Source organism: Olea europaea, unplaced genomic scaffold, assembly GCF_002742605.1.
Source record: "Olea europaea var. sylvestris unplaced genomic scaffold, O_europaea_v1 scaffold2211, whole genome shotgun sequence".
NCBI classification, from domain to species: domain Eukaryota; kingdom Viridiplantae; phylum Streptophyta; class Magnoliopsida; order Lamiales; family Oleaceae; genus Olea; species Olea europaea.
The window spans coordinates 14,651-86,739 of record NW_019240135.1 but is presented as its reverse complement, the minus strand read 5'-3'; the positions used below and the strand labels follow the sequence as shown (position 1 = coordinate 86,739).

Genomic DNA, 72,089 nt, shown 5'->3' with positions numbered 1-72,089 from the left:
AAGATACTCTCTATAATAAATAAAATACTCTTAAAATGGTCGATTGATTTGTTGAGGGTCCTATAAAATAATTAGATTTGATGGTAATTAGTATGTCATGAAACCGGTGCTTTGTATAAGCTTAATTCACACACACACACCCCCATTAAAGTTTAACTTTTGCTTTGATATTGCTCAAGTTTCTTTTACCTCACATAAATGATGTCTTAAGATGTGAGTTCATCTTCCATTAGCGGTTTCATTCAAGATCTTAATCCAAACCTCAATCCTAACCGTCTAATTAAAATCCATCTGAGAAAATAATTTTTTTGGGAGAAGTTGAATTTAGTAATATGTTTAAAATTATTTTAAGTGAAACTCGTTTTCACCATTTGAAAATTTTTGGACTTTGATCGTAGTTATTTATTTTATATATTATTTCTTTATTTTCTTTGTTTATTTGAAGAGTAGGGTGGATTAATTATTTTACAATGCTTTAATGAAAAAAAATAGACGAGGGGGACCTTTTGCACAACAAAAGTAAACGATTCGGACTTTTGCACCAATTGCTCATATTTGACGAAAGTAATTGACGAAATGAAAGGACCAACTTCGTCAGTAAAATGTTGAAATGAATGTGTAAATACAAAATTTGAAACGATGTGGATGATTTATGTAGTGAGTGTGAATGATGGAAACATTTTGTTCTAATTACCCTAAAAAATTTTTGAAAATAAAAATAAAAATAAAACTAATCTTCTTCACCCACTCTTATCTACCTAATTACCACAATATGCCCACCGCTACCTTAATCAAGGGGGATTTCTCCCAATTGTCTGCTAGCTAACAAGGGAGCGATCCCCCTTATTTCGCATTAATAAAGGGGGAAAATCACTCTGAAAGATGCTAGAGCTAATGGTTGTTCGCCAAACAACAAGAAAGAAGAGGATAAGTTGGGAGACGAGAAAGAGGGGCAAGATTGAAGATATACTCTTGTAGTCGGACACATTCAGCTTTCACAGTTCATAAAAGAGTTAAGGAGGACTGCATTTGCTCGGGAGTTTATGGTTGTTGGCTTGTGGTTTAGAAGAAATTTGGAATGAAATCCACACACGAGTAGTAGAATGTGTAAGTGTTATGCTCTAGGTCCAATCGATTTTGGATATAAGCACCTTTAATATATACAGTTGATGCAATTTTATGACAAATCTATTATTTAATTAATATTAAATTAAATTAAATAATAGAGTCTGTAGATTCAAATTTCAGTAATTTGTTAATCACAAAAAGTTGTGATTGTGCGATACAAATTACATAATACTGAATTTTAAATCATCTGTGATCGTAAGTAATAATAAGATGCGGATATCGTTATTACGGATATTATTATTACGAATAGATCATCACGTGTGGCATTTCTTACTTGTGAAGTAAGTAGTTGATCTCACAAGCTAAAATGTGATGACAGTTAAATCAATACGTGGATATTTTGTCATAAAACAAAACATTGGAGACCCGCTGGGAAATTCCACATAAATAACTATCTGAGTGTCAGTAGTTAATCTCTAACGTTCCATAGTAGAATTGATCCTTTAACTTGAGATCATCATAGTGCCTTATATGAGGACAGTCATCTTTGGTGAGGTTGGATGTTGCTCTGCCAATGGTCTTTAATACGGCATCGTTCGGGTGTGTTAAGAATTATACGAAGGTTGTGCATGACCAATAGAGGATCTGTCGCTCTTAGATAGTGAGAGATTATGATATGCATTTCATTCAGTTAAGTTGATAATGAAATCATTGGCCAAAGTGTACTCAGAAGTTGAAAATGAGTTTTCGACTTATATTGACTTATTAGTAGAATGAAAGATATGATCGATAATCGAGATTGACTCGCTTCCACATTTCGTAATTGATCGAATCATATTGACGAAATGATTATAGTTTCATGGTAAACGAACAAGTTTGATTTTGTCATACCACGTGATATTTTTCTTCACACGTATTGCCCCGATACATTACTAGATGTCAATTTAAGACAATGAATGTGAATTGGTAATAAATTAAAATAGTGTTTTAATTTATTGATTTTGATTAGATTAAAATAATAATTCACATCGTTAGGTATTGTGATTGAGAACCTAGTGAGTCACACACAAAAGGAGAATTAGAAGATTAAGATTTATCAATTAATTAATTTAATAAGCGTTGGATAAATTAATTAATTGGGTTACTTATTAATATGTTCGAATTAATTAATTCATGGACCGAATTTAATTAAATGAGTTAATTAAATATTGGACCGAGTTAAGAAACGAGCCAAGCCTGTTTGAGCTTATATAAATAAGCTGCTAGAGTTTAGAAATTGTAAAAATTTCATTCTTCTTGCTAGCTTATATAAATAAGCTGCTAGAGTTTAGAAATTGTAGAGATTTCATTCTTCTTGCTAGCACAAGAACAAAAAACCTAGTTCTCCTACAATCTTGTTCTCTATGTGAAATTTCATTGGAAGTTGAATAATTGGACAACTTTGGATGATAGATCAAGGTTGCTAGAACAAACGAAAAGCAAGGGAGTTTTCAGATTTTGCAAAAAGTATAATTTCTGTCACAATTTATATATAAACAGAAAGCAAATCATTGGAGGGAATTAAAATCTTTTTTATTTTCGCTGTCCATGTTTAAGTAAATTCCAAACAGAATGTGCATAGGAGTAGTACAACTAACAACAATGTGATTGTATATATCCTTTTTCTCAAAGGTGTTGAAACTATGGACATTGAAATAAAGGTGCATGGATCTTCAAAATACTAAAAATGAAGCCCCGATTTGGTAAGAATTAAAATTAGATATTTAGTGATTTTGATAAATGTTAATGAAATATGTAGATGAAAAGTTGTGAGAACAAGGAAAATATTTGGTTAAAATTAATTGTTGACTATAACTTAGATTAAATCTGAATTTTAATCCCTATCAAACAAGGGCAAAGTTTTTGAAACTAAGGTATGAATAATTTTTTTTCCAATCATTTTCCCAAGCATTGATAATTGGTTCCGTATTTAGAGGTGAAGATAGCACCCGACGAGTCAACGCAATCGCCCGTGCTAGAGACGCAAAGGGTAGGGAAGCAGATGTGAGGTCTACCAATTTTATTAGTGGCCTTTTGTTTTAGATACCCGCTCTTTCTTTTTCTTTTCTTTTCTTTTCTATTTTTGTTTAGGATTTTAAAATATTAGGCCCAAAGGCCTATTGTTGAGGTCCATACGTATTGCATTTACCTCAATTGAATTCTAAATGCAATATGATTATACGACAATTACAAACTACAAAGCAAACCTTATCTTTGATTCTCTCCTATCTCCCTCCGCTATGGTTGTAACTTGTCGTTGACATCGAGCCTTCGCCACTACCTGTCGCTGACACCAAGCCTACATTGTTGACAGTGGTAGTGACTGTGAGCCTCCTTTTTCTTTTTCTTTTTTAAGTTATGTTTCATGTCATTTCCATCTAGAACGTGAAGTCTTGAAGTAATGTCTTAAGTGCACCAACTTGATGAATCAAAAGCAAAGTATCTCCCTTTTTTTTTTTTTTTTTTTTAAGCCAAAGTAGTAATTAACAAAAAAGTTTATAGGACGAGGTTGACTACAATGCTAGATTGTACAAGATTCCTCTTTATGCAAGTATTGTCATTTCGTGGTTGAGATGAATCAAAAGAGTCACTTAATAGAAGAAATCTAATTGAGTGGCTAGAGACGATATACAGCTCGTTGTGAGGAAGTCAAGGATGAAGTATTTATTAATGTCCCTAAAAATGATCAAATTACTTCACCAAACATTCAAAAAGATTTGGTTAACTATTGCACCGTAGCGGCAGCAAGAGCTATTATGAAGGAGATGGTTGATTCTTTGTTTTCAATTTTGGTTGATGAGTTTGTTCAATAAAATTCGCAACCGCACTATGTCATTGACAATTAATAGTTTGTAGAAGATAGAGTATCATCCCACAAAAAATAAATTTCAATTGAAATTTACTAGTTTTGTATGAAATTCGAATTATATAAACAAAAAAAAAAAATGATTTTGATTTGATTTTATGATAAACTATCTAAGAAATCAGTAAAAATTATTTTTGTATTAAATTATGGATGATTGTATTGAATTTAGAGTCTACTTATTGTTATCTAGTTCAATTTTTGATTTGTAACCTAATTTCGTTCATGCATTTTTTACAATCAATAAAGTTATGATAGATAATTCTTTTTTTCAAGAAAAATTAAATATATCCTAACTACGACTCGAAACTAATCTTAATCTGAATTCGAATGATTAGAATGCATTAAATTTTAGAATATCTATATGATTGCACAAGTGGTAAATGTTTTCCTAACATCGACGGTAATATGTTAATTTTGCCGTATTCTAAACTTATTGTGAGCCTTCTACTAATACAACAAGCAACCAATTACTTAATTGATGCCTAAACAATTAAATAATGCAATGTGTATGTAAAATTAATCAAAAAATGCAAGAAATAATATAGAATACTAGTCTTGAATTTAAAACAAATAAACTATGTGGTTCATCTCATCCAATACAAAAACGGAGCTAGCCTAGCATGCTTTTAAATAAATTATAAGAAGAATAATGAAATATCATCACCCAGATCATGAAATAATACAAGAAATCTTGATCTTCAATTTCAAGGCGGAATTTTTCAAATATTTTATGTAATTGGCTTCAATTCTTTGCTAGGATTTGATTTTCTTTCTCAAAAGTGATAAATTTTCCTTGTTTTTGATGAATTTGATGATATTATTGTGTATGAAGAGGCAAGAGAGAATTTCTCTAATGTGTAGCCCAACTTTAGTATTTATAAGAGCAAGAAATTAGGTAAAAATCACGTTCAATTTGGATTCGAAAGAGTTTATAATATAGAAGGAAAATTAACTGTCACATTAAAATTGGTTTGTGCCTTGCATCGTGGAGTTGGAATGCTCTCTATTGATTTTGTAGCAAGCTCACGTGCCTGTGACGACTTATTCCTGTGCTGGTTTGCACTATTTCATTCTTGAGCAGTTTTTGGTACGTTTATTATGACTTTCTCCCTTGATATCCTATTAAGGTAACTCAAAGTTCGTTGGAATGGTAACTCAAAGAACTACAATTTTTCTATATATAGTATTTTCCAATTTGAACGCTTTGAGGTTAAAAATATAAAGCATAACTTTTTAGACTGGAAATTTGAGAGAATTCTTTGACTATATTTCATTCCTTCAACCTCTAATTACATCTTATTGATCCTAAGTGATCTTCAATCATCATTTATGGTTCGAATCGTTGAACAAACACTTTGGTCCTCGAATTTTGAATTTCTTTCATCTTTGCCTATTTTTGGTTCCTTTATTCGAATTTCACCAATTTGCCTCTAGTTTTACCTAACAAACAAAATTAACATCTAATTTAGCCATTAGTTACCAGAATTTATTATAATTAATCTTATTTAAAGGTCCAAATAAATGTATAAAATACACTTATCAAACGTTCCAAACTTAAACGATTGTTTGTCAACAAACAAAATAAACTTTGACTTAAATAATTTTTTTAAAAACACAACCAACATGGTTAGATATTTTGTCTTTGGTCTCAGGATTGGAATTTATGCGTCAAAACTATAAACTACTTCAAAATCATTTGGTAAAATTAATTTCTACTAATCTATGTAAAATCAACGCGTGTGTAAAAATTCACGTCAAGCATCATAAATTCATAATGTGATTCAAATTTCGACCCTCAATAGTCAAATATTTTCTTCTTTCTTTTAAAAATTCATACCCCAAACTTATTCCTTCTAACTATTTTCCCAAGTTGTGATCTAAGGTTGAATTCTTTATACTAATTTTCAAATTCTTTATGATTAGATCTTTCTAATTGGAGCTCGACACATAAAGAAATGAGAATTTTCCTTATTTTTTATTGCGTCAACCTCCAAAATCATCTAGGCTAATAACCCCTTGTCAAATATCTGATTCTCTAAAATAAGTGTTTGCATCTTAATCAGGGCATGTAATTCGACTTCTATTTCATGCACCTGACTTTTCTCTTCTTTCTTTTTTGTTTCTTTTATTCTTTAAATTATAATCTTATGTGTGAACTTCTTTTCCTTAAACTTTTGAAATGACTCTTATAGCAAGTTTTTGACCGATGACTCCTAAGTCTGATAATTATAGTGTACTTGATTTTAGATACCCTTGCAGGCTTAACACTCGAGTTATAAAGGCTACGAATAGAATTTTCACTACAAGACAATTTTTTCATGCAATGACTAGTGCAATACCCTTATTAAACACTCATTCTCAAAAATGTGACCCTAACTCAAGATTTTCATCTAATTAGCCTTGGGCAATCCACACAAAAGTCAATAACATATGGAATCCTTATTTATCTAAAAGTCTCACTACAATAACTCAATCACCCCAAGCTATCTTGAAATTGGTTTAAAGATGTATAATTTAGTGTTTATATAGATTTAGCATATATGACCTGCTAATTTCAACATGTTCATATTTTGAATCAGACTAATCATTTATGATGCAAAACATAAATTTTATACTCAAAATTATCAAGTTTCACATGAATAAACAAGAGAAGAAAAAATTCAACTTAATATGCAACTTTTCTATAATTTATAGTTTAACACATGAATCCAAATATATGCATTGTAGTAGACAAAATCATCTAACCACACAAGCACATAGGCGTGTAAACGAGCCGAGCCGGCTCGCGAGTCGAAACTTCCGGCTCGTGCTCAGCTCGAGCTTTTTCAATACGGGCTTTTTTGGGCCCGCTCGACTCAAAAAAATAAAGCTTGACCCGAGCTTTTGGCTCGGGCATTACCGAGCCGAGCCGGCTCGTGTTTTGATGTCTTTTTTTTTTCTCGTAATTGCTGCCCAATAGGTAGCTTTATAATTAAAGCTGCCTGTTGGCAGCTAGACTACTGCTGAACTGGCAGCAAATCTGTTGCCAGTTCGGCAGCAAATCTGCTGCCTAGCTGTCGGCAGCCTTTTTTTTTATTTTTTGTTTTAAATTAAACGGGCCGGCCCTTCCGGGCTCGGGCGATTGCCCCCTTTTGGGGCTCGGCCCGAGCTTTGGCTCGGTTGGTCCGAGCCACGAGCCGAGCAACGGGCCGTTCGAGCCACCGAGCTTTTTTGACATCCCTCGGGCTTTCCCCGAGCCGAGCAACGAGCCGCCCGAGCCACCGAGCCTTTTTGACATCCCTACAAGCACACAATAGTAAACATAAGCTACAAATAAAATAATATACAGAATTTTTGGAGTTTTTTTCTTTTTCTTTTTCTTTTAACACGTGAACAGCACACAAGATAGTAAAAAAGGATAAAACTTGATAATTTTTCACCCCAAACTTATAATGGATATTGTCCTCAATGTCTAAAAATATAACAAGCTATACATGGAAATTAATGGCAAAGAAGGAAACTAAATATTCCCCTGGAATAAATCTGAAGGTTGTAAATGGATGACATGATAGTATTGGATCACTAGCTATGTATTTTTCTTTGTCCAATATGATCAGGTGTCATGGTCCTTCAAAATAGTAAAAAAAATCATAACATAGAATAATTTATGTAAGCTCATACACATCCTAAAGAAAAGTATGAGGATGAAAATTCCCTGTACTACTAAAAGGAATAAAAACTATTAATCTTATATTTTTTAACGTAAAATAAATAAAAGGAAAGAAAATTGGGTTGCCTTCCAATAAGTGATTATTTATAGTATTTAGTTTGACTTTGTTGTCTTGACTATTCTTGGTGACTTGAAAATAGAGTTTTCAGCCTTGCATCAACTATACTATTAGTTGTCCCTTAAGTCATCTTTAAGCCTCCAGATTACAAGATTTCCATTGTTGTCGTGCCCTATAATTTCATCTTCTTCCTTTTTATTCTTGTTATTTTTCCCATGGTCTATCATTTTGTACTCTTCAATGTAACTTGGTTACTTGAGTAAAACATTCATGCTGAAGTGTTTAGTTTTTCTTCCACCCATAAGATTGTATTATCTTTTTCAAAATTCATTAATGCTCATATTGTTGCTAAGAATGGTCACCCCAAAATTAACGGTATGTGTTGAACATCTATATCAAGGATGATGAAATCGAAAAAAGTGATCTCCGACTTTGATAAGCATATCTTCTGCCACTCCAGAAAGATGCTTGAATGTCTTGTCAGCCAACTGTAGGATTATTTATGTTGTTTTTGGATCATCCAAACCTAACTTTCTGTGGATAGATGTCGGTATCTGATTAATACTTACTGTAGAATCAATTAAGGTAATTAAATTATGTGAATTTCCTATAAAGCAAGGTATAGAGAAACTCCCTAAATTTTTTTAAGGAGTGAGCTTATGTTGTATGATTGCATTGCACTCTTCTGTCAAAGTCACTATTTCATCTATTGGCAACTTTTTTTTCTAAGTCAACATATCTTTTAAAAACTTAGTATAATTGCTAATCTATGGAATAGCGTCAATGAAAGAAATGTTGATGTAAAGTTATCTAATGGCATCTAAGAACTTCGAATCATTGCTATTTCAGCTTATTATTCTACATCTTTTGAGCGAATAGGACTGGAGGTGTGTTTATTAACAGGAACCTGTGGATTGTCAAATTGTTCTTTTTGACTGACCCTTGATTCTTCAAACTGAACCACTTATTCCTAACTCGTGGTAGGTAACTGATTTTCCTCAGTTCCTCTATTCTTCATAATAATTTTTGGCAGCTGAACTTCACTTCTCGTTGTAATGGTTTGGACTTAACTGTCTTTTAAGCCTTTGAGGGAGTTAGATAGGTAGCACATAAATTCGAATAGGGGTAGTAAGCTTGATTGATGGTGCCTTAATAATTACATAATTCACTGCTTCAACGGTTAATACCTATTTCTATAGGTTTTTTTCTGTGTTACTTCGCAGGGTACTGATAAGTGTAGTTTGAACATTTGTTCAAGGTCTTAAAAGATGATATTTTACTATTTTTTAGATAAAATACTATCTAACTTATATTATATTACATTTTGTAGGTAAAACCCAATGTTTGATGAGGAATCAGAGAAAAGAATGTAAAAATAATTAAAAAAGGGTGAAATCTGAAATTTAAGGACTAAATTGCAAACAATCCATAGATGAGATCGATGATGAAATTAAGATCAAAGATGCCAAGGATTTAAGTGGATATAATTGAAAGATAAAGGAATAAGATTACATGAGAAATGACTGAAATAAAGCAAATCTAAAGTTCGAGGACTAAAGTACAATACTTAAAGTTGTGTCGAATATCAAGATGAAGATTCGAGAGTATTAGGGACAATTGTATGATGAAAGAAGCCAGAAGGATGAAATATAGTCTAAATATTATCACATATCAACTTTCAGGCGAAAATGTTATGCTTTGGATTTTCAGTCTGAGTTTGAGACCCATTTTTGGCATAGGAAACATTCGAATTTAAAGCATCATATCTCTGGAAGAATTGTAAATCTTTGAGTTAGCTTTCTGACACACTCTGAATTACTTCAATCTGATATCAAGAGAGAATAATATGACCAAAATACTGAAAGCTATCTAGCGGAAAAAAATTATAACTATGTGGTTGATAGCTTTAATTAGTTGCAACCGCATTTATGCCTCCAGAGCTCCTAGGACCAGTTATGATTTCTTCTATGCGACTGTATTGTACTTTTCTAAGGCAAGATTTTGTTACTTTTCGAGTTGAAACTCTACTTTTGTATCAATCTTTTTGGGCATTGTTTAAATACCATATTCCATCTAGAATATAGGAAGACCTCCATTAGACTTAAAAATTTATAGATTCAACATATGTTGGAGTGCGAAGAAAGAGCTTAGATCATCAACATCAAGAGAATTGTGCAAGATTCTTGAAGATTATCCATCTAAAATCAAGATTTTATTCAAAAAAAGTGGATTTCTCTACTTTCTTCCATATTTCTTGGATCCGAGTGATATCTTTTCATTATTTCTTATGTGATTTAATAATTAAGATGGTTGGCTAGGTTTTTCATTTGTATTGGGTGAATGATGAACTCTATTGCTTCTTTATTTTAATTCAAGACAAATAATTAAGTCTTTCTTAATTTTCTTGAATGATTTTGCATTCCCATTGAACTATTTGATTGTTTGTTATCAATTAGATAGTAAGTTACTTATTATAGTGTAGGAATACTCACAATATGTTTAATTCGTGGAAAAATCAATACATAGGCAATAGGTATTAGGAATAATATCAATGGCATGCGCAATTATGTGTGATAAATCATGTGAATCAATACATGTTTTTCATGTGAATTTGGACTAGAAATAAGATTAAGTCGTGTTAAACATATGTTTAATATATCTTTAAAAAGAATATTGAGTAAAAGTGGATTATCGATTGTTTTGAATCAATGAAGTTACTACATTACGAATTAAGAATTGAAATAAATGGCAATAGATAGATTCAAGATTCCAATACAAATATTTACATATTAAATAAATACTTTATTTGCTTTGTTAGTTTAGGATTAGTATAGAAATAATTTCTTTGATATCATCATACTTCGAATTTAATAGTAGCTATTGAACTACAAATTAGATATTATTACTTATGAGAATGATACTCTTAACGCACAAATCTTATTATTTGTACAACAATCCCGTACGCTTACGGGTTTTTTACGAACAAGTACCTTGTGTTCTGTTGGCCAATATAGATGTTAACTGCCCCACTTGATTCTCCAAATTTTGGATAGATGCTTGCTGACTCTGGATTACAGTCTCAATCTTGGTGATGTACTTAACAACTAGATCCCCTAAAGATAACCTCTTTTCCAGTTGTTGTTGAAATTCTTGTGGATTGCCCTGAATTTTATATCAATATCCTTGATTATTGACCCATGAGAAGTTAAGATACTTGCTCCAACCTAGAGTATAGGTGTTAGTTAAGGATTGTTTTGCTACTTCTGAAAGTTTTGTGCATAACTGACCTATTTAAACTGATAAATATGGGCGGAGGCTAAAGGACAACTTGCAGTTTTACGATTTGCCCTACAGGCTAGTGTTGGTTGGTGCATTATACTCTTAGTCTAAGTTTGTTTGTCCAATTATCTTGTTAATACTTTCGATTGGGCTGTTAATGATTTAACTGCATCAGTGTTGCGAATACCTGTTATTTTCCTGAAAATTTTCCTTTCAGTTGGCCACGTCGATTGATTTCTGCAATCCTTAAAAAATGATATAGGGTATTATCTAAAGGTATCTCCAGAATTGATCCTTCTATTAAAGCATCGATTATGTTATGATATTCAAGATGCAGTCCTACATAGAAGATGTAAACCTTAGCATTTTTAGGAATGTCCAGGTCGGAACATTTTCTAAAGTAATTCATGAGCCTTTCATATGCTTCTGGATAGTTTTTGAGGTCCTTTTGATGGAATGTATTGGCTTTATTTCAGATTGATGGACTTAAGAAAGCGAAATAATTACAATGAGAATTTATGCGTCATGTTATTCTATGAAACAATATTCCTCGAAAGTACTGAGATTAGACATTCTCGTACGCCTTCCTTTAAAGTATGAGGGGATAGGTACAATCAACTGACATGCCTTCATGATTTATCACACCACAAAGCATCAAGAAAGTTCGAATATGTTCATAAGGATTTTCAGTTGATTTTTAAGAAAACCTATTATCGTGATGATTTTAAAATAAGTTGATAACATCAAGTCTAATATGAAAGTTGGCATGCCCAAAAAGTGTTTAAAGTATAACTTGTTGTACGGGAAAATGTATAGGATTTAAATAATCCCTAAGAGCTCGTGGTGGATCTGAAGGTAATTGAACTTTCTTTTGATTTTCTGCTAGTTCTATTTCTTCTCTCTGTTCTCCTTTTCGTTGTCTAAAGGTTCTTTTAATCTTGGGAACCAATGGGAGGAGCTCGATATCTTCATAATCTTACAAAAAAAGAAAGAAAGAAGAAGATGTAATTAATAGCTTAAAATAAAAGAAAAGAAAAATTCTAATACTATATAACTAATAAACATAAATTAAGTTCGTTATTTCCCAACAATGGCCCCAAAAGCTTTTCTATAAAATCCCACAAGCGTAGAAGATTGTTGACAAGTAATATTTTTGATGAGGTAGAATATTGTCCCATGAAGAAATGAATTTCCATTCAAAATATGTAAACAAGAAAAGATTTTGATTTGATTTCATGATAAATTATCTACGAAAATGGCAAAAAATACTTTTTTTTATCAAGTTATGGATGATTTTATTGGGTTTAGAGTTTACCTATTGTTGTCTATTTCAATTCTTAATTTGTAATCTAGTTCCGTTCATACGGTTTTACATTCAATAAAGTAATGATATATAATTTTCTTTTCCAATAAAGTTAAATCTAATCTAACCACACTTAATATATTTCTAACCCTAATTCGAATTATTAGAATGCATTAAATTTTAGATTATTTTTACGATTGCATAAGTGCTAAATGTTATTTCTAATATCTATTGAGCATTTATTAATTTTGTTACGTTTTAAACTTATTGTGAGTCTCTCAATACTACAAGTAAGTAACTATCTAATTAATGGCCAAACAATTAAATAATAAACGGATATGCAAAATTAATCAGGAAATGCAAGAAATACACTAAGTTATTAGTCTTGAATCTAAAATAAATAATCAATAGGGTTCATATAAAAAAAATTAAAAAAAATTAAAAAATCTAGCCTAGCTAGCATGCTTTAAATAAATTACAAAAAAATGAATATTCATCACTCGAATCATGAAATAATGCAAGAAATCTTGATCTTCAATGTCAAGGTTGAATTCTTCAAAATCATGATGTAGTTGGCCTCAATTCCATTGTAAGGTTTGATCTTCTCTCTCAAAAGTGATGAATTGACCTCTTGTTTTTTTTATAAATTTGATGATATTTTTGTGTATAAAGAGGTAAGAGAGAGTTCTGTAATGTGTACCTTAAGTTTAACATTTACAGGAGTCAGAAATTAGGTAAAAATCACGTTTAGTTCGGGTTCGAAAGAATTTGAAACATATAAGGAAAATTAGGCTATCATATGAAAATAGGTCCACATCCCCACTTCATTGAGCTGGAATGCTCTCTGTTGATTTTTTGGCAAGCACGCCAGCGCCGATTTATTCATCGCCCGTGTGCTTATTTGCACTATTTTCCTCTCAGAGCAATTTTTGATAGTTTTGTCATAACTTTCTCTTTTGTTATTTGATTGCGATGATTCAAAGTGTGTTGAAAATCTAACTTAAAGGCTTATTTCTAGAAATATCATATTTCTAATTCAAACGTTTGCTGCCCGAAAGATGAGACTCAATCTGAAGTTAAAAATTCAAAGCATAACTTTTTTGACTGAAAATTGTAAATACTTTAACTATATTTTTTTGGCCTTTCCCATGATGCTTTGTATGTTCACTGCTTTGTTACAAACTTCATTTGGCAGTCGTTTTTATGGTACATAGGAATTATATGCTTGGTGATTTATGTAAAATGCTTGCTATTATTGTGAATTTGATGGATGCATCATGTAAGCGAATAGATGTTTTTCTAGCAAGTTATAATTTTGAGATTTTGATGAAGCTTAATATTGGAAAACTTTGTGGTGGTGGTAGTAGTATGTTTCAAAAGATGAGCTTGGCATGACTAGACGTTACTGGATGGGGCTCATATCTACTCACAATTACTTGTGTTATTAATATATTTAATGTTATCATAGATGTTCTCAAGACTATATCATAAGATGGCATAAACTCAGAGCAAAGGTCAATTGCTACAAGACAAATGAGCACTATGACGTAATTTATATTGCAAGTGTATGGTGTCAAGTTGTGTAATATAAGATCAAGTATGGATGTCGAACCATAGAGATTGATATTTAATTTCTACAAAATACTATAATTGTGTAGCTATTATTTTATCTAGATGGATGATATTTGAAATCAATGGTTTTAAATAAGTTAATGTGATGAATGTGATGACAAATTCAACAATTAAATGCAAGTTCGAAGAATAATCAAGATGAGAAAGCATAGGGTCATGATTTCACCAAACTATCAAATATGATTTTCACAAAACCTAGTAATCTCTAATCAATTTTCCATGTTTATAAGCAAAAATCCTAATTTAATTCTACTTCCTCTCTTAAGTGTCGAGTAAAAACTATTTCTAGAATTCAACCAGAATCTCTCTGCCGAACTAAAATCAAAGAACTATAAAGTTCATGGCTCTTATTTGGAACAAGCTACAAAGAAACTATACTTTATCTCGAAATCTATAAAACCTAGACTGTGGTATTATTGTGATCAAGCATAAATTCCTCTCTCTCGAGTATTGAAATTGACTAGCATCTAATCATTCAATTAGTGGTTAATTATTTGAAAGTATTAAGTTAATAACACAAATAAACAGAAAGAAAAATTTCATAGAAATAACTAAAATCAAATTAAATCATATCCTCAAGTTTTATTACATCAAACCCTAGAAGAATGATTTAGTTCACGGTATAAGACTTGAAATCTAAACAATTCATAAAGAATAACGTGAAGAGAAGAGAGATAAAACTATTTTTTAGTTGGTTGAATTAATCTTCTTCGCCAAGTTGCCCTTGCCTCCTTCGTGATTTCTTGAATCTTGCCCCCTTCAATTCTTCGTCTTGCCCGATTAATATTTATATCATCATGAAGTCTCAGAAGTATTAAGGTTGGACTGGGAAGAGAATAAAATGTTTAAAATTCTTTTTCTCATCAGCTGTTCCCCGGCGCCACAAGCATGGCGCTATTGATTTTTAGCATTAGTGTCGCTGTGGTGCCCACTTTTGGGTAAAAATTCAGCACCGTGCATCTTTTAGTATTTTTATTGGATAACTTTCTCCAATTCGAACCTTTACTATGTCAAAGATGGGTTACAATCTCTAGCTAAAATTGTAGAACATACTTGTGAGGTTAAAATTTGATTTGTGAAATTGATCATATTTCACTCATTTTTACTTCTAATTGCATCTGGATGACTTCTAGCAATCTTCAATTATCTTATTGTGGCCCGAATCAACTATTGACAAGTTGCAATTGAGTCCTCAATCTTTGAATTTCACCATTTTGGTTGTTATTCACCAAATTAACATCAACTTCTCTCTTATTCATACCAACATTACTTTATTCTTAGAATTTTTTACCATTCACCTAACTTATAAAACAACATTAAAACATACATTAAAACGTCCTAAAACTCTAAGAATTGAACAAAACATTAAGATTAAGTAGCATTAATATAATGAGTGAAACACACTCATCAAATGCATTGGAGAACATGATGGACAACGATTGGTATAATTATGGAGTAGGGAGATTGAGTTTTGTGTTGATAGACATATTGCAATGCCCAGTATGGAAGATATTGTAGTATTGAGAGGTTGATCTAAGCATGAAGCTCAACAGGTGACTTATTATCCTCAGTTTTACATTGATTATTTTTGCTATGTGATAAACTCAATCTTATAAGAGTTGAATGATCATTTTTCAATGACAATTACTGAGCTCTTTACTTGCATTTCATATTTAAGTCTAAAAGCCTCATTTACAACTTTTGATAGGACTAAATTGCTATGTCTCACTTAGTTCTATCCATAAGGCTTCAAAAGTGAAGAGCTCATATTACTTAGACCTCAACTTGACAAGTTTCTTAATCTTTTGAGAAGGGGCAAAACTTTCTTTAACCCCAATAGTATTTTTGTGTAGCTCAGAAGTTAGTTGAAACAAGAAATTCTTGTTATTTTTCCTTTGGTTTTTAGGCTCATCAAATTAGCTTTGATATTAACTCTGGTAACTACAAGTATTAAATTGAATTCTCTGCTATGAACTAATTAAGAGTGACTTGCTCAACAAAATAGGAGATGAGTGCTTGAATGACAATTTGATTGTGTACATAGAATGAGAGATTTTTGAAAAAAAAAAAAATTGAAAATGAGAAAATCTTACAACGTTTTCAAAATATGAGACCTTGGAGAATTTGTCTGAGCTTACAGTTACAAAGTGAGGTTGTATCATTTAAGTTTTTTTTATTATTATTTTAGGCTTATTGAATTATATATTCATATGTATATGATTCTTAAATTTTAGTGAATTCGCATATTGATTGAAGAATTTCTAATATTATTTAATTAAATATTAATAAACAATTTCAATATAGAGGTCGTTGACAGTCGAAGGTCAATGGCTACCCTAGTTCACTGACATTCCTGAATTTGCCACTTTCTATATTGTCGAAGTCTTTATTTTTTTTTTCTCACGAATTTAACTTACCTCCCTCTTTTATACAGTTTGTTTCATTTTCTTCATATTTTCTAAAAACTCTTTTATTATGTAACTAGCATGCTATCATGCTTGAAGTAAAATAAAGACATCAAAATTCAGTATATTTATTAATTGATTTGTATCTTTGTCGGTAAATAAACCAACCATCAAAGGGGACGAATCTCCTTGATTTTAGGGTAATAGGGAAAGAGAAATCACCCCTAGTTTGCGGAACAATGCTATTTGCAGTGACTTACTTTCGCAGTCGTCTTACGTTGCATATATGTGACAGTTCGTAATTTGATAAATGAGGTAAGTAAAAATTATCACATTAATACATCAAATCAAAAACCGTCATGTAAGGTGACTATCTCAGTAAACACTGAGGAAGAAATCTTTCCTAAATTTGTAGATTCATAGGGGGTTATTTATCTCATCTGTTACTGCAAAATCTGGTAGAGTGAACCATGGGGACATTCCATTCATCTTTATAGCAACACTACCTGGCACTACGTAGACTCACTTCATTTCTATCAATTTTGGTGGTTGCAAAAGGCCCCAACTCATTTACATCATTTTGTGCTCGATTGTGGTAGTGGTAGCCATGGCATAAGGATAGGGAATGATCGCGGGGACATGGTTTGGTAGTGGTTGCTGTTGAAATTTTTAATAAGAATTAGCCAGAAAATAAAATTTTTATTTAATTCAATCACTCTAAATCTTTGCTTGATGTTTACATGTATGTTATAATAAACATAAATTTAGAATATACCTACAGCAATATTCGGTTTTTTGATTGGAATTGAATCACGGGTTTTTAGCTTTTAATTCAAAAACTTGGCGGTCCCAACCTTGAAGTCTTTAATAGTATTGTAAAGTATAGACAATAATGGTATGTGTTCTTTTTTTTTTTCAATTAAATTAAAAACTTAATTATAGACTGGAGGGACAAAAGAAAAATCAATATATATATATATATATATATATATATATATATATAAAGCAAAAAAAAAATCCTTGACATTTTTTTGTATAAAATTCGAGCCCTAAATCTTTATATATAGATTAAGAGCTCCGATCCAAGCCTAATTAGGCCAAAACTGGTTTAATTGAATTTGTAATTCTAAACTTTAATTATAATTATTATTAAGTCTAACTTTTTTAAAATAATTACAATTGAGTCAAAACTTTTTGTTTGGACATATATTTCCAAACTTCGATAATTAGATCTAATCTAATTATTAGTCTTCACTTCTTTTTTCAATAAAAGCAAAGGAATGCATTCTTGAAACACATAATACCATAGACACCAAAATATATCTATAATGTTTTTCTCTAATCTATCGCATGTATATTTCAACTCATCCTAGATCCAATAATTATTTACAGTTGTCTATATAATAATAATTATTATTATAAACTCAAATTACATTTTCTTCAATGATCCTATAAAGCAATCACAGATGACAAATTTAATAGTCTTTAAACATTGAGATCAAATTTATAACTATTTAACGAAAAATACTTAAGTAGTCATTCAACCTATGTTTCATGATGACGGTTTTCAATACAAATTCATGTTCTCTATTTCGTTCATTCTTAAATTCCCAACTCATGAAATATTTGATCAATCAAATTAATCACATCCCTTGATAAATCAAAAAAACCATTAAACTCACTTAAAGAGTTCTGCAATCCCGTCAAGGGATTTAAATGATATATCTGGTGCTTGAATAAAATTTAATTCTCTATACAATCTTACAATAGTATTACATTCAACACATGGTTCGTTCAATGGCTCCACGTGCACTGGTTCTCCATAATATCAGTTCTATGATAAGGACGAATATATACTCGAATGGCAACATAGTGAACACTACAACATTCCGGTACATGATGCCAATTCTCACTCATTGATTATGAACTATTTTATTAATGATTAAATTATAAGTTGTATCATATTGTGCTTCTCAAATCAGACACTCAAACTTATATTATCACAAGTGATCATTGACACTTTTATTCACATGCTCAATATTAAATATATACAATGATAGTAAATAAATAAAAATAGTAATTTTTTATTATAAAATTATCATCTTATTACAACCAAACTATTTTATATGATTACACAACCCAACAATGGGACGGCTTGAGTCTGGTAAGGGTGATTTTTGAGGTGGTGGTCATGTAGCTAGACATAAAAATTAATGATTTTGTTTCTGACGAGAAGTGAGAACCGTGGCGATGGTGGCGACAACGACGATTGAGATGGTGGTGATTTAAGTAGATATGTGAGTGGATGTGGTGGTTGGTTGGATAAATGGGTAATTTTTGTTGGATACCGCTTTTTACATTCACGAGATATATATTATATTATAATTTTAATATTATGTAAATTTACATACATGGACATATATAAAATTAAATAAAAATATATATCATTCTAAATTCATCTCCTAATATTTATTTCATAAATTCTTTTGAACATTTTTATATTCTTTTAGAGTTCGTGTTTAACTAAAATTCTAATAATCATAAAATATCATCTTTAACTAAAATCATAAAATTTCATCTTCAACTGAAATTTAAGAAAAATAAAAATCAACACATTATTTTAGTTATAATTTTTTTATGATATGAAAATGGAATCTTACTTTTTAAGCTTTGCTTTGAGTATTGATTTGACAAATGAAAGTATACAAGAAATTTCAAAATAAATTTCATAATCAAATATTATTATATCACAGAAGGAAATAAACTTAAAATTTTCTACTAAAACACAAACAGCCAACATTATTAGCTTATAAGCCAAAATAAATAAATAAATAAAATTAATTAACAAACTATTCGAGGAAGAATTTTTTTGATTTCTGAGCAATGTACTCGAGACTCCTATAAATTCCAAAAAATAAATCACTAACTTTTATAATTAAGTCCTTCTTTGAGCTCCATTCTTTTCAAAAAAATGCATTTTTCAATAGTGTTTTGATATCATTTTAACCACACATTCTTCAATAAAATAATATTACAAGTAAATTAAAAAAATTCCTTATTTTTTAACCACACATTTCCCATCAATACACTATTCAAAAATTCATTTTTCTCCCAAAAATGAGGCTCAAACAAGGGTTAAATATTAAAGCACCGAAATGACAATATAAAAAAGGAAAAGTAAAAACCATATTAAATGTTAATAATGATTGAATGAATATAGTGATATTTTTAAAATTTCTGAAATTATATTAGAGATATAATTATAGTGTGATGAATATATAAAATTTATATGGATATATATTGTTTAAATGAATGAATTTAATAATTAGGACAATATTAGAATTTGATGTTGATGAAAAATAGTAAATTTATAATATTTTAATAGGGGCGTATATAGAGTTGTATGAACATATAAAAGCTGTGGATGTAAATAGAGACACCCTTTATATATAATTGTACCACATTTTAATTTCATTAAATATCTTTAATCTTTATTTATTATTATATTTATTTCCTAATATTTTCAGCACATTCTTATCTTTCACTTTACATTAAATAAAATCCTATCCCTAATTACTGTTTCCGTTCAAAATTTATGTTAACATTTAAATAAGAGATAAATATTTAGTCATAATTTTAGCTTTAATACTTTTTCTTATTTAAAACTAAGTCTTTTTAGTCCATCATAACGAAAATTTCGAACAAAAATCGTGATTAGAAACAATATGTATTAGTTAATGGAATGTTGCTGATAAATATGTGATGAAAAAAGTTGGAAACATGCATATGATAATGAGTAGAAGTTATTATCCTTTCATGCAATTAAAATAGAATAATGTCATTTGCAGTCGCTTAATATTGTAGTCATCTTACGTGACATATATGTAACCGCTATTGATTTGATGACGTAGGACGATTACAAAAGTGAGTAACTGTAAATAGCATTTATCATTAAAATATAATGCATCTAAAAAAAGAATGTGCTAGCATCTTAATGTTAAAAGAGCACGACTAAGATGACTTGCGTTAAAAGTTTGAGGACCAAGCGTGCAATTGTGCGTGAATATGCCGGAAATGTAGAACCGCCAGACAGCAGCAATTCCAGCAAGTGCTCCCGCACCAAGTTCCATACTTCGATTGAAGCAAAGCTTCAAAATCTCGATTTCGCATCATGCGCACATTAGCAGCACGCATCTGCAGCACCGTAAGTCCCAGCAGCTTATCCCTACATTAAACCCTAGCAACCTTTCCCACTTCTTTCCACAATTAATAAAGAATCAAATATCAGCTATGCAATTTTCCTTTTCCACTCTCTTCTAATTTTTCTTTATTTTTTTATCAAAGTATTTATACAGGAGAAACCCAGTGAAAGTGCAATCTCGAAAATTTTCTTCATCATTCCATACAAGAGGTGATTTTTATACTTCATTTTGTTACTTGTTCTTTTCCCAAATTTAAATTCAGTTTAGCTTCTTTGAGATAACTTATATCAAATAAAAACGCATTCGAATTTTTTTTTTTTTTATTGTATTGTATTTGACTATATAATGCTTTTCCATTTTTAAATAGTTTAATTGAAGAATAGGAACATTGAGCTCATCATTCCCATTTTGCCATTATGGAATTGGTGTTACTAATTTATCGTGATGGTTCGATGGATTGTATGAAATGGATTTGAAATTGAAATCTAGCTTACGAATGATTGAATTTTGTTATAAGACCTCACTGACTGCCCTATGATTTGGCCTTTTACTGCGTGTTGGGTTTCAGAAAAATGCTTACAAATCAGGAGTAGTAACCATGTCATTCTCAATTTTCATTAAGAAATATATGGACTTAAATTGAGTTGATACTTAAAAGTGGCTGGAGTTTGGATTTAATGTTTGCAAAAAGAATTCATAAATAGCAAAGAAGATTATATTGGACAGCTCAAGGGAATGCCAGTGAGAATATGTCCACTTGTTGCTTCAAGCACACTCACTTCTACACACATATGTTGGTTAAGTAGAGGCACTGCGGTTTGATTCTCACATTAAGGCACTTCTGCAATGCTAAATTTTTCACCTGGCACAACAGGCCCCACTCATATCAACTTGAATTCTCCATGTGTTACCCTTTCATCATTGGACAACCATATCTTTATTTGATTTTGTTTTGATTTATTATGAATATCTATGCTGGCTTTAGATCAAAGATCATTAGAGGAGGAAGCAGAAAGAAAAATCGGATGGATGCTGAAACTACTTTTTGCTGGAACTGCGACAATAGTGGCTTACCAGTTCTTTCCATACTTGGGTATGTGTGTTGAGTTAAGGATAGTATTCTATTGTATAAGCTGTGCTTCTTTTTACTTCTAACAGACGTCTGATGCTTTAGTACCTGACTTTTTGTAGGAGATAATTTGATGCAGCAATCTGTATCACTTCTACATGTGAAGGATCCCTTGTTTAAGAGAATGGGAGCATCCAGATTAGCTCGTTTTGCTATAGATGGTAATGTTTAGTAACTAGTTGATGTTTCCTATTGTAGTTTATTCACAATGAAATATTTTCTGTCCCTGTAATTCTTCAAAACTTTCCACAACAAAAAATGCTTATTGCCTTGATTAGTGGTTAGCTTCAAGGAACTTATACTTTTTAATAAAGAGCTTATGCTTGTTATTTATGAACAGGATCATACTCTGTACCAATCAAATAAAAGGACTAGCCCATTTATAATATATATATATATATATAGTGCACTGAAAATAAAACCTGCAGTCTTCACTGATATGAAGAGAGAATCTGTATGGATTGAACATTTTTTATGAGGACATCTACTTTTTATTTATTTTTAGTTGGACTTTATTTATGTTTTAGATTTTATTTACGTAATTGGGCTTGTGTTGGCCCAAGTCTATTCTACTTAGGCTTTTAGTCTTTACTATTTAAACCTAATTGCGATATAATTTCATTAGTATTGATGAATTGAAGAATATTTTGGTGATTTGTTGCCTATTGCTTCTCCTTCCTCTCTCTCCCCCTTTCTCCCATGAATTTCTGCTTCTTCTCCTATTTCTCCCCCCATTCTATCCGATTCTCCCCTCTTTCTTGCTTCTTCTTTCTATTCTTTAATTCGTCATGTATAAAATTTGGTATCAGAGCCAAAACTTGGGAAATACATCAATTATATTCCAGAAATTTTTCCATTCATATTCCCAACCACGCATCATCGACCACCATCATGTTCCCTAAAATTCTAGAAGAGTACAGGCGGAAATAATTCTTGGTAACAACAGCAGATTTCTTTTTTTTCTGTCGTTAGTTTAAAAAAAAAGTTACTATTCGCGGTTATTGTTCACGTCCGATTTCAATTTTTTTCCTTCAATTCTCTATCGTAGTTGCAAAAAAAAAAAAAAAAAATACCGTTTAAGTTACTGTTCACACGCGAAAATTTCAGTTTAGGTTTTTCTGCAATTTCAGTTTCACCCACCCAAAAAAAAAAAAAAATTCTCGCTTGCCGCTGTTTCTTCTATACAATTGTAGTGCTATTTTATAAATTTCATCCCTAACATTCAATCCTACTTACACACGGCCCAATTCCATTTAGCCCAATTAACTCAGCCTACTCTTTACGACTCAGGTCCACTCACCAAACACTAACCCCACCTGTTCATCTCTATAACAGGATCTAAACCTCTTCCCATTTGTCCCAGTCTCAAATATCCTACCAAGCCTGATTATAACCAATCCATTAACATCAAATACCTCACAATTTCACCCGATTCCTCTCTCATAACCACTCTCCTGCCGCTGCCGCCTCTAATCACCACCACGCCATCACTTCATTATCTATTGCACCCAAGCATCCAGAGCACTACCGCTTCATTGTCACAGGCCACTACCACCAACCCAGGATCATACATTTCCACTACAGTTACTGTACTTGTATATTTCCTCGTCCATCTCAACAATCTAAAAACCACAGTCACCACACTCAGTTTTACGTCCACACCAGAACCAGCACAAGTTACAGTCAGCAAGGGCTAAAACCATTGGACACGAAGGGAAGAACGGAAGTATAGCTGGGGCTCATAAGTCGGCAATTCAGATCAATCGGCATATAGATAGTCACAACCAAACAACGAGGAGTCCTTGAACCCTTTTTATTATTGGATTGTACTACTGCTTCTTTTTTAAAAATTGCATCAATTAAAATCTTTGTGTTGCTGTTACGTCGTAAATTTTATCTTTACAACACTTGATTAGAATCGTTGACTGAATAATTTCCAACATTACCTTGCTTACCCCACAGGGTTAAAGATTTTGATTCGTCATTTGTATCCTTGCTTTTTTATGTTATTCGAATCAGCATTATTAGCTTGTTACATTTGGATTAACATAACCCCAAATTTTAATTTACAAAAAAAATGCCCAAATTGTTACTTTTCATTGCTTGCGCTTATTGTTCATTCATCTCTCTATTACACGTCATTTAGCTCCTAGTACAGTACATGCATAGTGGTCGACTTTTCGTCTTGTCACTCCTCGTTTCAGTACCTAGACATGGACTCTTCACAATTTGAGGTACTCACTAGACAATTAGCTCAACTTGTCACTAGCCAGCAACACTTACAAACTCAATTAGCAGCTTTACAAACCGAGATGGCTACTACTTGTAAAAAGAGCAAAGATCTAGTTGCTAATCTAAACAATTTTAAGCAAATCCCTCATTCGATTGATGTTACTAATTCTAAAGTGTCCCACAATAGGTAATATCGTCGTCGACAAGGTGATCAAAAATATTTTCAATATGATCATAAGAAGAGATCTTTTAGAGACACGAAATTAGACACTCCTACTTTTGATGGTTGCCTAGATTTTGAAGTTCTTATTCAATGGAATGCCCTTAAACAAGGGAATTAGTTAGTGACTGAGTATATTGCACAATTTGAGGAGTTTCGAATGAAGCGTCATATCATTGAGGATGAAGCCTTAACTTTGAATAGGTTTATACAAGGTATAAGAGATGAACTTAGGCGTGAGCTCTTCTTTCGAGGTATCACTACTCTTGATCACGCTTACTCTTTAGCTCGGGACTACGAGTTATATATTAGTGCCCCATATGAAAAGCGTAGTCACCATCGTTCACCCATCTCATCAGCACCACTTCGTCATAAGTCTATCATAAAACTTTCCTCGTCTAATGTTCCTCCCATTTGGGAAAATAAGTGTAAAGGTCATGATATCCCAAGACCTTCTTCTTCGTATCGAAGGCGTAGTGACATTCCCCCTTTCGTCTCATCAACACCACCTTATCCTGGTAGGTCTTTAATAGGTCCTCCCCCATCTAATGCTCCTTCTTTGTTGGACAATAAAGGTTAAGATTTTGAAACTTCAATAACTTCTTCTCATTTGCAGTGCTTCAACTATAAAGACTTTGGCCACATCTCTTCTGAATGTTCTAATTGAGCCTTATTCATTGAAAAACAAAAGAATATGAGAGATGAGCGATTAGAAAATCAAATCTATGAATCTAAATTTAAAGAATTTGATGACTTGGATGATAGTGAAGACACCTCCTTAGATAGTATTCGGACTTTTCCTATGAGTCTAGGTATTATACCCCTTGTTCCCGATACCTCTCAGTCAAATGTTGTGTGTCCTACTCTTATTCCACCCAAAGGTATTGATGATTTGTGTAATCATGCTCTTTGCAAGGAAACTTTGGGAAATTGGAATTTGACCCTTCCAACTGTTCAAATTGCATATAACAATTCTATGAATCGGTCTTTAGGTTTAAATCCATTTGAAGTTGTTCATAATTATAAGTTTAGACGGTCGTTAGATCTTATTCCCATGTCTCCGCATGCTAGTGTGTCGTTGTCAACTGGAGTATTTGTATATTATTTTCATGACTTGCATATTGAGATCAATAAACAACATGACGCAAGTAATGCATTATATAAACTTCAAGTTGATTTGCATAAACGATATTTTGAATTTAATATTGGGAATTATGTTATATTGCAAGCTTGTAGTGCTGGTGCTTTAAAAATTTTAAAGCATGTTGATTCAAATGCACATATCATTATTTTTTCATTACATTTTTGCTACCACTCTATTTTAAATATCGAGAACTTCAGTACTTACAAACACCGTGTTACTTCCTTTGATGATCCATTTCTATTTAGCTTTGTGGACCCACTTGACTATGTTGATATTTCTACTTCAATACCATCTATCACAACACACAAAGATAAAATTGATGTTATTTTAGATAAACGTGTTGTATTGACCAATGATGGCAAGATTCAGTACTTCCTTGTTTGTTGGCTAGATCGACGTGCTTCTTGTGCTCCTCAATATGTACAATTATGTGAAAATCTTGAAGATGCAGTGCATGAGTATTGATTATTTGGAGCCCAGTATTAGTACTTGGTTAGAAGGAAAAATCGCCCCCTTGGTCAAATCATATTCTTGGGAATAAGCTACAATTTTCAGTATTATCAAACATGGAATTTCGGTACTTGGTTCATCAGAAAGATCGTCTCTCATAACTTGACTTGAAGTATTTGGAGTATCAGATTGACTACAACCTATAATGATCTATCCCACCCCGGGAGAGTTGATGAGGACATCTACTTTTTACTTATTTTTAGTTGGACTTTATTTATGTTTTAGATTTTATTTATATAATTGGGCTTGTGTTGGCCCAAGTTCATTCTACTTAAGCTTTTAGTCTTTACTATTTAAACCTAATTGCGATGTAATTTCATTAGTTTTGATGAATTGAGGAATATTTTGGTGGTTTGTTGCCTATAGCTTCTCCTTCCTCTCCCTCCCCCTCTCCCCCGTGAATTTCTGCTTCTTTTCAGGTTTCTCCCCTCATTCTCTCCGCTTCTCCCTTCTTTCTTGCTTCTTCTTTCTATTCTTTAATTCATCCTGCATCAATTTCAGTGTCAAAAAATTAAATGACATGCTGAAAGTAACATGTAGTGAAGGAATATCCATTGCATAATTAATTATCTGAGCATCTCTCTCCCCTCTACCTCAACCTCCTTGCTTTTCTATGCACAAAACAAGAAAAGGTTAGACGAGAGAAGGAAGAAAAGGACGCCTAATCTTCACAGCTTGATAGCCCTAACTCTACCCAACCAAGTTCATTCGATGTCAAATATGCATTTTTAGTTCTAGACATAATCTCATTAGAGAGGATTAGCATGTACCTTCATCAAGGGGACTAGTGAATGGAACTTTTGTCCTTGATCTTTGCACAATGATTGAGTTATGAAAATGGTACTAGTATATCTCAGGTGCTTTCTACCTCTCTTAACTTTTTGATCTCAGATGAAAGGAGGATGAAAATAGTTGAGATGGGTGGTGGTCAAGAGTTACTAAACATGCTAGGGGCTGCAAAAGATGATCGTACTCGCAAGGAAGCTTTGAAGGCTCTAGTTGCCATTGCACAGTCAGGTCAGTGTTTCAATGTTTTCAGTCATTTTGTTTTTGCTTACCCGTACATGAAAACATAGATACATGGATAAATGGTGAAGCTTCCTGTTGGGAAAATCTGCTTATCCTTAAGGAACACTTATGAGCATGTTCGGACAGGGTTTAGAAAGGAGCTATCTCATGTGTTTACAAGGACAATAAACACACATGCTTGGATGGCTTATTTATTTATAAGCTTTTGGCAAGTGTCAAAATACCCAAAATGCCTTTAGAGAGAGAAAAACAGGGAGGGTATTTGGTTGTGGGATGAGATTCATTTTGGGATTTTTAAGTAGTTAAATGAAATAAATCTAGTTCGTTTGATTCATTTAAATTAAGGGTTGAGATTCTTTGTCAAATGTATTTGTCAAAAATTTTGGTTGGAGGAATGGTTCTTTTGTTGAATATTTAAAACAAAGCCAATAATATTTATGTCAAATCTTCCATGGAAAAATAGAGCTCGGACGGGCTTTGGGCTTATAAGATAGTTTGATCAGCCTATAAGCCCAGCCATACATGTCTTCTATGTCTATATATGGATAAATGGTCAAGCAGAATTGTTAGGAAAATCTGTTTCTCCTTAATTAACACTTGTACATGTCTTGTGTTTCTTTAACTTCTATGTATTGAAATTTTGAAGCTAGGCATAAAAAGTGTAGTTAATAAATCGTTTTCCAGTTAATTTATCATACAGGAAATAACATATTCTTACTCTATTTTGTACTGACAAAGTACCTCAAAGTTCATCCGCAACAGCCTTAATATCTTTCCCTGTTATACTCTTATTTTTGCCAGCAAAGGGAAGCTTGCATTTCTTTTTCTAATCTGGTCTGAGAGTCTGAAGTAGTCACTCAACTTTATCAAGCCTACATATTACATATTAAAAACTGAACAGATCTTACAAATTTAGTTTATGGTATTAGTCTGTCAAATGAGTAAATCATCCATATATTTCCTTAACGTATGGATTTTTTTATTTTTTTTAATGTTAGTATTTTGCCTTTCTAATTATTTATTGTCTCATTGAACACTGAGATTTCATGAACATATATCGTTAATAGAGGTATTTTTATGGCTGAGACTAGGAACATACCACCTATGAAATAAAGTAGAGGCTGTTAGTTAATAAGCCCTTTTCCTTTTCTTATCATACTTCTCTACGTATATTGAACATCTAATTGGGAAGGTTTTGTGTCACCTGATACTGTAGATGAAGCTGCTGGTGCTTTATATCAAGCTGGAGCAATCTCTGTCATCAGGTCAACCCCAGATTCAGTTGAGGACACTGAAATTGAGACATACAAGTTGAACTTGCTGAGAAGATTTCGAGATTTTGAGATATGATGTTCCCTTTTGTGATGTGATAACTAGGATTTTGGTTTTCAACTTGAAAAATTTGTTTACAGGGTGGATTTCTAGTACAATTTATAGATAAAATTTCGTTTCTCAAACAAAACAATTTTTGCAATGTTCTTGTCACGAGGGGAAAAAGGTGAGTCAATAAATCCTTGTGTAATTTACTTCATATTCTCGTGTTATTGCTTTGCACAGGGAATGGTGCTTACTGTAGCGTGTAATGTAATTATTAGTAACTAAACTATGAGTCAAACAGAGATGAAAAGTCTTCATAGTGATCTGAGAGTCGTGTGGAAGGGCTCTTGCTCATTAAATCAAAGGTTCGCCAAGGATAACGAAGGAAATTTTCAGAGGTATATCTATAATTTGAATAAAATAAATTGGAAACATTTTGGATATTGAAATCTGGGTAAATTTGTTTGTGAAGGCTATGATTGTTTACGCGGTCATCGTTTCTTTGTTTTTAATATGGTGGATGAAGAGTATCAAAAGAGCTTTGCAGCTATCTAGCATGCTTTAGTCATAGTACAGAATTTCAAGGGTTTGGAGTATTTAGTTTCTTCAATCTTTTGGTTATGCCAAAGTTTTATGAACCATTTGCTGTTTCATGACGCCGGTTGGGCTGCATTTTTATTCATTGGATGCCCACTTAAACTTGTTCTAGTTACAGGTGGTGGTACATAGCATTTCTTTTTTTTTTTTTTTTCTTTAAAGAAATTTTTTAGCACATAGAATTACTTAAATCTGTAAGAGCTAATCCCCGATTGCCTGTGATTTTATTTTGGCATATCAGTTTATGTTATCAAAATCCTGCAAATTTTTAGCAGATTTTGATAAAAGTTAATAGAATGCATAGTTGAAAAGTTGTAGGTTTTATTAAATGCATTGTTAAAATTAATTGTTGACTTTGACTTACCTTTTAATCATATTATTTACTGGTACAAAACAACGGCTTTATGAATTTCAACTGTCTTTTTGGCAACTTTCACCTCTCTCCTACATTCAGACTTTACAGGGGCGACAATTTGATAGCAGTAGTACTAACCTTTGTTTTCTATCCAGACCTAAAATGTATGTCTAAAGGGTTATGCTATACGAATCGCGGAAGTGATCGCGAGGATGATCGCATACAAACACACACAAGGGGTGGGGATTTTTTTAAGAGTGATGCTACACTTCCAGGGCCGACCCTTACAGGGCTCTTACAGGCTGTGACTCAGTTGGTCGGTCAGCCATTTTTGTTGCAATTTTTTAATGCATGATGATCAGAAGTGGGGGCCACCTCAGTGTGAGGAGCCTGTAGGAAGCCTGGTAAATGACCTTGGTAGATCAGCATTTACGAATTTTTAATTCATGCGGGTCTCACTCGTCTCATGTGAGGGTACGGTCATTCCCCTGGTCATCGGTGCGGGTCGAGTGACTTGACTATTGTCTAGAACTAAAGTTTAAGTAGTTAGAGGGAAATTCAATTTGCAAGGTGAAGAAAGCTACAATATTAGAGTTTACCCTGGAGCTCATTATGCATTCGTCGTGTCATTTTTCATAATAGTTAATGAAACCAATACGGAATTCGTAAATCCCATGTTTAATATGAGAACATGTATAATATGAGAAGACAAGATGAATTCGAGGAAAATTTCATAAGTAAATTTCGATTGTTTACTTCTTTTAATGAACGAGGTATTATGACTATAAGCCTGTAGTATAATTTTGAATTTTAAATTTTGAATTTTTGTGAATAAAAGGGAGCCTCGATTGAGGATGAGGTGTTTGACAATGGGGTCTTATGGGGTAAATGATTGAGATCGCGGCTAAATCTGATTTGTTAATTCTGTATTTTTTTCTCAACTTTGACTTTGAGCCATTTGCTTAACAGGTAACCCTCTACAACAACTATCGTTTAATTTGATAATTATGTACCAATAGTTCCCATAGTAGTTTTGACTTATTGATGTGTTATGAGAAGAATTAAGGGCTCGTTTGATATAATTTTTACTTTTGCTTCATGTGAAATTTTATTTGAAGGAAGTTAGTTTGAAAATTAATTTTTAAAAGAGCTTTTTATGAACCATCTTCTTCTAAAAGTTTTTTTTTTTACCTAAAAGAAGCACTTTCATAAAATGAGTAAAATAGAGCCAAAAGCAATTTTTGGATTTCAAAAGTCCATATTAGCTTTTTAAAAGTCATGTCAAATGAATCCTAAATGGCATAAGTATTCTAAACAGCTATTCAATATCTTTATTATTTAAAAAAATATTTGTGTCATCCCACACTATAAAAAGTTAAAAATAGTAATTTGTTTACAACCAGAGTATATTCTTGATCTCCGAGGGTTTCGAGGACAATTTCATTGAACTTGTGATGACACTTAGTATCAGACTATTAACAATTACAAATTTTTTATTTTTTTATTTTATCAAAATGTCAAATCATCAATGTGTGTCTATATATATATATATATATATTTGATTGCGAAAGAAAGTACTAATTTAAGTGATTAAATTAGACAATTACGTAAACTTTGGGCACGTAACTATGTTGTCTTAAATATTGAACTTTAGGAAACTGCTAAGAAGATCTTCGGAGAAACTTTTGACCATTCCATCTCTCCAAGAAACTTTTAAGAAGCAAGAAAATATCAACACCATCTTCAGGGACATGAATCTCTTCAGTTGGGGACACAGAGAGGGTTTGTTTATAAACTAGTACTAAGACAAGATTTTAGCTTCTTTTTGGAGTCGAACCATCAATGTTTCAACCTGAGATAACGAGGTTCGTTCCTACAATCAGTGTTGTTGGGGAAGGTTTTTGTTTCCCTTATCTAGTTGACCTGATTGTGAAGAAAAAGAGTGGATTCTCTAACACAAAAATCGACGTGGTAGACGACAATGGAACTCTCTTGCTGCAAGTTAAGGGTTCCATGTGGCAATTCAGGAAGAAGAGAGTTATGTATGATTCAATATCTTCTCCTCTTTTGACAATCCGCCAAAAGGTACACTTCTGATATATTGTTGATGATGAATGGGAAAATAAGACTGTAACTTTGCTCTTTATCTAGAGGTTTCATTCGAGGATCCCTTGAAAATGAATCAAGAGAACACACAATTAGGCTATTAACTTCTTCACTTACCCATTTTTGGACATACATGTTACACAATTATAGTATTTGTGATTGATCAGGACAAGATCTGTTGGATCGAATCTAGGACTTATGTGTACACTAATCTGACATTTCTGTTGGCGTTAATGAGAAGAAAATGAGTTTGTCCAAGCATATTGTCATGATTTTAGACCACGGTTAGTTGGGTGCCTAACAAAGGAACAAGTAGAATTGATCTTCTACCCCAGTGGATAGTTAAAAAATTTCTCATTGCTATGTGGCAAGAGAATTGTAAGCATGGTTCTCCGAATGTATGACTGTTATGGAGAATTATAAGTAAGGTCCTCTTGCTTTGTGGGGAAGTTTTTATTTTCCTCACTGTAGGCAGGAGATCAAATTTGAAGGGAAAAGTATGCTTGACTGGTTTTGTGTGACTCGGCCTCAGTCTTTGAGCTTGGATGTTCTGGTGGTGTTCGCACGTTCCACTTTGAGTTTAAACAGTATCACTTAAATCGAAAGTTGTCGTCAACATTCGAGCTATTCAAATTTTCACAATTGCTACATATGTAGTACATAAGACATTTTTTCATAACTCAAAATCTGAGATTTTCTTGAACATGTCCCAGGAGGTTGCTTGGCGTCAACGATGGACGGTTTGTCTCGGGGTGGGCTCAGAAGAAAGCAATCTTCTCTATACTGTGGAACAATCACAGTCTTTCCAGTTCAAAACACAACTTAGTGTATTTCTAGCAACCAACCCAACCGGAGAAATCTGTGATTTCCGTGTTGTTGGAAGTTATGTTTCTCAGTCTTTCAAAGTTTACAAAGGAGACACTTTGATAGCAGAGGTATGACTTCAGTTTAAGAATATATAGTTTGTTTGATAAAAGTGTACTTGACTAGGAACGTATAAAGAAAAAAGAAGCGAAAATCTTATTTATGCAGCCGTCCGGTAGTGTTTATCGAACGTGTCTATAGAGTTCAAGTTCCATACTCATGACTCGTGTTTATCTATGATGTAGGTAAAGCAGAGGTTCAATTTGGGAAGCTTAGGCAAAGAAAAGTTTGAAGTAAGAGTTTATCCTGGGGTTGATTATGCATTCATTGTGTCTTTACTTGTAATACTTAATGAAATTGATTCTTGATTATGTTGCTAATATTTAAAAAAATTAATATACACTGGTGATATTATTATTTTTTTTTTCTAAAATCTTGAATAACCCTATTGTGTCAACATTTTCATCATCCGGACTCAACAACCAGTCCACTTCCACCCTTCGCATCCCATCCCTACCCATACCTCCTCCCCTGTGTTGCAACCTCTCCGTCGCATTCCGATTACCGTGCCCGCTTTCTTACCTGCCATGGCAGCATTAAAGAAGTTAAGATGTGAGTTATTTGGTAATACATTAAAGAAGACTTCATTTGGAGAGAAAATTAGAGGTCGAATTTGATTGATTTGAAGACAATTTGACTTGGTTGGATAATAAGTGTGGGGAGCTTTTAGAAAATATTTTTCTTGCAATTCATGACTATCGTCCTCGTAGTATTTAGAAATTACTCAAATTGTGCAAGAAGGTTAGCCCAAATTGATCAGCAATCTTATGGTTCTTAGGGATCTATCTGTTTTTGCTATTTTAGTAGATGTAACAATGAACCTACTAAAGTGAAGGAAAAAATTCGTTTAATGGTTTTACTTTGTAGAATTTTTTGTGTGGGGATGGAGAGGGCATTTTTGTTTGTTGGATGCTTTACAGTCTGCTTGGTGTGACTTTTGAAAAATTAAAAAAAGTTTTTGAAATTCAAAAGTTGCTTATAAACTCTTTCAACTAATTTTATCAAAATACTTTTAGTTAGAAGAGTTTTTAAAGGAAGTTTTTTTAATGAGATTTCCTTTAAAAGTATTTCTTGATAGGAAGTTTTTCTATAAGTTAGTTTTCAAAAAAAATTAAGGTAGCTTATCTAAAAGCTCTTCTACATGAAGCTCAAAACATACCCATACGTTATGTGGCATGTTACCACTTTTCACAAATAAAATAGCAACTAGGAATCTGGCAAAGTTTTAGAAATTAATTAAATTTTCTCTATGGGGCCAACCTTTCTAAGTAATATTGCCAATAATTATCTCTCACATTCCTCCACCTATAAACAATTACTCAATCAGAGACATTCTAATTATCCCAAAATATTAGTGAGTTTCTCTATCTAATGAATAATGAGCTTGTTTTAACATCGTCCATCCTACACTTGATGAGTTTGATTTAAAATCATTCATCCTGCACTTGCTTTCGTACATTTGCCTCAATAAAAATCACCCAATGTTCCAATTAGATCCCTACTATGAACTAAGACAATCTATATCTTGTTAGGGGTTTGATTAGCATCCCCACATATAAAATTATTGAGCAATGGATTTATTGAGGGGCAAAAACTTTTCCTTGTCCATATATCGTTAGGGATGACAAAAATACCCGTCAAACCTGATATCGATGTGGCTCGCCCCGAACGAGGCAGGGATTGCCCGCTTAATAGGTTAATCGGGTCGAGTACGGGATGGGGAATTTCATCCCAAGATGGGTACGGATAATAGGGGCCTCGCCCCGCCCTCCATCGCCCTCGCCCTCGCCCTAGCCTCCTTTTTTATAAAGAATTCAATACTTTAAATGGAAACATTTTACGAAATTTCATTAATTTTAATAGAAGATGACAACTAAAATTATCTAAAGAATATAATCCACAATAAAAACCTTAATTTACTAAATATATTTGAATAATTTAACTTTTAAAAATTAATTAATTAATTAAAAAATTTAATAACTATATTATTGTCTCACTTGAATGAATAGAGGCGATAAAATGAATTGTCAAAAAAAAAAAAAAAAAAAAAAAAAAAAGGGAAAGAAAAATGATCTTATGAGTAGAAAAGAAAACACACTATGTAATTGCATAGAACAGGAAACACAGAACGAACTGATTGAAGAAGAGAGTTTACGTACCAATCAAAATGTCCAAAGTTTTTCACCCATGACACCGTTCCCACCGGTGATACAACGTAAATAGGGAAAAAAAAAAAATTAAAAAAAAAAAAAAAAAAAAAAAGGTAAACGGATACGAAAATGAGGCAACCTTCCCTCCTCATCCCGTTTTAAATGGGTAACAGGGCAAGTACGAGGCAAGAAAATGCCAAGCCCCACCCCATTACCAACCCTAAACCATTGTATAGCTTCGTCAGTGCTGCCACCACCTTCTCCTTATCCTCATTCTCATCCGTAAACCATTTCCACCATACGCACAAGTCCGCACTAAGCATCACCACTACCTAAATATATAATCTATCGCCCACTACTCGTCAGTAATGTTAATCACCACATGTTCTCAAAACATCACCATCTTCTCCTATTCCAACCACTTTCTACCACCTACAAGCCCAATGCCTTTAGGCACTTCTCTGCCACAATCATCATCACCACCGTCCGAACACCATCTCCTCAATTTGATTTCAGATCTGAAATAATATGCACTTCTATATGGTGTTAAAATTTTTTAGAACTTTAAATTTTAGGAACTTGAAAACCTAATTACTTTATTGTCAATATTAGTACAAACTCAATGGACAAAAATTACAAATCTAGATATTACACTTGAATATTGGTACAAACTAAACCACTAGACACCAAGACTTCAACCGGATTAGGCTCAAACACTTGTACCTGTCACAATCATCACAGAGGCTCCGAGCAAAACCCAAGAACCCTCACAAATCCACAAGCATGAAGTCGCTTCAATGGACCATAAAATGGATACAACAACAGATCGACGACCTAACTCACACAAAGAAGTTACCAAAACTCGATTCTCAATCAGAGAATTTCTATCAACTGAAACAAAGAAGATAAAAGGAAGAGGATAGAAAGCCCTCGAAGATTCTAAACCTCAAGACACGAGAAAATTAAACAAATCGCCTTTAGGGTTATGAGAAACACCCTATTTATACTCAAAACCATCAATCGTTGATCTGAAGTAAATCCAACGGTCTAGAGCAACAAGCATAGTGGGCTGGTTATTGGGTCATCTCAATGACATTGGGCAAGTATTATTTCCATCTGGGTCGAAGGACATTTTTCATCATTGCCTAACTATTGGACTGGACCTGGCATCACAACCCAACAGATCACCACCTTAATGCCAGTGGTCAAACAAAAAGCCTATAAAGTACATTCTATATTTTATTCTCTTGAAGCATAAGCTTCCTAGCATTTCCAATTGGTATCAAGTCCCTTGCCTACACAAAATCAAATTAACCAGTATCAATGTTCAAGATTTGTAAACAAGACTTAAACTTGTTTAGAGGCAATACCTTCGTCCCCATATCAGCTAGATTAAACTCAATAGCAATTTTCTAGAGTATCGAAATTTTCTTAGAAATGACATATCTAATAAAATGCAACTTAACATCGATATGTTTGGTTCGTTTATGATAAATTGGGTTTTTACACGGGTGAATAACACTTTGAGTGACAACAATACTACATAATTCATTGATGTCAAATAGCAAACCCTTAAGCCATAAAGCTTCCTTAATTGCCTCAATTGTAGCCACATATTCAGCCTCGATTGTAGGCAAGGCTACAACTGGTTGGAATTGGGACTTCCAACTAATATATGTTCCACATAAAGTAAACATATATGCTATAGTTGATTTCCTATTATCTCTATTTTTAGAAAAGTTAGAGTCAACAAAACCCTTAAGCACTACACCCTCATTACAGGCGCTAAAGGATAAATCTAAATGTGAAGATCTTTTCAAATATCTCAACAACCATTTTAAAGTTTAAAGCAATCTAATATTCTGGTCTTGGGTTAGCCATGAATCTGCTACGAGTACTAATGAAATGGGCCACATTAGGCCTTGTGCAAACTATAATGTACATAGCTGATCTTACAGCATTAGCATAGAGAACTCTTTCCATTGTTTTATATCAGATTTATCAACAAGACATTGTTCTTTACTTAGTTTAAAATAACTGGCTAAGGGAAGGGTAACAGGTTTAGCATTATGCATGGCAAATCTAGTCAACATTTTCTCAACATAAACAATTTGTTTGACTCAGTAACCCGTTGCTTCTGTTTCTTGTTATTTCCATCCCTAGAACCCTTTTAGCATGACCTTGATATTTCATTTCAAACTCAGCACTTAAAGACATTTTTATGTCATTAACAACATACATATTTTGCTCTGTCAACAACATATCATCCACATAAAGAAATATAAAAGCAATAATAACATTTTCTTCACCTCTTTTAAGATAAAGGCAATGATCAAATTCACTTCTTATAAAACCAGTAGTAGATACAAAATTATCAAATCCTTTGTACCACTATATGGGATATTGCTTTAACCTATATAAAGATCTTTTTAGCAAACACACATGTTTAGGTTTGGATTTATCAACAAAACCAAGTGGTTGTTTTATATGAATCACTTCATCTAGGTCACCATACAATAAGACAGTTTTTACATCCATTTGTTCAAATTCAAAATAATAATGTGTTACAAAAGCAAGCATAACTCTAATGGTAACATACTTAACCACAAGGAGGAAGATTTCATTATAATCTATCCTTTTGTGTAAACCCCTTTGCAACAAGTATAGCTTTGAATCTTATAGGCGTCTTTTCATGGTTTCCTTCCTTAACACAAAATATCCACTTGCAATCAACAAGTGTCTTACCTACAGGTTTAGGAACTGAAGTCCAAGTTTTATTTTTTATTAAGGAATCCATCTCATCTTCCATGGCAGCCTGCCAATTTTCAAATTGTTGGCTGCCTATGGCCTCTTTATAAGATCTTGGTTCCCTAAAGACAAGGTCTTGATAAGATAGAATAGCAAGTGAAAGGTAGACTCTATACCTAACGAGCTCTCTTATTTCCCTTCTAGTCCTATCTCTAGTTAAATGGTAATTTCCCAACTCTATAGGCTGACTTCCTAAGTTCTCTTATGCACTCCATTCTTCAATCTCTTGAGTGTCAAAAGCATTTTCAGCTTCTTCCACTTGCAGCTTGGTTCCACCAGTTTCTTCAACACTAGGCAGACCATTTAACTCATTGTTTTTCAAACAAGGCATATTTGTCTCATCAAAGGTAACAAAAATTGAAAAAATACAGCTAAACAAGGCATATTTGTCCCATCAACGGTTCAAGGTATCTTGACATGTAGAAATAATCAACTTATATTTATATCTAGATTTCAGAGTTGTACCATCGATTAGAATTAAGGGTCACATAGCATTTCAAAATCTATAAATGCATTGTCCAAAAGCCATGAAAAAGAATTTGAAGCAATTCTCACCTCTATCTCAATAAATAATGTCAAACCGGGATTAGGTTTCTCCATATTATGGCAATATCTGGCCAATTTCGCATGGCTTTCTCGATCGAGCCCATTAAATCCTCCAACGCACATTCTTTGGCCTTCTAGGCTTTCTGGTAGCTCATGCTCACTCTGTACTCTCGACGGACATCGTTAATAATATTCAATGGTTTGTAGATCATTCGTGGATCCCGATACTTGTGCATTATCTATCAACTAATAAATCAAGCTCAGGCTGTGATCATTTAGACGAATTCTCACTTCACAAATATGTTCCCGTGTATACTGCAAACTACAAAGTACTCATTCGTGCCATCTTCGTCGCTCACAAATGAGCAACTCTTGTCTATGCAAACGATCGTTAACATTGACTTGTTCTATTTTTTCACTTTAAACTCAAAGTTGTATTTTAGTGCAATTAGGTGCACATCTTCTTGCAAATTTTTCTTCGTTTCAATAGTTGCTCGACATACAAATCATCGCTATCAAGAACACATATGAGGAGTTAGAGGACGATCCAGTCCCTGAGGTCCCGCCCCACTCATGTCTCTGACGGGATAAAGCAATCAAATCATCATTTGTAAAAATATTTTCATTTTCATTATTATTATCATGAACTACGGAGGGAATTCTGTGTGCAACTGTCTCTGGAATAACAACATCATCTTCACGAGCCATCTCCACTGTATCCCAAAAATTATTAGCATTGTGATCCCCTCTATCCGAGTCTATGTGTTCACCTTCGACGACATCATTCCTCATTAAAATCATGCAAAGAGGGTCGTGTGCTTATTATTCAATTCAAACATATAATTCACTTCAACATCAGAAGAAATTCTTATAGGTGGAATCGAAATGAATGCATGCTCGCTAAATTTAAATCTCAATTCTATGTCATACTGAGAGAAATCAACATTCAGCTAGTTTTGTAAATTATTATAGAGTTCTGCATATGATATACTTGATGTTATGAAAATTGTGGCAATAAAAAATTGGGATTACAACCGTATCTATATGACAAAACATAATTTTTAATTAAAAGAAAAATATTAGCGGCAATAAAAATAAAAATAAAAATTCGGCAAACAGCTAGCTGTCAATCCGGTTCATTGGCCGTTAAGAGCCGACTGTTCGACCAGCTATTTGCGTCGTTGCCATCCGACTGCTTTGTTGAGCAGCCGGATGTTGTGTATGCAGATGAATAAAATTCTTGTCAAATGCTTAAAATATTATAGATCTCTTAAAAAATTACCTACATTACATTATATGTCGAAATAAAATTTATCGATTAAAAGGTACAATAAATTAACGAAAACAAATTTAAATGCGCGTAAATATACTTACCGATTCAACGAGATTGATATAAAATAAATTTTAGCTTCAATGTTTGATAAAATTTTCAAATTTTGGAGTTGAAGCAGATGAAAAAAGATAGTGTTTTTATTTGAATCGGAATAAGTAGATAAGAAAAGTTAACTTATTTTGAAGTTTGAAATTGGAAGTTTTTTGTTTTCAATTATTAACTAAAAGGATAAAAATATCTTTTAAACAAAACTATGGGCATTTTCATCTTTTACCAATCAATATGTTATTGTGATAATATCCCCTTGTCAAAAAGTCAAAGTCCAATTTTCTTGATTTGACTGGGCCCTTTTGAAGGCACCTCAAATGTCATAAGTATTCTAAACAGCTGTTCGATATCTTTATTATTTCAAAAATTATTTTTGTCATCACATAATATATAAAAAAAAGTTAATAATAGTAATTTTTTTTTACAACCATAGTATATTCTTGATCTCCGAGGGTTTTGAGGACAATTTCATCGAACTTGTGATGACATTTAGTATTAGACTATTAACAATTATTTTTTTTAATCAAAATGTCAAATCATCAAGTTATACACACACACATATTTGATAACGAAATAAAGCACTAATTTAAGACAATTACATAAACTTTGGGCACGTAACTATGTTGTCTTAAATATTGAACTTTAGGAAACTGCTAAGAAGATCTTCCGAGAAACTTTTGACCATTCCATCTCTTGGAGGATTTTTCTATTTGGCCTATTACTATTCCTTTTCATGGAAAAGTCTATATTGCCTTTAATGAAATGATTCTTTCTATATTGCAACATATATCCTGATCTTTTAAACTATTTTATCTTATGTTTATTTTATTTTAAATTTTAGCATATAAGTCCATTCTTTGATCAAGTATATTGGAATAATCTATAACATACTGTTCATATTTTTCATTAAGTATATTATATTTTTCAGAAGATGCATTCATATATTTTAACTGAAAAATAATATTTTTTATTTCTTCTAACATTTTTTTCTAACAAATTGTCTAATCCTTCAATTGTATATCCTGACATTAATACAAGTAATCGTCAAATTATGCAATTAATCCCTTTGATTCTCTAAGATCTAAAAAGATTCATTCTAATTTTAGCAAAAATTCAATAGTTTTACCTTAGTTTTGATCTGGATCTTTATTCCTAGAACAGAGTGATCTTTGAGCTCTGAATGTGTAAATTGCTTCCTTCCACTGCCTCCTGCCTTTACGGAATCTTTACTATTTCAGTTTCTTGCTCTCACTGTATCAACTCTAAAGAATAAACTTCTAAACTTCTGTTAAAGAAAAACTCTCTTTTTGCTAAAATAATAAGGAAACTTTCTATTAAATCTTTCAAGAATCTATGAGAATAAAAATTTATAAACTCATATTAATATCAAAATATTGGAATTTTATTTCTTTCAGAATTTATACAAGATTTCTATTTGGTACGCAAGGATTTCTAGAAAAACTAGTTTTTCGAACTGATGATGGCTTAAAAGTAGCTATTGATTACAATTCGAGATTTCAAGATGATTTTTTCTATTACAATGCTTCTATTTACACAAATATATGAGACTATTATTGATCTATTACATCATTCAGTACATTAGCAAAGGCACACTTGCCTTTCTATTATTGTCCTCCTTAGACCTACATCTTCATATGCATCATCTGATTTTTATTAAAGGAGCTTCTATTATTGTCCTCCTTTTTCTATATCTACACATGCTTTTTCAAATTTTTATCCAAATAGCATCTTTCTCTATTATTCTCATCTATCTTTTATGTCTTCAAATGCAGTTGGAGCATTCCCTTAGCTAGCAGGATTCTTTTATAGTGGTAAGACATCCTGAAAATTGATGTATTTCGAATCTTGTAATGTAGTCCTTCAAGATTTCTGATTTTTCATGTCCTCCATTTGATACGAGCATCCAGTTTTCATATCGACACAAGTATGAAAAGTTTTTATCAAACAAATTTTAAGCAATATTGTAAATAGCTTTAATTCTAAGTGCACTTCTATGTCTGATCCATGATTTTATCACTGTTGGAACTTTTCTATCATTCTCCACCACATCTATTTGGAAGTTGGCTGCAACATATCCAATTGAGAGTATGTGTTTAACTGGATAATAAACAATTCCATCATATTCAAGACTTATTGTATAGAATTTCAAATATATTTTTCATCCATTGACAAATCTGAATACTTCTTTTATGAATATGTCATCAAATTTTGAAATTTCAATTAGGTCTTTTCCTGGATATATTAAATCCATAAATCCATAGTCTACCGTAATCTTTATAAACAAAGGGTCTCCTTCTTCCATGCCTGCTATTCCAGGATAAACATTATTTTTCGGAGAGATGAAATATGAATAACTTATTTTTATTTCATAAGCAATTCTGACTATTTTAGCATACTCTTCTTCTTTTGGATATAAAAGGATTATATCATCCTGGTCTATGATGTTGATAGTTTTGAAATCTCTTTTATCTCCATGTATCATCACTTTTTTGGTTAATAATACTGAAATAGAGTCTCCTTTTTTTATCAATTGGTATGATGTTACGTTTGGGTCCACTGCTACTTCGAGCTGCCCCTGTTTGGTATTGATTTGAAAAACTCATTTCTGAACTCTATGGTATATCTGCCTCAGATAGTATATCTTTCAGTTGTGCTGCAATAGTATCAACTTGATTTTTGAGTTCTATGGCCTCTTTATGATACTCAATAGTGATATTCAACAATATTTTTATATTTGAGTTGAACATCTCTGAGATCTGTGTTACTCTAGTATTTATGTCTTCAGATTTTTCTTTAAGAAAATCTATCCTTTTTTGTATATGTAGGATAGATTGGTATAATTACATGACCCTGGCTTTATCGATCAGCAAATTCCATGTTTCTACTGAGAAAATCTGCAAGAAAATTATTAACTCCTTTAATATGAACTATATCAAAATTATAAAATGTTAAATAAGCTTGCCATCTATGAAGCCTTCTGTATTGAGGTTCTGATGGTAGTTTATTCTTGACTAATCCTGCAACTTGAGAATTATCAGTTTGAACAGTAAATTTTTTTGGATAATAAGAATAATGAAAACTTTTTTATTCTTCTAATAGTTGCTAGTAATTCTTTCTCAAGAGTGGTATAATTTATTTCTGATTGATTAAAAGTTCCACTTGAATATCTACAAATCTCATTTAAATCTGTTTTTAATATTGTTGCCCAATATTTATCTGAGGCATCAGTGTTAACAATCAAATTATCTTTTTCATCTGGTAATCTAAATTTTGTTAAATTTTTACATTCTTTTTTTAATGATTTAACTATTTCTGTATGTTATTAATCCCATCATTTGATATTTGTTTTTCTAAGTAAAATTTGTATTTTATGTCTTTTCTTAGAAAGATTCTCAACAAATATTTCAGCATAATTTATACATCCCAAAATTTTTTGTATTTGTTCTTTAGATGCTAATTTATTTGGAAAACTTTCTATCTTCTTAGATATATGAGTCTGCAGTTTTATTCCTCTTTTATCTATTGATAATCGAATAAAATCTATCTCTTATTTTTCTATTATAGATTTCTTTTTAGAAAAGTACAATTCCTTCTTTTTTACATTCATTTATGAATTGGATTAAATGATTTCTATATTCTTCTTTACTATTACAACATATTAGTATATTATCTATATAAACAATTAGAAATTCATTAAACTTTTTAAAATATATTATCCATTTTTTTTATATATATTTGTGGTGTATTTTTAATCCAAATAGCATTACTAACCATTCATATTTTTCTTGGGGTGTACTAAATGCAGTATATTGTATACTGTATTTTTCTATTTTTATTTACCAAAATCTTGATTTACAATCAAATTTAGAATAATATTGTTTTCCTTTTACAAGGTTTATTAAAACTTCTTTATTTGGTAAAAAAATATCCATTAAATTTAGTATATTTATTTATTCTTTATAATTTATAATCATTCTAGCTTTTCCTATTACATATTCAAAATGTTTCATAACCATAAAGGCTGAACTCTATGAGGTCCGTTACTTGGTCTAATAAGTTTCTATTTTAACAATTCTTTTATCTAATTTTTGAATTCGTGTGTATCTTTTCTAGTATACATTATTGGTATAACTCTTATTATAACATTTTCTGTTAATTCTATTTTTGTCTTTTAGGGTGACGTGGTTTCCAAAATAATAATAGATTTTCTCCATAAACTTTTTTTAATTATTCAATAATTTTTTCTATACTTATTTCTATTCCCGTTTTTAGTACTTTTTTTATATAATATTCTTTTATTTTTTATTTAATTAAATATTATTGATTTTTTCTCCCATTTATCACCACACTAAGCTGGCCGAACTCTATAAGGTATAAATTCTCTTGAAATTTTTAATAAGTGTAAGCAAGATGTTTGTATCATTACCATATAATTATTTTGTTTATAATATTGAAATTTTTGTATAAAATCATTTCCTAATAATATATCACATTCTAATTTATCATATTTATATATTTTATTTATTGTAACTTGTTTACTTCCAAGAATTATATTAACTTTATTGGCACTATTAATTATTTGAGTGCTTTCTCCTGTGACTCCAGTTATTTTTATATTACGATTATTATTCCATGATTTTATCAGAAAACTTTTAAATATTGTTATATCACTTTCTGTATTTATTAAAGTACAAGTTGTTATGTTTGTTTATACAATAGTAACTTGTACATATACAGCTAATGGAAAACTTATCTGATTGTTCTATTAGTTCTTTTTACATGATATAGTTTGTCCATTATGTACTATGTATAATTCTTCTCTTTTTATACTATAATCTTCTAATTCATTTAGAAAACTCATTCCTAGAAGTATATGAGAATTTATGTCCATCAAACTCTTATCTATATAACATGATACTAAAAGATTTATTCCTCATATTTTTATTGGTACTTTAACCTCTAATTCTAAAATATGTATTTGTCCATCAAAATTTACATATCTATAGGGATTAGTTTTATGAGTTATAAATCATTTATTTCTGATTGAAGCTATACGACATTCACTAGCTCCTGTATCTATTAATGTATTTGGTCCATTTATATATTCTCTTCTATTATAATATTTTCCTTCTATTTTCATATTCCCAGCATTTCTGTAAAGTTTTATCTCTTTTATTTTACTAAATTTTTCTGATTGGTTTTTGTTAGGTATTCTAAGACTTTTTGATCTTTTAACTAATTTTCCATCCTTAAATGCTATATTATTATAACATTCTCTTTCATTTAATTCTGTTATTTCAGGTTTATTTCTTGTTATACTAAATTCTTATTCTTTTGGAATTAAACTTATTTGTTTATTTGGTTCTATTATTTTGCTCTATTCTTACATTCTTTAAGTATTTCAATATATGGTTTATTTGAATAAATATTCACATAATTAAAATTGGTAAATGTGTATAAAGCTCTATACTTTATAGTCATAATTTGATCACCTGGTTGGATAATATCATCTCTATGTAGCTTAAAATGCAATCCTAAAACTTTATTAAAGTTTCTATCTTTCAATGATACACAATATTTTTGGTAGCATGTAAACATTATTTTTTGATATACTAAATTTCCTTCTATTGTTCCTAAATGACTATCTTTTAAATTTATTATTCTTCCATCATGTAAGGTTATAGTTAAGAGTGAATATATCCCTTCCCTAAATAATGATTTAAACATTATTTGTATTTTTGCTAAATAAATATATTGAATTTTTTCATTATATTTTTTACTGACCTTTGTTAGTAGTTCTTCAACCATATTTTTTGTTAAAAGATTTAATTTATGTTGTCCATATGTTGTTCTTACATATATGATTTTTTCTATCTTGTGATATTTATTTATTGCTATCATTTCTCTTTTCCAAATTCTTTCTAAGACTTCCTATTTTCCTATTTTTAAATCTAAATTAAAAAAAAAAGAAATTAAAAGTAGTACCCCCTATTTAGTATCAGAGTCATAGAGATCATGGAAATTAAAATAAGAAAAACAAATAATTATTGGCATTTAGAAGAAGAAAGGGGAAGTTATATAATTTTAAAACCTATTCATAATAAATTAAAAGTAATTTATATTACAAAGAAAAGTGTGAGTGCAAGTAATAATACACATTTAAAATTGAATAAATTACTTATAAAAATGGAAAAAATATAAGAAAAAATACAAGATATAATATTAATACCAGAAGGAATAAAAATATCAAATAAAAGACAATTAATAAAATTAAAATGTGAAAGATTAAGACTTGAAAGTAAATATTTTAATATAATAAAAGAAGAATTAGTAAATACAGATATAGCTAATAGAAGATTTGGAATAATAATAGATAAAAAAGAAGATAAGAGATGCAAATTAACTTATACGTTAGAAAGATTATTAGAAAGATCTAATATGTCAATAAGTGAATACATGGAAGAATTAAAGTCATTAATAAAAATGTTAATAAATGATGTACAAGATTTAATAAATGAAGTAAAAAAACTAAGAAACGACATAAATATATTAAAAATTGAAATTAGAGAGAAATAAAAGAAAATAACAAAAATAAAGAAAAGAAAATAGATAAAAAAAATTAATAGAAAAAAAATGACCCGAATAGGAAAGAAACATATTGAAAAAGAGAATATAGTAATAGAAACAGGAAGTATGGATGATGAATTTGGAAAGAATATATTACCTAGAATATTAGAAGAAGAAGAATGATTTAGAGAAAAAAATATTAGGAAAATTAAAAGTAAAAGATAAAGACGAATGAAGAATTAGATTTACTAATAGAAAATTTTGATCACTTAAATTTAGATGATATAAATGAATACCAAGCTTTAATGAATATTGGAGGAGGACCTAATTCAATAGGAACTTCTAAACAAGAATTACAAGATTCAGATAAAAGTTATGTACTTATATATAATAAATCATATAGACAATTTTATGATAAAGTAAATTATAGACAACCACTTAAAGGAAATAAATATAGAGACGTGTTTGAATTAAATGATAATTATGATAAACCTATTAACCATGGAGGAACAAAATTAGGTTTAAATTGTAAAATAGACACCAAAAAAGTCTTATTAACTTGGACAGATTCAATGATATTATTCTTTTTATATAATAAAGATGACACACGGGAAAGTACTGAAAGAAGAATATATTTCTTAATAGCATTATTTGAAGGAGATGTTAGCAATTGGTAGAAAGAAATAAGTAATGATACAAAAATATTAATAAAAAGAAATGTGCAAACAGAGATAATAAAATCAGATAGACAAGGTATAGAAAGGTTAGTAGAATATATCTCAAATGAATTTTTAGGAGAAAATTGAATAAGAAATGCTGAAGGAGAAGCAATAAGAAAAAAAAAGACAATGCTATGATTAAATTAATAAATTTAACAATATGTGATATGTGTAAAATTAAAAAAATATACTTATGAATTTAAAAATTATTATTATGTTCAGTTATATAGTAATGAAAATAAAGAAGTATGCCAAGACATATACTTTAATAAGTTACTAGGTTCATGAGGAATATATTTTAAAATAGAATTTGAAAAATATGTGAAAGATTATATTGGAATATCTAGAACTTTAAATTCAATAATAAAATTTTTATTTGAAAGACTTGAATATATATATCAATAAAGAAAATTATTGAAAAATCAGAAAAATTAACTAGAATATATTGTGAAGATATGAAAAATCATATACAATGGGGATGTCATCCTGAAAGAAGGGTTAACAAAAGAAAATATAAAAATGAAAAGTTTAAAAAAATTAGAGATTTTAATAAAAAATATATAAAACTTAAAAGAAGATATTGCAAAAGAAAAAAATATCTCATATGGTCAACAGAAGAATAAAAATTATAAGAAAAATAAAAGTCAATGTAAATGTTGGAATTGTGGGGAAATATATCATATATGCCCTGATTGTAATAAAAAGAAAGTTAAAATATTGTAAAAATAATACTTAGAGATAAAAGATGAATTGAGTGAAATATCAAATATTGAAGAATATTATAATCAAAAAGTACATATAAGTGAAACAGATGAGTCGGAATCTGAATAAGGAAATATAAATAGAAGATAATAATATAAATATACAAGAATATGAATAAATAGAATAATATGGATTAAAAGTTACTATTGATAACAATAAATTTAGAAAGTTATAAAAATTATCTTTAGATTTAAAAATAGGAAAATGAGAAGTTTTAGATAGAATTTGAGAAAAAGAAATGATAGCAATAAATTAATATTACAAAATAGAAAAAATCATAAATGTAAGAATAAAATATTGACAACATAAATTAAATCTTTTAATAAAAAATATGGTTGAAGAACTACTAACCAAATAGGGGGTGCTACTTTAAGCGAACAAAAATTAAATAAATCTATAAACAATAAATCTATCAAAATTCAAGTAAAATTTTAAGGATTAAAATGGAAGATTTCTATATTATAGTAACTTGTTATGCAATAATAAAAAAGAAGGGTATTTAAGGTATTTTCATTTGATAAATTGGTCAAAGACGAGTTTGAAAAAATGGCTCTTTGCTTAGGTTCCATGTATTTCCCCCATCTCTCCAAGAAACTTTTAAGAAGCGAGAAAATATCAACACCATCTTCAGGGACGTGAATCTTTTCAGTTGGGGGCACAAAGAGGGTATGTTTAAACTAGTACTAAGCTAAGTTTTTCGAGTCGAACCATCAATGTTTCAACCTGAGGTAACGCGGTTCGTTCCTACAATCGGTGTTGTTGGGGAAGGTTTTTGTTTCCCTTATCTTGTTGACCTGATTGTGAAGAAAAAAAGTGGATTCTCTAACACAAAAATCGACGTGGTAGACGGCAATGGAACTCTCTTGCTGCAAGTTAAGGGTTCCATGTGGCAATTCAGGAAGAAGAGACTTATGTATGATTCAATATCCTCTCCTCTTTTGACAATCCGCCAAAAGGTGAACTTCTGATATATTGTGAGCTTCCTTTTCATCTTTGAATTAAATTATTGTTGATGATGAATGGGAAAATAAGACTGTAACTTTGCTCTTTATCTAGAGGTTTCATTCGAGTATCCCTTGAAAATGAATCAAAAGAACACACGATTGGTCTATTAAGTTTTTCACTTTCCCATTTTGGAACATATATGTTGCACAATAACAGTTTTTTTGAATGATCACGACAAGATCTGTTGGATTGAATCTAGGACTTATGTTACACTAATCTGACATTTTGTTGGCTTTAATGAGAAGAAAATGAGTTTTTCCAAGCATATTGTCATATGATTTTAGGACACGTTTAGTTGGGTGCCTAACAAAGGAACAAGTAGAATTGATCTCTTGCCTCCCACTGCTATGTGGTAAGAGAACCGTAAGTATGGTTCTATGAATGTATGATTATTGCAGTGAATCATAAGTAAGGTTCTCTTGTTACATTAGCAATGAGAAGTTTTTATTTGCTTAGGGTCGGCAGGAGATCAAATATGAAGGAACAAGTATGCTCAAAATTTTCAAATTCATTTGAATGAAACTTACCTTCTGAGTTCTTATCGAAAATGGACGAAGTAAAATGACTTATGTATATAATATATGTACATATAGAGATGAATATCAAGTAATAATAGCATGACACTTCGAATTCGATATGCAAAATTTTTGTCTTGTTGGTGGTATAAATGGGGGTCTGTAGACCCCATCACCTTGTTGTTGTGTAGTTGAAGAATTGAAATAACAGTTCGGAACCAAGAAATGGAAGGACAAAAGTCCTATGGTATCAAAATTTGGATATTTATAGACAAAAAATAAGAAGCCTTTACTTGTATCTTCGAGCTTGGATGTTCGGGTGGTGTTCACACGTTCCACTTTGAGTTTGAACATTATCAATAAAATCGAAAGTTTTCTTCAACATTCGAGCTAGTCAAATTTTATCAATTGCTACATATGTAATACATAAGATATTTTTTCATACCTCAAAATCTGAGATTTTCTTGAACATGTTCCAGGAGGTTGCTTGGCGCCAACGATGGACAGTTCATCGCGGGGTGGGCTCAGAAGAAAGCAATCTTCTCTATACTGTGGAACAATCACAGTCATTACAGTTCAAAACACAACTTAGTGTATTTCTAGCAACCAGTCTAACCGGAGAAATCTGTGATTTCTGTGTTGTTGGAAGTTATGTTTCTCAGTCTTTCAAAGTTTACAAAGGAGACACTTTGATAGCAGAGGTATGACTTCAGTTTAAGAATATATAGTTTGTTTGATAGAGTGTACTTGACTAGGAACGTATAAAGAAATAAGAAGCGAAAATCTTATTTCTGCAGCCATCTAGTATTGTTTATCGAACATGTCTATAGAGTTCAAATCCCATACTCATGACTCGTGTTTATCTATGATGTAGGTAAAGCAGAGGTTCAATTTGGGAAGCTTAGGCAAAGAAAAGTTTGAAGCAAGAGTTTATCCTGGGGTTGATTATGCATTCATTGTGTCTTTACTTGTAATACTTAATGAAATTGATTCTTGATTATATATTGCTAATATTTTAAAAAATTAATATACACTGGTGATATTATTATTATTTTTTTCAAAAATCTTGAATAACCCTATTGTGTCATCATTTTCATCGTCCGGACTTAACAACCAGTCCACTTCCACCCTTCGCATCCCATCCCTACCCATACCTCCTCCCCTGTGTTGCAACCTCTCCGTCGCATTCCGATTACCGTGCCCGCTTTCTTACCTGCCATGGCAGCATTAAAGAAGTTAAGATGTGAGTTATTTGGTAATGCATTAAAGAAGACTTGATTTGGAGAGAAAATTAGAGGTCAAATTCGATTGATTTGAAGTCAATTTGACTTGTTTGGATAACAAGTGTGTGGAACTTTTAGAAAATATTTTTCATGTAATTCATGACTATAATCCTCGTAGTATTTATAAATTACTTAAATTGTGCAAGAAGGTTAGCCCAAATTGATCAGCGCTCTTATGGTTCTTAGGGGTCTTATCTGTTTTTGCTATTTTAGTAGATGTAACAATGAACCTACTAAAGTGAAGGAAAACATTCGTTTAATGGTTTTACTTTGTAGAATTTTTTGTGTGGGGATGGAGAGGGCATTTTTGTTTGTTGGATGCTTTATGGTCCGCTTGGTATAACGTTTGAAAAGTCAAAAGGAGTTTTGAGACTCAAAAGTTGCCTATAAACTCTTTCAGCTAATTTTATCAAAATACTTTTAGTTAGAAAAGCTTTTAGAGAAAGTTGGTTTAATGAGATTTCTTTTAAAAGTATTTCTTTATTGAAAGTTTTTCCAAAAGTTAGTTTTCGAAAAAAAAATTAAGGTAGCTTATCTAAAAGCTCTTCTACATGAAGCTCAAAACATACCCATAGGTTACGTGGCATATTATCACTTTTCACAAATGAAATAGCAACTAGGAATCTGGCAAAGTTTTAGAAATTAATTAAATTTTCTCTATGGGGCCAACCTTCTAAGTAATATTACCAATAATTATATCACATTCCTCCTCTTATAAACAATTACTCAATTAGAGACATTCTAATCATCCCAAAATCTTAGTGAGTTTCTCTATCTAATGGATAATGAGCTTGTTTTAAAATCGTCCATCCTACACCTGATGAGTTTGATTTAAAATCATTCATCCTGCACTTGCTCTCGTACATTTACATCAATAAAAATCACCCCAATGCTCCAATTAAATCCCTACTATGGACTAAGTTGTTATTATTTATTTATTTATTATTATTATTATTATTTTAACAAAGACAATCTATATCTAGTTAGGGGTTTGACTAGCATCCCCACATATAAAATTATTGAGCAATGGATTTATTGAGGGGCGAAAACTTTTCCTTGTCTATATATCATTAGGAATGACAAAAATACCCATCAAACCCGATGTCCATATGGCGCGCCCCGAACGAGGTAGGGATTACCCGCTTAATAGGTTAATTGGGTCGAGTACTGGGGTACCGATAACAGGGGGCCTCGCCTCGCCCTCCCTTCCTCCATCGCCCTCACCCTAGCCCTTTTTTTTTTTTTTTATAAAGAATTCAATACTTTAAATGAAAAAATTTTACGAAATTTCATTAATTCTAATAGAAGATGACAACTAAAATTATCTAAGAAATATAATCCATAATAAAAACCTTAATTTACTAGATATATTCGAATAATTTAACTTTTAAAAATTAATTAATTAAAAATTTAATAACTATATTATTGTCTCGCTTGAATGAATAGGAGCGATAAAATGAATTGTCAAAAACCATAAAAAAATGAAACGGATATGAAAATGAGGCAATCATCCCACCTCGTCCCGTCTTCAATGGGTAACAGGGCAAGTACGAGGCGAGAAAATGCCAGGCCCCGCCCCATTACCAACCCTAAACCATTATATAGCTCCGTCGATGCCACCACCACCTTCTTCTCATCCTCATTTGTAAACAATTTCCACCATCAGCACAAGTCACCACTAAGCATCACCACCGCCTAAATATCTAATCTATCGCCAACTACCCATCACTAATGTGAATCACCACCTATTCTCGCACCATCACCATCTTCTCCTATTCCAACCACTTTCTACCACCTACAAGCCCAATGCATTCAGCACTTCTCTGCCACAATCATCCTCGCCACCATCCCAACACCATCTCCTTAATTTGATTTCAGATTTGAAATAATACGCACTTCTATGGGGTGTTAAAATTTTGTAGAACTTTAAATTTCAGGAACTTGAAAACCTAATTACTTTATTGTCAATATTATTACAAGCTCAATGGAGAAAAATTACAGATCTAGATATTACACTTGAATATTGGTACAAACTAAACCACTAGACACCAAGACTTCAACCAGATTAGCCTCAAACACTTGTACCTATTTGAATCATCACAGAGGCTCCGAGCAAAACCCAAAACCCTCACAAATCCACAAGCATGAAGTCTATTCAATGGACCATAAAATGGATACAACAGCATATTAACGACCTAACTCACACAAAGAAATTACTTAAACTCGATTCTCACTCAGAGAATTTCTATCAACTCACATAGAGAAGACAAAAGGAAGATGATAGAAAACCCTCGAAAATTCTAGACCTCAAAACATGAGAAAATGAAACAAATTGCCTTTAGGGTTATAAGAAACACCCTATTTATACTCAAAACCATCAACCGTTGATCTGAAGTAAATCCAACGGTTCAGAGCAACAAGCATAGTGGGCTTTTTTTGGGTCATTTCAATGACATTGGGCAAGTATCATTTCCATTTGGGTCGAAGGCCATTTTTCATCATTGCCTAACTATTGGATTAGACCTAGCATCACAACCCAACAAATCTTCACCTTGATACCAGTGGTCAAACAAAAAGCCTGTAAAGTACATTCTATAGTTTATTCTCTTGGAGCATAGGCTTCCTAGCATTTCCAATTGGTATCAAGTCCATTGCCTACACAAAATCAAATTAACACTATCAATGTTCAGATTTGTAAACAAGACTTAAACTTGTTTAGAGGTAATACCTTAGTCCCCATATCAGCTAGATTAAACTCAATAGCAATTTTCTCGAGTATCAAAATTTTCATAGAAATGCACAATAAAATGCAACTTAACATCGATATGTTTGGTTTGTTTACGATAAATCGGATTTTTTTCACAAGTGAATAATACTTTGAGTGACAACAAGACTACAGAATTCATTAATGTTGATAAGAATGTAAAATATAATATTTTCTCCTCTTAATTATTGCATTGGTGTGATTATTTGATACCAAAAATACACTCATTATACTTATAATTTGATTCAGGTTGCATTTTGGTAGAAAAGTTGAAATTTAGAAGAAAAGAGCGAAAAATGACCAAAATGGAAGAAAGTGAAAGTTTAGGGACCAAGTTGCAAATAATCTAAAGATGAGACGGACGATGGAATGATGATTCAAGAAAGCTAGGAGTCCATTGGGTATAATTAGAAGTCAAAAGAAGTTAAATATGATCATAACATATTCGCAAATCAAATTCCAACCGCATAAAGATTTTTTTTAAATTTTCAGCTAGCGATTTAAGTCCACTTTTGACCCAGTAAATGTCAGAATTTGGAAAAAGCTATTTCTAGAAAAATTGTAGCCCTTTGTGTTAGCTTTCCACTCACTTTGAATTTCTTTAATTGGACATCGGAAGATAAAGTTATGGTCAAAATACTAAAAATAGTCACACAGAATACTCTAACCGAAAATTTAGTTTGGCTCGCGGTTTTAAGCCCTAGACTGGATAGAGAATGCCTCTTTTCATCCTCACTTCAATTTTCTTTGGTTTTTGGCTCAAGAGTTCTATGAAGAACTAAAACCCTTGGTGAAACTTGGAATGAACTCATTGGATTTGAGAAAATCACATCAATTGCTCATTTAATTTGATATTTTATTGTCAAAAAATTCTAAATTTTAGACTTTCTCCTTATAAATTGATTTTGAAATTGATTTAATTTTTATTGGATCTTTCATAGATTCAATCATATTTTTTCTATTGTTTGATCGAAATATTTATTGAATTGCAATTTCATTCATGTTATTGGTGGGTTATTTATAATCTTATGCTTGAAGTAAATGATTACTTTTGATCTTACTCCAGTAACAATTGTGAAAATGTGTTAGAAAGTCTAAATCTTAAAATTACAACTGGAACTAAAGTGATCTTTACTGTTAAATATTCCGATTAGAGAGTTGGGGTGAAAACCTCTAATTGAGTAATAATACATGAATTGTTGATGTTGATCGATTCAATTCAATTGAGAGAATTTCAATGCTTCATTAATTTCACATGTTGATATTTAAATTTTATTCCAAATTTATAAACTAGTTTCACATAATTCCTGTAACCGCCAAGCTTTTGATCCTTTGAGCATTTCCTATCTCCCTGTGGAATCGACACCCCCAAGGCTATACTATAATTACCGTGTTAAACTTTGGGTGTAATCAAACGTCAAATAGCAAACCCTTAAACCATAAAGCTTCCTTAATTGGCTTAATTGCAGCCACATATTCAGCCTCGATTGTAGGCAAGGCTACAACTAGTTGGAATTAGGACTTCTAACTAATACGTGTTCCACATAAAGTAAACATATATGCTGTAGTGGATTTCCTATTATCCCTATTTTCAAAAAAGTCAGAGTCAACAAAACCCTTAAGTACTACACTCTCATTACAGGCACTAAAGGATAAATCTAAATGTGAAGATACTTTCAAGTATCTCAACAACCATTTTAAAGTTTAAAGCAACCTAATATTCTGGTCTTGGGTTAGCCATGTATCTGCTAAGAGTACTAATGGAATGGGCTACATTAGGCCTTGTGCAAACCATAGTGTACATAACTGATCTTACATCATTAGCATAGGGAACTCTTTCCATTTGTTCAATATCAGATTCATCAACAAGACATTGTTCTTTACTTAGTTTAAAATGGCTAGCTAAGGGAAGGATAACAGGTTTAGCATTATGCATGACAAATCTAGTCAACATTTTCTCAACATAAGTAGTTTGTTTTAGACTCAATAACCTGTTGCTTCTGTTTCTTGTTATTTCCATCCCTAGAATACTTTAGCATGACCTAGATCTTTCATTTCAAATTCAGCACTTAAAAGACCTTTTTATCTCATTAACAACATACATATTTTGCCCTAACAACAACTTATCATCCACATAAAGAAATATAAAGCAATAATAGTACTTTCTTCACCTCTTTAAGATAAAGGAAATAATCAAATTGACTTCTTATAAAATCAATAGTAGATACAAAATTATCAAATCTTCTGTATCACTGTCTAGGAGATTGCTTTAACCCATATAAAGATCTTTTTAGCAAACACACACGTTCATGTTTGGATTTATCAACAAAACCAAGTAGTTGTTTCATATAAATCACTTCATCTAGGTTACCATGCAATAAGACAGTTTTTACATCTATTTGTTCAAGTTCAAAATCATAATGTGTTACAAGAGTAAGCATAACTCTAATGATAGTATACTTAACCACAGGGGGGAAGATTTTATTATAATCTATGCCTTCCTTTTGTGTAAACTCCTTTGCAATAAGTATAGCCTTGAATCTTATAGGCGTCATTTCATGGTTTCCTTCCTTAACACAAAATATCCACTTGCAATCAATGAGTGTCTTACATGCAGGTTTAGGAACTAAAGTCCAAGTTTTATTTTTATTTTTCTTTATTAAGGAATCTATCTCATCTTCCATGGCAGCCTGCCAATTTTCAGATTTTTGGCTGCCTATGGCCTCTTTATAAGAACTTAGTTCTCTAAAGACAAGGTCTTGTTAAGATAGAATAGAAAATGAAAGGTAGTCTTTATACCTAACGGGCTCTCTTATTTCTCTCCTAGTTCCATCTCTAGTTAAATGGTAATTTCCCAACTCTATAGGCTGACTTCCTAAGTTCTCCTGTACATTCCCTTCTTCAATCTCTTGAGTGTCAAAAGCATTTTTAGCTTCTTTTTTCACCTGCAGCTTGGTACCACCAATTTCTTCAACACTAGGCAGACCATTTGACTAATTGTTTTTAAAAAAAGGCATATTTGTCTCATCAAAGGTAACATCCCTACTGGTGATGATCTTAAAACCTTTTGTTCCCCATTCCACAGCCTATAACCTTTAACCCCATCAGGGTATCCCAAGAAAACTCATTTCTAGGCCCTAGGTTGTAATTTGCTTACACTCTGATGGGAATAGGCTGCACATCCAAAAATGTTTTAGTGTGAATAATCGGGAATTCGGCCTGTTTATTGTTCCTCAGGTGTTTTATTACCCAAAGCACTTGAAGGTGCTCTATTGACAATAAATGAATCTGTCATCAAACTTCACCTCATAGGAATTTAGGAACGCCAGAGCTTATAAGCAATCCTATTAATCCTCTCAGCAACTCCATTCTACTGAGGGGTATAAAGGGTTGTCCTACGTCTCTCAATTCCTGTACTATTAGAGAACTAATCAAGCTCATTATTGTAGAATTCTAGGCCATTATCAGTTCTAAGCACTTTGATCCTTTTCCTAGTTTGAATTTTCATCAAGTTTTCCCAGATTTTAAACTTCTCAAAAGTTTCAGATTTCTGTTTCAACAGGTAAATCCAAACATTTCTAGAGTAATCATCAATCGAGGATAGAAAATATCTGTTTCTCCCTTGAGTAATAGTAGATGAAGGCCCCCATAAGTCAGAATGCATATATTTAAGGATGGAGGTGGTTATATGCTTTGGAGTGCAGTCTATGCTACTTACTTAAAGTGCAATTTTCACAAAAAGACATTTTAGCTATAGGGTCTTTTCCAAACACACCCTTCTTGTGAAGGATCTGTAGGCTTTTTTCACTTACATGACCTTGTCTCTTTCGCCACTTTAAAGTAGCATCAAGCTTAGCACTGGAAGATTCAGCAATATCATTACCTACTGTATTGGCCTTAACCAAATAAATTTCATTTCTTTTAATCCCCTTAAGGATAACAAGGGAACCTTTTATCACCTTTAAGAAGCCATCACCAATTTTACTCTGTAGGCCTATATCATCAAAGTTTCCCATTGAAATTAGGTTCCTGTTAAGTTCAGGAACATATCTAACCCTTTCAAAGGTATAGATATATCCATTTTCTAATTTCAATATTATCTTCCCAAACCCGTCAACCCTATAGGCTATGTTGTTCCCCCTAACTACCTCTCTTCCACTAATTTTCTTAAAGACTTCTAGCCAATTTTTTCTAGAGGTCATATGGAAGGTACAACCAAAGTCAATGATCCATTCCTGGATCTACTTTCCTTGATCAACAGCATTTACAGTGTTGGGGTCAAACATTTGTTCAGTCACAGCATATACATCAACACTAGTAGGTTTTACTACATTGCCCTTATCTACACCTTTACCTTTTTGTTTAATCTTCTTCTTATAACAATAATTGATAAAGTGTCTTATCTTTCCACACCCATAGCATTTTTTATTTCTTGTCTTAGATATTTAGACCTACCATTGCTTTTAAATTTCTTATGATTGGTTCTTTGGTTACTCTAATCTTTGTGAGTAGTATTGAGCATACTTAAAGTCCTACCTCTAACAAACAAGTTTTCTAGTCCTGTATTATTTCTTTAAATTTTAAGTTCAAGTTCCTTACTCCTTAAAGAATTTATTACTATATCAAGGTTAAGGATATCTCTACCATATTTTATTGTAGCTTTTACTTCTTTATATGTTTCGGGGATGGCATTTAATATACAACAGCCTTATATGCTTCAAAAACTTTATCACCAGCATTAGTAATATCTTGAACTAACTTATTAAAAGTGTTAAGACTGTCCTCTAAATCTTTAGAGGGATCAATCCTAAAGCTAAAGAATTTCTCTAACGAAAACAGTTTATCAAGCAAAGACTAAACAAGATAAAGTTTCTCTAATTCATTCCATGGTATCTTAGCATCATCATGCTTTCCTACTTTTCTCGACACTTGATCAAATAAATGCAAAGATAATAGGCGTATAAGCAAGTTCATTAGTTTCATTCTTTTGATCAGTTGTCATAGTTTCAAGATATTCTTGTGTTATTACTTTGGAAACTTTTGACATTTCATTTTTTGTTGCCAAATGAGAAAATTCCCTCTCCATCAAAAACACCAAGTTCAAAAGAGGTGTTTATCATTTTTAATCAAGAAATAACATAAAGTATTTCAAAGATTTAAAAAAACTAGACAATTGATCAACTTTTGAACACTAATGAGATTTTGACCTTCACAAAAGAGAGATGCTAGATCACAAAAAATAAAGTGGTCTAAAGAATGAAAGAATTATCACCAATAGTCACCCAAGATGATCAAATTCTCCAGGGTTCCGTGAGAATTATGTTCTTAGGTCAAGTCTAATTTTTGAATACATCAGGAAGACTATATGATCTAATACAGCAAGTCACAGTAAAAAAATTAATGATTACTTCACAATTTAAAACAGTATCACGTAAAAGAAACAAACAAGAACCTAATATATAGAATTTCTATGAGAGTAAAAATGTCGCAAACCAGAGGTTGGTTCTTAGGATTTAACCACCAAGAAGACCAAATGTTAGGGGTTATATAAAGCCCCTTTACGACAACCAAGATTCGGTGTTCCACCACAAGGATCAATCCACCAAAGATTTCAAGTTTGGGGTCACTATTTCAGATCAATCCATTGAATCACAAAGAACTTTTAGATTTAAACAGCAACAAGACAAATATGTAAATCTAAGCCCCAGATCAAAACAAATCTTGATCTAGGGTTCCACAAAATTTCAATCAATCCTAAGACGAACATTGGAAAATAATTTTCCAGGTCCAATCTTCAATCAAAGCCCAAATAAAAGTAAAAAAAAAAAAGGCTCTGATACCACTATTATTACAAACTCAATGGACAAAAATTACAGATTTGGATGTTACACATGAATATTGGTACAAACTAAACCACTAGACACCAAAACTTCAACCAGATTAGGCTCAGACACATGTACCTATCTGAATCATCATAGAGGCTCCGAGCAAAACCTAAGAACCCTAACAAGTCTACAAGTATGAAGTCGCTTCAATGGACCATAAAATGGACACAACAATAGATCAACGACCTAACTCACACAGAGAAATTACCAAGACTCAATTCTCACTTGGAGAATTTCTATCGACTCACACAGAGAAGACGAAAGGAAGATGACAGAAAACTCTTGAAGATTCTAGACCTCAAGACACAGAAAAATGAAACGAATCACCTTTAGGGTTAAGAGAAACACGCTATTTATACTCAAAACCATCAGCCGTTGATTTGAAGTAAATCTAACGGTCCAAAGCGACAAGTATGGTAGGTTAATTATTGGGCTCGAGTAGTGGGCCGTCTCAATGAAATATTGGGCAAGTATTATTTCCATCTGAGTCGAAGGCCATTTTTCATTATTGCTTAACTATTGAACTGGACCTGGCATCACAGCCCAACAGTCAATATTCTCCATATCAAATCACCAAGAGAATTATCAAACACCAAACATGCTTTAATTCTTTGGGAATAATTCTTTAATGCCGGAACTAAATCTTGAATCTTGAAGATCAATTACAATCTCTTCATGTTTGGCTTCTTAATCTTTAATCTTAAATATTCCCTCTTTTGATTCTTGAAGTCTTGTTCTTGACTTTGTCTTCTTGTTCCATAATCTTGATTGTTTCAATACTTTCTTTTTTTATTGTGGGTTTTGAACCTTCCTATTCAATATTTTTCTTTTGATATTTTTGTGTTGATGGAATGACACATAGAATGAGAATCACATATGAATTGAGGACCATAACTCTATATATATCCATAAATATTTTGTCAATCATTAAATACAACTCTAATATATCAGTCTCTACACATAGTTAAGTCCATACTTATTTAGATGCTCCAAACCCAATGTCTTTTGTTTACCCCAAAAAATGTGCTTTGAAAATTTGAGGCACAACTGCAATTATCTATATTATAAATTTCCACGTTAATATTTCTATTGCAAAGTTAATAAATTTAGATAAAATGATTTAATTATAGTACAATTAATAAAATTCAACCACCCACTAAAATTTAGGACACAAATTTAGGAGTCTTTTAAAAAAATACTTGTTTTTGTACAAATTAGGCCCAACATCTTAAAAAATTAGATAATCCGGAAACTCCCATATCTTTCATTGAGACTTTGGGTGACTGATCTTGAAAAGAGGATTCCAAGGTATAATAAGAGTCCCTTGGTTCTGAGATGGTTTGAAAAATGGCAGCTGAGGATAACAAGAACAATAATTTTTATGTAATTCTGAGTTTGAAACAGGAATGAACGGCAACAGAGCTCAGATTCCACCCTTTTGAAATTCATGTAAATAAGGGGAGGGTAGTAGATTTCATGGGATTTCAAGAATGTTCTCTTTGTGTTCTTGATTGATTCTTCTTTTTGGAATTTGGAATTTTATATATCTTAGGCCCTGGTTTCTTGTAAAAACTTCATTACTAATACATAAATGCTTTATCGGGCCATTGTTTGATTCCCATTATTTTTAAAATATATTTTTTCTATCTTATTTTCAATTACACATTTTTTAATAAAATAATATTACACGTAAATCTAGAATTTTTCTTTATTTTATAATTACATTTTATCCATCAAATCACTATTCCAAAATGCATTATTGGAAAAAAAAAAAAAAGATTCTGAATGTATGATCAAATGCGTGGAATATGTAGAAATAATCTTCAAAATCTATGTTATTCATTTTTCTATGTAGATTTATGGTCGATTCATTGTCTCATTATACAGATGGTACCCGGATCATTGTGCTGCAACGGGGAATTTGAAGTACGTGGAAGAGGTTAAAACGAAATTTCAAGGCATTCAACAAGCCTATTCTATGTTTGCATGTTTTTATTTTCTTTCTATTTATTTATCAAAAGCATCTTAGTGGGATTTCAAGAATGTTCTCTTTGTGTTCTTGATTGATTCTTCTTTTTGGAATTTGGAATTTTATATATCTTAGGCCCTGGTTATCCTATGCTCTGTTTTCTTGTAAAAACTTCGTTACTAATACATAAATGCTTTACTGGGCCATTGTTTGATTTCCATTATTTTCAAAATATATTATTTTCTATCTTATTTTTAATTACACATTTTTCAATAAAATAATATTACACGTAAATCTAAAACTTTTTTTTTTAATTTTATAACCACATTTTCTCCATCAAATCACTATTCCAAAATGTATTATTAGGAAAAAAAAAAAAGGGGGGATTCTGAATGTATGATCAAATGCGTGGAATATGTAGAAATAATCTTCAAAATCTATGTTATTCATTTTTCTATGTAGATTTATGGTCGATTCATTGTCTCATTATAGAGATGGTACCCGGATCATTGTGCTGCAACGGGGAATTTGAAGTATGTGGAAGAGGTTAAAACGAAATTTCAAGGCATTCAACAAGCCTATTCTATGTTTGCATGTTTTTATTTTCTTTCTATTTATTTATCAAAAGCATCTTAATGTACTAGCAAAATTGCTTAGCTTGCGAAAATTTTTAAGCAATGTAACTTTTGACAATGACAATTTGATATTAATGCGAATTTCAAGTCCGAATTTAAAACATGAAACCGTTGCTAAGTAATTATAGAATAATGTGTTCTAAGATTTTGATTGATGTTTTCACTTTTCTTAATGTTTGTCACTTTCTTTTTTTAAATTTGTTCACTCCCAACTTATAGTGTGTTGTGTTTCTAAAATAAAGTTATGTCTATGGTTTATTAATAGAAGTGAAACATAATCATTAATAGAAAAGATGTAGAAGAAAATCAATTACCACTATATTTATTCTAAGGTTTTGACTAGTGTTCCATTCTTTTTTGAGCGTTTGTCGCTTTTTTGAATTTCTATTACTTTTCTTAAATTCATTTTATTGAGTGTTTGCCAATTTTTTAAATTTGTCAATTTTTTGAATTTTTGTCAGATCCAACTTATAAAGTGTTGTGCTCCTAAAATAAAGTGGAATATAATCATAAAAAGAAGACATGTAGAAAAAATCAATCATCCTGAAATATATTCTCAGCTTTTAATTGATGTTTCTCATTTTTGTGAGTGTTTATCGTTTATTTGAATTTTTGTCACTTTTTAAAATTTCTGTCATTTATCGAATTACTTTCCTATTTAATACAACAAAAAACTGATATAATTTAATCTATCAAATAAAGAAAGTGGCAGTATAAGTTACTTTTTAATTTAAAAGTGACACTAATTTTACATAATATTTTTTATTTTTTAAATCGCTTTTCATATGATTTTTCGAAGGCTAATTATATTACTGTACAACGAAATTTCGTGTATTAAAATAAAGAAATCGTTACAAATTGTATTTTGATAAATACAAGTGATGTTGACCTTCTTGTAATTGTAAAATTGTAAAAATTCTCTGATTAATGATTTGAATATTTGAAGAGAGGGGCCACGTAACTTGAATTCTGATCTTCGAGAATTTGTTGAAAATTTGATTTGTTAAGACTTGACTTGTTCAATGCTTGAACTTCAGGGCTTGAACTTAAACTCAAACTTGAATTTGATTTAATTTGAAGAAGACTTTGATTTTCTTGGACTTGGAGTGAACCTGCTTGATTCGAAGAAGATTTTAATCTTCTTGGGATTCACCGATTTTAGGTTTTAGAGAATTTCTTCCCTTCCTCCGGCCCTATAATTTTTTCAGCACTTCGTGGTTGCTTTCGCTTTTTCCTACTTTTCTTTCACCTTCTTCTTTTACCTCTGTCTTATGGACCATTGATCCTATTTATAGGGGAGAATTCATACTCATTTTGATAATTATTCAATTATATTTAATTAAAATAAATAATTGAGTAATTATAATTTTATTTATTTATTTGTTTATTTATTCATTTATTTAAAAGGTGACATGAGCCTTCGGGTTTATAGACCTTAGTAGACTTTAATTTAATTGGGCTAATGATTTAAATCAACCCAATCCATTTTCTTTATTTTTTTTATGTCTACAAATGCTCCTTTAAGATTTATTTATTTATTTATTATGAAATAAATAAATTAATAAATCTTGATTTTCGAATTTTTTTAAATTTTTTTCTTGGATTTGATTTGAACTCAGACTTCCTGTTAGTAAATTAATACGGATGGAAGATTTGAGTGAATTTGATGAAATTCTTATCCTTCAAATGTGAGAATAAGAAATTTCTTTTGTCGAATTTCGAATATTTATTTATTTATTCACTTATTTTATACGACCCACAACAAATTTTATTTGAATGGACTTTTTATGTTCCACAGTAAATTGGGCTAAAGTAAAGTCCGATACCATCCTATTTATATGAATAGATTATGAAACTTGGAAACAACTATGTTAAATCTTGCAAATAGAGGTAAAGATTTATTTTTTTTTCCCTCTCTCTCGCTTTTTTTTTTTTTTTTTTAGTCATCGAGATTCTTGGTTTCATGGATTCTGCCAAAAACTTTTACTAGTTTTTTTTTTTTTCCATATTAACTTTTCTTGGTTTCTGCAACAGAAACCAAACCAAACAACCGTTTAGTAGCAGAAACCAAACGATTGTCTGCCACCAATCAATTGTTTGAATTTATTTTTTTAATTATTTTTTGCACGTGGTTTCGCCAACGGAAACCATTGCCAAATCCAATTGGTTTCTGCTATGCGATAGAAACCAAACCACACAACTGTTTAGTTGTAGAAACCAAACGATTATCTGCCACCAATCAATTGTTTGAATTTATTTTTTTAATTTTTTTTGCACGTGGTTTCGCCGACAGAAACCATTGCCAATTCCAATTGGTTTCTGGTTTCTGCCAGCAGAAACTATTATTATTATATTTTTTTTGCAGGGAACCATGAGAACCTAGCAGAAACCATTATTATTATTATTATTATTATTATTATTATTATTATTATTATTATTATTATTATTATTATTATTGCGATGAACCATGAGAACCCTTTCCCTTTTTCCTTTTTTTCTTACACGTAACTTTTCTTTTCTTCTCCTTCTTCTTCTTGTCTTTATTTATATCTTTTTTTATTGTCTTTTTATTTTGATCCTCTTTTTGTTGATTATTATTATCATTATTATTATTATTATTATTATTATTATTATTATTATTATGTTTGTTTTTTGTATTTTTGTTTTAACGAAATTGGAACTCACATTTTTTTTGTGTGTGCAGAAATTCAACCTTTTGGAGTGAATCAAGGATTTTCAGGTTCAAAATTTTCTTCTTGTAAAGGTTAAAATTTTTTTATGTTACGATCATTCTATGAATTCAAGAAATATATGCTTACGAACAAACTTAAAATTGCAAACTAAAGACTGCCACTTTTCACCATCCAATGCATTTTTTTGTTGAGGACCAAGGACCTGCTCCTTCGACCATCCAAAACATTTTGTGTTGAGGACCAAGAACCTGTTCCTTCGACCATCCAAAACACTTTGTGTTGAGAACCAATGACTTGGTCCTTCGACCGTCCAAGGCACTTCATGTTTGGGACCAAGGATTGGCTCCTTCAACCGTCCAAGGTACTTTATATTGAGGACTAAGGACTTGTTCTTTCGACCGTCCAAGTCACTTTATGTTTCGGACGAAGGACTTGTTCCTTCGATCGTCTAAGGCACTTTGTGTTAAGGACCAAGGATTGGCTCCTTCTATTGACCAATGCACTTTGTGTTGAGGACCAAGGACATGTTCCTTCAACTGTCCAAGACACTTTGTGTTGAGGACCAATGACCTGTTTTTTCGACCGTCCAAGACACTTTGTGTTAAGGATCAAGGACCTGTTCCTTCAACCATCCAAGACACTTTGTCTTAAGGACCAAGGACATGTTCCTTTAACTATCCAAGACACTTTGTGTTAAGGCTGCTTACATATTTGAGAGACTCGTGATTTTAGACAATAAACCAATTTAAGAGATTTATTGTCCCTTTTTTAGCTGACTTTTTTTTTTTTTTTTTTACAGGTATGGCCGGAACAAGTTCTAATGATAAAATATACTCTGACATACACAAAATTGTTGAGCTTAAAAATCAAGGCAAAAGTTATATACATTTCAAAGATACTGATGTAGGATACCATGCCCAGATTGGCGTACGAGGTGAACTTAAATTTAGTGTCCATAAGCCAGCAACTGATCCTCATCCTGATCTTCTAGAGTCATCGTCGGAGTTGCACACTATTAGTGAATTTTGACGAGGATTTAGATGCCGGCAAGTCCAACCGCTCTAGCAGTCATCCTCCCTTTCTGTGTCTTCCACCTCATCATTCCCAGAGCATGAAGTGCATCCCAAAGACTGTAATTTGTGAGAGGATTAATAATAGAGAAATACGATGAGGAACCGCATTAGTCAGTCGAGGAGAGATTTCCTTTCTTCCAAAATTTTGGGAGTGGTCTTTATGGGTCCAAAAACTTTTACTCAAGAGGAATCTTCGCGAGTTAGGTTTTGCAATCAGTTCCGCTACAAAAAGATTACCATCGTCCAAACTTTATTTATAGAGCTTTCTGTGAGGTTTGGTGTCTAGAGACTAACACCTTTGTGACTGCCAATGGTAAAATTGACATTTCTCTTTAGGACATCCACGAGATAAGCGGGCTTTCAATCATGGGTCATTACCATGAGGAAGAAGTCCCAAGCCTTTCAGATTTGACAAATCATCTTTCCAAGTCTTGTCTGCACCTCTTTAAGATTTTTGCATTGATCGCCCATGCGAATGAATCTAATTGGGTTACTCACGAAAATTGGATTAATTTTTGATTTCACGAGAATGGTTGTGTCCAGAATCCTCGACAACACAAAATTATAAGAATGCCATGAATTTAAATTCATTCAAGAGGTGTCATCAAAGAGTATCAAAGAAAATACGAAGGCCCGTAGTGGCAGACAAGCCGAAAGACATTTATTGTAGGGATCGACGTTGTTGGAGTAATTTACCAGTATCTTTGTCCATGAAAGAAGAAGAGGAATTAGAGATAGCAACTTATCTCTCCTTGTGGTTTTGTCGTTTCATTCTTCCAACTGGAGACGAATGTATCAGAGTTAAGACTTTTAAAGCATCTTCTAGGATAGCAGGCGGGTATACTTACAGCCTGGTTACACCCATATTAGCGAGCATTTATAGATAACTTACACGAACATCTAACTAGAAGACAAACCCGAACATTGACTCAATTTCACATTCATTTCCTGGACATTTTCTTTATGCTTGGGCGGTGACTTATTTTGTCCGAGATGTTTATGCTCATGTGGACAAGAGTTATTCTCGCCATGTAATTCGAAGATATGTCAGTACTTTGAATGCTTTCCAGTCTTGGGAGAAAAAAGTTGTTGATTGTCGAGATCCTATCTGTGGAACGATGGACACCAATGACTTTTGCTGGAATCCATTATCCTCATCGTCTCATCCTGATGTACGTGTAGATGATCAACCAAGGTCTGCGGATACTTCAGAATTCATGATGAGTATTCGATCTAAGTTTGTTTCTTATCGTCGAGGAAATTCACCCTTCATTCTTGAGGCGTATAACCCTCACAGATTTGCAAGACAATTTGGCTTTAGACAGAGACTTCCCGATTCACCAACAAACCTGGATATTGCCCCTAATGTAGGCGACATGTATTGCGTTTGGTTGTCTTTGACTCAGACGAAAAGTAGGTCTGTATTTCATATCCCAGAGTATGTGAGGGATACACATCAAAACGTTGATGTTGAGTACTAGGCTTGGTGGAATAGCCAAGTGTTGCCACTCTTGACCAGGGTCCAAATGCAGGTCTTATTTTCTAGTGAGAGCCGTGACTTTATTCTTAGCCCAACTCCAGATAGGGTTATAGCTAGAGGGTTAAATCCTCCGAATGTTCCTCCTGAAGAGGCTTCCCGAAAGAAGTATCAAAACCCTCAAAATGAAAGAGGTATTAAGAAAATTAAAATCATAGTTCCCCTAGCAAAGATTTCTGCCACCTCTGAGCCTACCGATAAAGTGCCAAAAGTAATTTTAATTCCAGATCACAGTAGTCCTGGAGATCGAGCATCCCAGGCACCGGGAAAAACTTTAACTCTAGAAGATGAAAGTTCTAGGGATCGGGTATAGTTCTTCTTCTCTCTCTCTTTTTTTTTTAATGTACTACTTGTATTTGATTTCCTGCCATAATCTTCAATTTCGAGCTCCCCTTTCTCGAATATACAAAATCAAACTACCGGTAGAACCAAGACCGCTTCAAGCTATTCCGAGTCTTTAAAAATGTGAAGTTGGAGCTTCTCACATTAACATCAGCCTCCTGAACACAACATCAAATGATGGATTTTTTGACATGTCGCCTTGAACACGAAATGCAAGTGTGTTCCTTACTTTCGTTTGCCACACTCTTTTTTTCACTTTTTTTTTTTAAGTCATACTTCATTTTCTGTAGGTTTCCCGAATATCCCTAAGGGACTAAATTTCTCCATGAATCTGAACTTTTTGCAAGATCAGACTGGAGAGAATGACGGGCGAATCGATGCATTTCAAGGAATAGATGGTATTCATGATTCTCATGACCCTCTTTGCAAATATTCGAGCACCATCAATGAAGGTGCTTCGGTGCTTATCATGGAAATTTTAATACTGAAGATGAAGTGAATTCAAGGACTGTGAGAGCTAACATTTCAGAGATCAATCAAGGAGTTCCTGTCGTTCCATCTTCGTTGGTTGTAGTCAGTATCTCGCTTTCACAGACAAATAATTATCGAGCTGCACCAATTTGTTCTTTCATGTCTAGTCCTCTACCTGAAATTACTCAAGAGTCTTCTTATCTGAAGGCTGTTCTGTAATAAGCCATGACTAATTACCTTCAAAAGTATTTTAAGGACGTCTTGAAGTATAGATTCTCCAATATTCGATCTTGGTGGGATGAAAATAATTCAATTCTTCAAAATGTGATTACCAACTTATTCCATGGAGACCCAGAGCCTTTGATGAAGCACATGGATGTGTTTCTAAAAGAAGTTGACTCTTACTTATTTGAAAAAAAAAAGCAACATTTGGATTGTCCAACCGTTGAAGAAAAGGCTGAGCAATTAAAACTTTTGAACATTCAGCTGGAAATAAAGAATTCCATGTGTTCTTCGCTAGAAGGCAAAATTAGTCAACTAACCTTTGAACTAGATAGACTCCATGATGAACTTCAAGCCCAGCAGGAACAAAAGAGTATGTTTAGAACTAAAAGGCAGTATTGAAAGAATCACATACAAGAGATGTCACTAGTACAGAATTCATTGACCAGAAAAGGAAGACACTTGAAGATAGTTTCTTGCAAGTGATCAATAGCTAGTGATCTTGATGAAGTCAAGACTTTTTTTTTTTTTTTATCTTTTTTAACACCATATTGTATGAATTTTGCCTTGCTATTTTTGTTTTGGATGAACTTTTCTTTTAAATATTTTTTGTGATTCTTTTTTACTACAGCAAATTGTAAATAAATGAATGAATTTACTAGTTGTGACTGAACTTTAATTTATAATTTATTCAAGTTACTTACGTACCCAAACGAGATCAACTGTAACGGTTCATTACAAGAATAATTTTTTTTACAATGAAAAATTTAAGAAAAAATAAAGAACTTCAGGCGTAAAAACACTTTAAAAATTTTCCATTGATAGGCCCGATTTACTGTTCATCTTTGTCAACGATCTTGTACGCTCCTTAGTGAATGCATGGGTAACAAGAAATGGACCATCCCATATAGGCTGAAACTTGCTCCCTATTTTCCTTACGATTTCGATTGGCCTGCATAGGAAAGTATTAAATCTCCAACTTAAAATGATCTTTGTCGGACCTTTTTGTTGAAGGACTTTGCCATTCGAGCTTGATAGCACCCTAGGTGCATTTGTGCTTCTAACCTCTTTTTATCCAAAACTTCTAGCTCTTCTAATCGAAGATGGGCATTTTCTTCAGTTGTCAAATCTTCTTGGATGGCAATTTGAAGTGACGAGATTTGACACTCCAGAGGAAGTACAGCTTCCACCCCATATACTAAGGCGTAACGAGTGGCTTGTGTTAGAGTCCGATAAATAGTTAGATAAGCTCATAAGACTTCACACCATTTTTCTCATGACAATCTCTTTTTGATTTGGAGACAATCTTTTTTTAACAAACTGCTTAGTATTTTGTTGAACGCTCTGCCAATCTGTTAGCTGCCGCATTGTACGTAAACGAGTTGTATTGTTTGAACCCAAACTTTGCACATAAATTGTTTATGTGGTTATTGCAGAATGGTTTGCCATTATCAGTTATGATGTGCCGCAGGACACCAAATCGATAAATGATTTGAATGCAAATGAAATCTGCGACATTTTTTTCTTTACTTTCTTCAATGGTACGGCTTCGACCCACTTAGAAAAGTAGTCGGTCTAGCGAGGATGCATGCATGCCCTGCTGAAGACTTTGGAGTTATAGGTCCAATTTCATCAAGATCCCATGTATCAAATGACCATGAAGCTACTGTCGGATGTAATGGTTGCGGAGGTTGATGGATAAAATTCACGCGGACTTGGCAAGCTTTACATTTTCTTGCATAATCCATGGTGTCTTGTACCATAGTTGGCCAGTAATATCTCATCCTCTTTATTCAAAAATGGAGTTTGGATCTAGATTGATGGGCACCACAAATTCCATAGTGGACTTCTACCACGGCCAACGTTTCTTCGTCATTACTTAATCATTGAAAGAAAACTCCATCAAATGATCGTCGATAAAATGTTCCCTTACAAAGACAAAGCGGGAGGCACGCCTCTTGATTTCAACTTTTCGCCCTGGATTATCTAGTAGCTTTTGATGTTGAAGGAAATCGATCATTAGCCGTTTCCAATCTTCTCTTTCCTCATCTTTGATTACTTCGACATTATTGTTCTCTTTCAAATTACTAGGTAGCAACGACAAAAGCATGTATCTTTGAGCAATTGATATGGAGTGTGAAAATTCTTCTGACCTAGCTAAAACAGTGACCAAATTAGGTAAGGCATCAGCTTATCTATTTTCACTTATCGGAACGAATTTGATTTTTACCGAATCAAATCGTCTTATAAATATTGACGCATATTCATGATATGGCTTCAAGTCTCAACTAAAAGTTGTAGAGCTGGGCAAATCTCTCAAACCGAACCGAACCCAACCCAACAGTTCTTCTCAAATTAAATACCCGAACGGGTATTTGAATTAAGAATCGACGGGTACGGTTTAGTTCTTGATTCTAGACCAAGAACCGAATATTCCTAATTTTTATTTTTTTATATTGAATAAATTAAATTATTTTAATTTTTTTTAAAACAAATTAGGTGATTAATTGATACTTTATCTCCTAAACCCTAGTCTAGCTAGCTTGACCTAACCCAACCAATTTCTAAATCCAATTTTTTAGCCCAATTATCTGTTTCATTTCTAATTTTTTTAATTTCTAATTTTTTTATTTTTAGCCCAAGTGCCATTTTTAGTTTTTATTCTTCCATTTTTTAGCCCAACATCCAAGCGATCAAACCCACTAATGACTAACCCTAAATAAATTACACACATTATCACCTATACATAACACATCTGACATTCCAAAACTCAAATAGATGTATAGAACCTCTGAGTCCGAAGCTATGACCTCCGAGCTCAGATGGTGACCTTCGACCGTTGATCATTTGAATAAGGTAGTGTGTAAGCTTCCCTATATGTGATTGGTAAATTAATCTTGTTGGACAACTTGTTATATACATGTTAAATTGGATTTCATTAATTTATAAAATTACAATTGAATGTGTTATTAGTTGTATTTATGTAGTGTTGTTATAAATGTTAAAAAATTTAATTATAGCACAGAACCGAACGAAATCGAACCGAACCCGAACGGTTCCATAATTATATTTGGACCTGACGGTTCTATTTACTAAATACCCGAAATTTTTGGTTCGGTTCACCCAGGCCTAAAAAGTTGGTTGATTATCAATATAGAATCTCCAAAGACTTCCAACTAATAAATATCCATATCTAACACTGTCTCTAAGTCAAGGATAGGGGCTTGATATTTTGCCACATTGTTTGAACGTGTCTTTGTTCGTGCAAAAGAATAGGGTATGACGAGATCATGAGGAGTGACAAAGACTACTCCTGCTCCAACACCATAACTTCGGGCTGTCCCGTCGAAGTATAGCCTCCATGATGATATGACTTCCGTGAATAGGATTTCTTCGTCGAGAAAGTCTTCCTGAAGTTCCCACTTCGTTGGAATTGGATGGTCGGCAAGGAAATCCATCAAAGAATGTCCTTTAATGACCTTTTGTGGAATGAGTTTGATATCAAACTCAGACAAGAGTAATGCCCATTTTCCAATCCTTCCAGAAAAAATTGGCATGTACATTATGTACTTTAATGGATCAATCTTTGAAATAAGATTGTTTGTGTGTGATTGCATATAATGTCTCAACTTTTTGGCCGCGCAGATTAATGCAAGTCATATTTTTTCAATAGGTGAATATTTCATTTCAGCGCCAACCAGTGTCCGGCTTAAGTAATAGAGCGCATTATCTTTTCCTTTATCATTGATTTGGATAAGAAGTGCTCCTAGAGAATATTCTTGTGCTGGCACATAAAGAGTCAGCGGCTTTCCTAGAACTGAAGCTGTGAGTACTGGTGGACAAGATAAATATTGTTTAATGCTTTGAAAAGCATTTCGACAAGCATTGTCTCACTCGAATGGTACATCTTTCTTCAACAATTTGTTGAATGGATGACAGTGTCCGGTAAGATTGGAAGAGTATGCAAGTTTTTCCTAAAGACTTTTCAACTTACGTACATTTATTGGCTTTGGCATGTTGATTATGGTGTCAATTTTTGATTGATCTATTTCAATGCCCCGGTGTCGAACAACGAAGCTAAGAAATTTTTCCAGAGGTGACACCAAATGTACACTTCAGCAGATTTATCTTCAATTGGTATTTTCGAAATCTTTTGAAAAGATCCCGTAAATTTTGTAAATGACCAAAACATCTCTTTGTATTAGCAATAAGATCATCCACATAGCACTCCACGTTCATATGCAGCATGTCATCGAAAATCTTTTGCATTGCTCGTCTCTTGGGTTCTTTCATATCTGGTTGTATATAGAAATTTATTCCATAAAAGATAAGACTTCATATCCGATAGTTGCATCCACTATCAACTCTGTTATCGAAAGTAGAAAATCATCTTTCAAACATGCTTGATTCAGATCTCGAAAGTCAACGCAAATTCGTAATTGCCCATTCTTCTTTTTGACAGGAACAATGTTCACGATCCACATTAGGTATTTCACTTCGCGTATGAATCCAGTTTCAATAAGTTTGACTTTCACTACAATTTGAGGGATAAGTTTCGGTCGAAATCTTCTTTGAGATTGCTTGATCGGTCGAACTCCATGTCTTACTGCAAGATGA

The 72,089-nt window shown here is 32.1% G+C and overlaps 3 protein-coding genes across 3 annotated transcripts; all 3 read left to right on the top strand.

Moving 5' to 3' along the window:
* The first annotated feature begins 20,409 nt into the window (after nt 1-20,409).
* Nucleotides 20,410-28,356, top strand: LOC111380833. The gene is made up of 6 exons (XM_023004489.1): nt 20,410-20,563; nt 20,704-20,770; nt 21,547-21,654; nt 21,753-21,851; nt 26,688-26,813; nt 28,042-28,356. The coding sequence occupies exons 1-6, from the start codon at nt 20,531-20,533 to the stop codon at nt 28,173-28,175; spliced, it is 567 nt and encodes a 188-aa protein (XP_022860257.1). The 5' UTR covers nt 20,410-20,530; the 3' UTR covers nt 28,176-28,356.
* Nucleotides 28,357-30,746: 2,390 nt separating this feature from the next.
* LOC111380834 (protein LURP-one-related 14-like) lies at nt 30,747-32,460 on the top strand. The gene is made up of 3 exons (XM_023004490.1): nt 30,747-31,179; nt 31,914-32,135; nt 32,310-32,460. The coding sequence occupies exons 1-3, from the start codon at nt 30,937-30,939 to the stop codon at nt 32,430-32,432; spliced, it is 588 nt and encodes a 195-aa protein (XP_022860258.1). The 5' UTR covers nt 30,747-30,936; the 3' UTR covers nt 32,433-32,460.
* A 15,165-nt stretch (nt 32,461-47,625) lies between these two features.
* On the top strand, nt 47,626-49,625 carry LOC111380837 (protein LURP-one-related 14-like). The gene is made up of 3 exons (XM_023004496.1): nt 47,626-48,034; nt 49,078-49,299; nt 49,473-49,625. The coding sequence occupies exons 1-3, from the start codon at nt 47,792-47,794 to the stop codon at nt 49,593-49,595; spliced, it is 588 nt and encodes a 195-aa protein (XP_022860264.1). The 5' UTR covers nt 47,626-47,791; the 3' UTR covers nt 49,596-49,625.
* The last annotated feature ends 22,464 nt before the right edge of the window (nt 49,626-72,089 follow it).

What these genes read in the sequence shown, in the direction of transcription:
- LOC111380833 (XM_023004489.1), top strand. Translation starts at nt 20,531, where the DNA reads ATGCGCACATTAGCAGCACGCATCTGCAGCACC. An exon ending in CCAGTTCTTTCCATACTTGG is followed by an intron (nt 21,655 to 21,752) that starts GTATGTGTGTTG and finishes GACTTTTTGTAG; the next exon opens with GAGATAATTTGATGCAGCAA. An exon ending in AGCTCGTTTTGCTATAGATG is followed by an intron (nt 21,852 to 26,687) that starts GTAATGTTTAGT and finishes TTTTGATCTCAG; the next exon opens with ATGAAAGGAGGATGAAAATA.
- LOC111380834 (XM_023004490.1), top strand. Translation starts at nt 30,937, where the DNA reads ATGTTTCAACCTGAGATAACGAGGTTCGTTCCTACAATCAGTGTTGTT. An exon ending in TTTTGACAATCCGCCAAAAG is followed by an intron (nt 31,180 to 31,913) that starts GTACACTTCTGA and finishes AACATGTCCCAG; the next exon opens with GAGGTTGCTTGGCGTCAACG. An exon ending in GAGACACTTTGATAGCAGAG is followed by an intron (nt 32,136 to 32,309) that starts GTATGACTTCAG and finishes TCTATGATGTAG; the next exon opens with GTAAAGCAGAGGTTCAATTT.
- LOC111380837 (XM_023004496.1), top strand. Translation starts at nt 47,792, where the DNA reads ATGTTTCAACCTGAGGTAACGCGGTTCGTTCCTACAATCGGTGTTGTT. An exon ending in TTTTGACAATCCGCCAAAAG is followed by an intron (nt 48,035 to 49,077) that starts GTGAACTTCTGA and finishes AACATGTTCCAG; the next exon opens with GAGGTTGCTTGGCGCCAACG. An exon ending in GAGACACTTTGATAGCAGAG is followed by an intron (nt 49,300 to 49,472) that starts GTATGACTTCAG and finishes TCTATGATGTAG; the next exon opens with GTAAAGCAGAGGTTCAATTT.